Source organism: Arvicola amphibius, chromosome 4 (assembly GCF_903992535.2).
Source record: "Arvicola amphibius chromosome 4, mArvAmp1.2, whole genome shotgun sequence".
Lineage (NCBI taxonomy): Eukaryota > Metazoa > Chordata > Mammalia > Rodentia > Cricetidae > Arvicola > Arvicola amphibius.
The window spans coordinates 61,045,706-61,106,653 of record NC_052050.1 but is presented as its reverse complement, the minus strand read 5'-3'; the positions used below and the strand labels follow the sequence as shown (position 1 = coordinate 61,106,653).

The 60,948-nt window shown below is 45.7% G+C and overlaps 2 protein-coding genes and 1 pseudogene across 3 annotated transcripts; 1 reads left to right on the top strand and 2 right to left on the bottom strand.

Moving 5' to 3' along the window:
• Positions 1 to 1,256: 1,256 nt before the first annotated feature.
• Positions 1,257 to 23,810, bottom strand: Cops3 (COP9 signalosome subunit 3). Its single transcript, XM_038326922.1, has 12 exons — positions 23,656 to 23,810; positions 19,932 to 20,061; positions 16,648 to 16,760; positions 16,503 to 16,552; positions 14,434 to 14,526; positions 12,306 to 12,485; positions 10,869 to 11,009; positions 8,880 to 9,053; positions 5,493 to 5,579; positions 3,332 to 3,445; positions 1,869 to 1,949; positions 1,257 to 1,564 (listed from the first exon to the last, which is right to left on the bottom strand). The coding sequence occupies exons 1-12, from the start codon at positions 23,708 to 23,710 to the stop codon at positions 1,511 to 1,513; spliced, it is 1,272 nt and encodes a 423-aa protein (XP_038182850.1). The 5' UTR covers positions 23,711 to 23,810; the 3' UTR covers positions 1,257 to 1,510.
• Positions 11,259 to 11,406, bottom strand: LOC119813891 (annotated as a pseudogene).
• A 10,620-nt stretch (positions 23,811 to 34,430) lies between the features above and the next one.
• Nt5m (5',3'-nucleotidase, mitochondrial) lies at positions 34,431 to 58,290 on the top strand. 2 transcript variants are annotated; one of them, XM_038328554.1, is made up of 6 exons: positions 34,431 to 34,730; positions 35,355 to 35,435; positions 39,307 to 39,407; positions 47,575 to 47,635; positions 55,801 to 55,915; positions 56,951 to 58,290. In XM_038328554.1, the coding sequence occupies exons 1-6, from the start codon at positions 34,488 to 34,490 to the stop codon at positions 57,091 to 57,093; spliced, it is 744 nt and encodes a 247-aa protein (XP_038184482.1). In that variant the 5' UTR covers positions 34,431 to 34,487; the 3' UTR covers positions 57,094 to 58,290. The 2 variants fall into 2 exon arrangements, with proteins under 2 accessions (XP_038184482.1, XP_038184483.1); XM_038328555.1 differs by lacking the exon at positions 35,355 to 35,435.
• Positions 58,291 to 60,948: the final 2,658 nt, after the last annotated feature.

The window sequence follows — 60,948 nt, the reverse complement described above, 5'->3', positions numbered from 1 at the left end:
CATGTGTAGGCATGTTCCTACAGCAGTGCGCACGTGGAGGTCGAGGACAACTCTGGAATCTGTTCTTTCCACTTTATGTGGGGATTAAAATCAAGGAACTAAACTCAAGCTGAGCCATCACCAGTATGAGAAACTGTTTCTAAAATGTGTGTTGCACGTGTGTGCCTACATGCATGCATGTGGAGGCCAAAGGAAGGCCATGATTGTCTTCCCCACTGCTTTCTGCCTCACTGAGGGCTCTGCTGAACCACAGTTCACTACTTTGGCCAGGCTGGTTGGCCAGGAGCTCTGGGGAAGCACCTGTCTTTGCTGCGGTTAAAGGAACAGTGTTGTCCAGCTTTTTACACGGAAGCTGGGCATTTAAGCTTAGGTCTTTCTGCTTGCTCTTACTCACTAAAGAGCAAATTTACTGTGCTTTAATATAACCACACTTCCCCAGCACTCACCATCCTTGTAGAGGGGCTAGTTCAGTGACTTCTATACAAGGTGTAATGGGGCTAGGAACAAAATCCAAACATCTCTGTAGAGTTCCTGAAGATGTTCCAAGAAGAAAGGGGCTATCTGAATGATTCCGGGGGTAAAGGCACTGGCAATCAACAATCTGAGTTCATTCCCCAGAACCCACAAGGTAGAAGAATAACTCTCCCAAATACATACACATACAAAATAAAATATAATTTACCAAAAAAATTATAAAAGGGAGAAAGCCTCAAGACGGCACACCAGAGGTAGAAGGCTGAAGAACCAACACAGCATCTCAGTTCCCAACCCACTGCCACCAAAACACAGGAAATTCTAATGTTTAGTATAGCTCTCACTTACTTTCCCAACCAATTATTTCTATTGACAATTAATGTATCATTAAAACCTTTGCAGTAGCTGGGCTATGGTAGCACACGCCCTTAATCCCAGCAGTCAAGAGGCAGAGGTAGACGGATCTTTGAGTTTAAGGCCAGCATAGTCTACAGAGCGAGTTCCAAGAGAGCCAGTGCGGCTACACAGAAAAACCCTGTCTTGAAAAACTGAAACCAAAACCAAAGCCGGGCGGTGGTGGCGCACACCTTTAATCCCAGCACTCAGGAGGCAGAAGCAGGTGGACCTCTGAGTTCGAGGCCAGCATGATCTACATAGCGAGTTCCAGCAGGTCCCAAAGCTACAGAGAAACCCTATCTTGAAAACAAAAACAAAAAACCAAAACCAAACCCTTTGCAGAGGGGGGAAAGTGATAGAGAGCACATATTATAACATTCAAGGGATTAGAACAAAAAAGTAACTTTAATGTAATAACAATAATCTGAGGATAAATAAATCCACAACAGACTCTAAAGTTTGATTTTTTTTCTTTCTTTGCAGACTGGTTTTCTGAAAGCAATAGGGCTGAAGATGTTAAAACTGAATTTCTGAATGTCCAGGTGGAACCGGCGTGGGACTGGCATGGTACTTCCTGCTGCCCTCTTCACACTCGCCAGGCCAAGGTGACAATTCTGTTAACTCAGGATGGGCGTTAGTTTCAAGAGTAACTGGAGGGCTTGTTTCCTGAATCATCTTCTTGTGAGCCCATACTCTGTGAGGGGAAGGCAAATTGGTGTGCTTGTGATCACCTCTATCATAGAGGACTCTTGTGAAGGCAGGCATGCCGGCTACTTAGCCTGTCTCTCTTGCAGGAAAGCCACCCTGCAACAGGCAACGTGGGCCTTCCATAGCTACACTCACAGGAAGGTCCTGACATATCTTACCAAGCACCTCTGTGAATTTATGGGTACTAGTTTTTAACAACAGTGAACACTGTTTAATAAATGAAACCAAGTTCTTAATGTGGTAGTATCCCTCCTCCCCCACCTGTTTCCAATGAGGAGAACCCTATTTACCTTTTGAACAAACTGGGGATTCACTGTGATCTCCTGGTCCATGGCCTTCAGCCGCTCATCCAGCTCTATGCACTTTAGCATCTGTACAAGAGGCATATATAACCATGGTTAACAAGGGGCTTTGGTTAGTCACTTCCTCTATAACTGCCTATTAGTAGAGGGCTAGAGACTCACAGTCATCGATCTGAAACCCCTCAGCTAAGAGGTTCTGAAGTCAAAATATTTGAATCCTAAAAGTAAATACATATACTACATACTACCCAATACCCCAGAGTTGAAACAATACCTGCAAACCCATTAACATCTTCCTCACTGAAACCGATTTTACACACACACACACACACACACACACACATTTAGAGTATATTTGTGTACACATGTTAGCATAAGCTCATAGGCCATGGTGCATATGTGGAGGTCAGAGGAAAACATGCAGGTGTCAGGATCTCTCCTTCTACCATGTAGGTGCCAGGAACTGAATGGTCAGGCTTGGTGGCACAAGTCTTTACCCCCATCCTGATAGTCCCAAACTAAGATAATATTTTAGGTGACATTGATATCCATGAATTATAAAAAAAAGTAATAAAGTTCTACTTTCTACTATGTGTTATTTTTTTTAGGATTCCTGGAATTTTTTTAAAATATGTATGAGTACTCAAGTGCACTAAGTGAACCATGTTTACACAGTACCTGCAGAGGTAAAAAGAAAGCATCAGACCCCCTAAAGCTGGGATTACAGATGGTTGCAAGCTGCCTTATGGGTGCTGGGAACAAAACCAGCGCTCTTAACCTCTGAGCAATCTCTTCAGCCCTATCCTGGGAATTTTGCTGTTGGATCTGTTGTTTTCAGTCTTCCTATGTAGTCCAGATTGGCCTCAGACTCACAATCATCTGCCTCCCAAGCACCAGAATTAAAGGAACAGGCAGCCATGCAGAGCCAGCTTTAATTTATACAATGTGATTTCACTCATTTCCTTCCTCCAAGGTAAGAATAGGGTCCAGATGAACCAACTCATTCCAAATCAACCTTCAAGAGCAGCAGGCCTCACACACAGGGCAGCCTATGACTGTGCACTATGTTGCTAACACAGTATCCCTCCTCTAGATGCCCAGGTATTGCTGCTGCTGACATGGGAGAGGCCTTCGGGTCTCCCACCTCAACGTCCACAGAAACAAGTCCACACACTGGCAGTCAGGCACAGGTTAAACAGTAGATCCCTGGAATGTTTTTGGAGTTACAAGTAGGTTTTGGTAATCTACTTGAGAAATCTAATCTATCATTTACTATAGTCATCCAATCAATCGAGAGGAGTGTCCAGCAGTCACTTTTGAGATTACCACTGTAGGAGTTGCGTCAACTGGCTGGGAACTGCCTGTAAAAGATCATCCTGGAGCACAGGAGCATTTCCAACACAGCGGCTCTATCACCTATCAAATATGCCCAAACCAAGCAGCATGCTTACCTCTTGATCAATGTTATGAAGCATGGCTGGGTTATTGTATTTTTCAGGATTATCATGGAAACTGACCATACCATCCTTTTGATTGATACTTGCAAAAATTTCCCCATCTTCTATCTAAAAAAGAAAGAAAAAAGGAGACCACCAAAGTTTAGACCAGACACAGAATATACAGAGATATAGTGATATAACCAAAGGTCCAAAACAATGCATAAACCTTGCTGTGTCACCCAGACACACACACCTCAAACTTGTGATCCTTCTGTCTCAGACTCTGGGATCTAGGATCATAGGCCTGGCTACTTAAGGAAAGTCACAAAAGCAGTAGCAAACCCAAGTCCTGATGGCTATTCTGATCCCTAAAAATTGCTCCACAGTATGTTTTGTTTTCAGACAAGGTATCATTCCATAGGCCGGGCTGACTGCAACCCACTACCCATTAGGAAACCCTCTAGCTACATCACATAGCAATCCTCCTGCTTTAAGCTCCTGACTGCTAGGATTACAGCAAGAGCCACTGTGCCCAGCTTTCCAGTGGGATTACTGTTTGGCCCACTTGTGAACAATGGAACCAAACTGCTAAAATGACCTTTTTCCTTGGAAGGGACAGTAGATGTGAGGTTAATGCGACAGTTGTTCCAGCCCAGAGCATACTACTTAGAATTCAGAGTTCTCTAACAACAGACGTTATTGCAGACTCAAATTGTATCTGGGCTGTGTTTCACCACAACAGTACTTTCTGTAACAACCAGAATAGAAAATGACCTAAATGGCCACATAGTTAGAATGTAAGGGCACAGTATAATACTACAGCCTCAAAACAGATCAACTACAAATACACCTACGTGCATGGTTCTTGCAAAGCAGGCATTATACACCCTTTTGTTTAAAGCTTGAAACAAACACAACTAAATAAGCTGTTGGAAGTTGGAGCATCACTGAACTTTCTAGCTACGGATAGGGCTGGAAGCTGATGGTTAAATTCTGTCCCTTCATGGACATCTTCACCTTTTAAAAATGTGTGTAGTGGGGGCTGGAGCAATGGTTCAGTGTTTAAGAGCACTGGTTGGTCTTCCAGAGAACCCAACTTAAATACGCAGCATCCACAAGATGGCTCACAACAGTCTAGAACTCCAGTCTGGAGGGATCCAAAGCCCTCTTCCAGGGGCACTGGAGGCACATGGTGCAAAGACACACACACAGGCAAACCACCCTCACATAAAATAAATTTTAAAAGAGAAAATGTGTGCAGTGGAAGACCCATTTAAGTGAACCTATAGGTACATTACTAGTAAAATGGTAGCTTAAGAACCCTGCCTCACCAGCCTGTCATTCAGGGCTGCTAAATCTTTCTTTAAAGTTTGTTTTATGTGTATGTCTGTGTAAGTGTATGCCAAAAGCCAGTCAGAGTCACAGGCAGTTATGAGGTGCCAGACATGAGTGCTGAGAACTGAACCGAGATCTTCCAGAAGAGCAACAAGCGCTCTAAACCGCTGAACCACATCTCTCACCTTAAACCTTTCTGCTTTAAGCTGGCTGCCAAACGTGACAGTCTGTCCTAGTGCTTCGTCAGTGCTACTGCACATGGAGTCAGACTGATGCTGCCCACAAGGAGGTATGGGACTCGAATGAAGTCAACAATGCCAGAGAACACTGATACAGCTACTATTTTTTTGGACAAAACTTTCTTGATGTTGAGGGTGTTTCAGCATACTACTTATAGTCAGATGATCCTCTCACAGATCAGCATACAGCACTGCTTTGTCTACAGGGTGAAACTATTTGGAGAGCAGAAATGTTAGGAAGTAAGGCCTAGTGGGGGATCCTGGAGTGTATCTTTGAAGGGGATTGTGTAACCCCAGTCTTTTTCTGCTGGCTTGCTCCTTACATATGTTCCTATCATGATGTGCCAACCTCACCAAAGGCCGGACCAATGAGAACGCCTCATGCTGGACCCCAATGTCCATATCATGCTCTTCTCTCTATAAAGTTACTTGTCTCATACACTTCCCTGCAGCAATGCAGCCACGGCTAGGAAACAGACCAAAATGTAACAGTGGTTGATTTTGAATATCCACTTTTTAAAAACCTCATTTTTTCCATAATGAACACCCACTGCTTTTAAGAACAAAAATCCACTAGTCAGAACTTTTAACACACTTACCATGTGGAGAACGTATTTTTCTGCCTCCTGAGGTCCAGACAATTGTACACGACTCGCCATATCTTGTAACGATAGTGTTAAAAAGGTCTGGAAGTCAGAAGTAAATTAATCACATATAGAAATGAAAAAATAAGTATGTACTGATGTGTTCTGCATTATTTCCATTGCTTTATAAGATAAATTTTCCTTTGTGATAATGACTTGTGGCTCACTGACTAAGGTGCCACTGTCAACCTGACAGCCTGAGTTCAGTCCCGACACTCATGGCAGGAGACAGCTGGGTCCCATGTGCTGTTCTCCACATGCTCTCCACCCATGTGCACAGGTACATACACATCAAAAAAAAAAAAAAAAAAAAAAAAAAAAAAGGTTAATTTTTAAGAATAACTTGGCCGGGTGGTGGTGGCACATGCCTTTCATCTCAGCACTCAGAAGACAGAGACAGGAGAATATCTGTGAGCTTGAGGCCATGGTCTACAGAGTGAGTTCCAGGATAGCCAGGGCTACACAGAGAAACCCTGTCCGGAAAAACAAACAAAGCAAAGAACCAAAGAAAGAACGAAAGAAAGAAAGAACGAAAGAACGAACAAACGAACGAAAGAAAGAAAGAAAGAGAAAGAGAGAGAGAGAAAGAAAGAAAGAACTTGAAATTAAGGAAACCAGTGATCTCAGCTGTCACGCTCTAAGAGTTAATGAGAAACAGTTAATTCCCTACACACGTGTAGTACTTTCAGAAGTAAGAAAAAAGTCAAGTCTCCGAAGGCAGAAATAAGAAAGAGGGCTATGCAAATGTGGAAAAGGAAATCAAAGGGACATTCTCACAGGAAAATGCTCATTCTATCATCATTAGGAAAACCTAAGTAAAACTATACTAAGGCTGCATTTTCCACTGGGCTAGTAGGAGAGGGCCGGCAGTATCTGTGATACAGGCTTAGGTTGCTATGGGAAGAAGCTCAGTACATGCTGAGGGAAAGAAGGAGAGACTGGCAAGCTCCTTATTATAAATAATTGTATTTACAAACACACAGAGAAGAGATGGAAGAGGCATCTAAAATCTAATGTCCAGTCAGGCATGTTTAAACACACCTTTACTCCCACACTCAGGAGGATGAGACAGGTGGAACTCTGTGAGTTCAAGGCTAGCCTGGTCTCTTTAGCAAGTTCTAGGCCAGAGACGGATATACAGTAAGGCCTGTCTCAAAAAAACAAAACAACCAACCAATGTCCAGGCACAGCGAGAGAAAAGTAACCCCTCTCTGATGGGTGTGGCAGATAAACCACATCCAACAATTCCTGTACCTTGGGACAAAGGCACAGGATTCCATCACTAACATGGTCTATCTGCTGAGGCCTCTATGACAGCTTCTTTCTGATTTTCCATTAAGAATGAGGCTTCCTTAACTAGAAACTCCCTTCTCTTTTCTGCTGTTATTCTGGCATTAGGACTTGATGCCAAGTGTTGCTACCACTGTCAGAGATCTGCCCGCCTAACTTTACAGTGGTCCCCCTCTAGATGCCCTGCAGGGTGCTCATGAACTCAGTATTTATGACCTACCATGAACTGGCACATGAAGGAACCAGGACACAATCAGTTAGGAAACACGTCTCAGCTCTGGCCCACAACTTTAAGATCCTCCTTATTTGATCAAATTTCTTTCTTAAAATTTTTATTTTTCCCTTGTGTGCTTATTTTGTTCCAGATCATCCTATCTTAACTAGAAAACACTTTACTATACTGCTACTTCAAAAGTACAAGCAATGCCTCCATACATTAGACTGATTTTCTTCTCTGCTTTGAGACAGGGTTTCACTATGTAGCCCTGGCTAGCCTTGAACTCAAGATCTGCTTACCTCTGCCTTCCAAGTGCTGGGGTCACAGGTATGTGCACCATACCCAGCCATATTCGGTTTAAGCTCTTTTGCCTAGGTGACAGGCTACATCTGCTTCTGAACTTTTATGAGTTGTTTTTCTTTGTCACATTCTTCATTTTCCTCTTACAAATTAACTTCTTACCAATTCTCTGCTGACTTCTTTAAGTCAAGAAGTTATCACCATTCTTTCTACTGTCTAGACTATGGAGAGGAATTCCTTGCTTAAGTGATAGCTCCTCAATCCCTCGTCACCTCCAGACCTGTGGCCCCAATGGCCTGTTCACCTCCACTTGCCCAATTCCCCACTCTGCTTCTTTTGCATGCACCATCACTTCCTGCTGCCAGGCATCCTGGCTACAGTCTGATTTCGCTCCTACAACTTTTCCTACCACTGATGATGCAGGCAGAGTTGGGGAATAGGACCCCATCATCTTACCAGCTGTCACTGCCAGGCTGTGAGCAGACCCAAGAGTCAAGTGCTATTTAAGTTTCTCTTAGTAAAATTACTATTACTTGCAGCATACACTTTTTTAAAAATAACTTTTATTTTATGTGTGTTTCTGTCTTGCTTGCATATATATAAGTGTGAAGGTGCCAGGTCCCCTGAAATTGGAGTTACAGACAGTCGTGAGCTGCAGTGTGGGTGCTGGGAATTGAACGTGGGTCCTTTGAAAGAATAACCAGTGCTCTTAATCACTAAACCATCTCATCTCTCCAGCCCTAGCATACACTTTTTTAGCAGGGAATTTAAATTTATATGCTTCTCTTCACAGTTCAAACACCTAATAAAGAGCATATTTCTTTCTTCTTCTTTTCCCCTTGAGTCTCGCTATGCTGTTCAGGTTAGCCTCACGAAACCCCTCCCCCATCAGTCTTCTTAAGCAGCTAGGACTACACACACACACCATCAGACCCAGGAGGCATTTCTTATCCTCAGAAACCTTGAACACAAAAATTAAGGTTAGGACATAGTAGACCATACCTGTAAATCTAGCACTCTGGAGTTTAAGGCAGGAGGATCATGAGTTTAAGGCCCACTTGGGCAACATAGCAAAATCCTATCTAAAGAAATAAAAAGTTCCTTACATCCTATGACCTAACCACATGTGGCTCATCTAACCCTGGCCTAAATAATAATGTCAGTCTTCTCAAGCCTAAACAGAGATCAGCACAGCCTGAGAAATTCAAGGCCAGCGATTGCTAGCCGCCCGCCATTCCCACTTGGAACTGATGACCCCCTCAGGGCTACTTCTCTGCCTCCCAGTGTAGCCGTATCGCCTACCTTTCTTCCTCTTCACCTGCTCCTCTTCTCAAATACCCTGCTCTAGCCCTGAAAAGACCAAAAGGTATCAATCAAACTCTTTCTAAGAACCCAGCTGCAACAGATTCTCTCTTAGTGTAGAAATCCTGCCACACTTTATCCTGTACCTGCTTCCTCTGTGCTGAAAAGGGAAAGAAAAGGAACCAGGTCCAAGGACAACCAGATCCACCACCGGGGGAAAGCACTTGCCTCACCTTTGTTAGCCTCTGAATGTTCTTCTTATAGAGAGATGACAGGCACTGCTTCACCAGGCCCATGTTGTTGTCTCGAGTAAAAGTTTCACTGTGCTTGTTCACCAGGTTCCGGAGCTCAGACGGGTTATTGGTTGAGTAAACTTGTGCTAACTCATGGTACGCGTTGCTGAGCGGCTAAAGGTTTGGGGTGAGAACGTAACGACAGCGTATGTTTTGAGAACACACAATGCATACTGTCATGAAGGTTCAGTTTAAAACAAATGCCTGTTCTTTAAGACCAAGGACAGAAATCCACTAAGGAGTAATTTATTACTAATAACTTATGAAGACCACATCTTTTCTCTATCAGTGGTTCTACTTTTTGTACTGGTAAGTTAAATGAGAAAAATGAAGGCAAAATTTTCATTATTCCCAACTACTTCTAACTTCATGCCCCCTACTAGGCACAATGGAACATTCACTCAGGAACTGGGCAAGAACGTGGAAGGATCCGAGCACCACCACCAGACAGAAACTGATTCAAATGCACCTCTGACTGGTCTTGTTCTTACCATTCACATTGTTGTTAGTTACTAATTCTTAGGAGTAGAACCCTTGAGCTATGAAGACAATCACTGTACAAAAGGCATTTCTCTAACAGCAGGTCTACTGTATGCTCAGGGATCACATGGCGCTCTGAGTACAGACGGCTGCCCTAAAAGGAACCCACCCATCACTTTCCTATGGTGCACTTTTAGCTACCTTCCCCCCTTTGAGAGGACAAGGCAGTCAGAGTCTTGAAAGTCATGAGGGGCTCTCAGGGAAAGTGCAGGTAGTCATTTGTCAACAAGCCAGCATAATTTCAGAATGATGTCCCTAAAATTGAGGGTCTTTTTTGTTACTTTTTTTGAGACAGGGTCTCTTTATGGAGCACCAGCTGTCCTGAACTCTCTATGTAGACCAGGCTGGCCTCAAATTCACAGAGTTCACTTGCCTCTGCCTCCTGAGTGCTAGGATTACAGATGTGCACTACCATACCCAGCCTTAAATTCCTGAGTGTTATGATAGTGGCATTATTACCAAAAGTACTGCTATCTCATACCTCTTTGTGACTGCTCAATTTAAAAAGAAGTCATAGCCAGGCAGTGGTGGGGCACACCTTTAATACCAGCACTTGGGAGACAGAGGCAGGTGGATCTCTGAGTTCAAGGCCAGCCTGGTCTACAGAGTTCCAGGAAAGTCAGGACTACACAGAGAAACCCTGTCTCCAAAAAAACAAAAACAAACAACAACAACAAAAAAGGAAAGACAGAAGGAAGGAAAGAAAGAGTCATGAGCATATGGTATTTATTTATTTTTGTAGAGCTGGAGATTGACCCTAAGGTCTTGAGCATGCTACAGGCCTGAGCTATGTTCCCAGCCCATATGTATATTTTTGTGCATGTGCCAAAATGAAGGCCAGAAACCCATCTTAAGTGTGATTTCTCAGGAGCTGTCCACTTGTTTTATGACACAAAATGTCTCACAAAGGTCCGAGATTCGCCTAAGGTCAGTGAGCCCCAGGATCCACTTGGTTTTGCCTGTTCAATTTTTAACATGGGTTCTAGGAATAAAACTCACGCAAAGCACTTTATCAACTAAGCTATCTCCCCAGCAATCTTTCTATATGCACTTAGAATAAACAAACAAACAAACAACAAAAAGCACTAGTTGTTTTTTTCAACCCTTGTCCCAAAGTCTGGCTGTCAGGAAGAACTGGAACAAGGCGGCATGTAAGCAGAGCTTCAGTGAGACGCCCAACATTTGAATAAACTAAAGTTCAATCAAATTAGAACTACATTCTCAGTATTTCGACTAAAATGTAATAAAGAAATATAACATACAAATCCACCCTCCATAAGAGCTTAAATACCTATAGTCTAAGTATAGAGCAAGGCCTGAAAATAGGCTTTATGAGACTGTACAAATTAATACAGAATGTAAGAAGATCACTTTTATTTGTAAACTTACCTTAATAAATCTACCCACAATTTGAGACGTGTATTTAGGCAGCTGTTGTACTTTGCCAAGTAATATCAAAGACACTAAAATATACTTTTTATAGGATTCCAACATGATATGGCTGACTGCCATGGCGGGAGTAGTAATGGCCTGGGCAAGAGAAGAATGGGTAGTGTGAAGAGATGGCACAAGGGAGCAGGGAATATGTACCTCTTCAATTATGTAATGACGAGACCAAAATGTCCATTTTTATTAAGATAGTTTTATTACTATTTATCAAAGGGCATATCTGTGAGTGTCTCTTTCTACCACGTGGGCACTTGGCCCAAACCCCATTCAGGAGGATGGGCAAGTGCCTTTACCTGTTGAGCCCTTATTGTCTTTCAAGTATTTTTAAAACAGGGGAGGGTGTGAACAGTCCCCAACTACCTCAAATTATGCAGCTGAGTTTCTTGCATTTGGGGAAATCGCATAGGTCAGTGCATCCCAAGTACAATATAGAAGCTTCACCCTGGGAAAGCCACCTTGATCATGCCAGGTTAAATATATAACACTTTTGTTTGTTTTTGAGATAGACACTTGCTATTTAGCCCATGGGTGTCCTGGAACTCAAGAAGTGCCTACTGAGCTCCTGTGTATATCAGCATTCATGGTTTGTGACAACTTTATTGATATATAACTCAGAGCACAAAATTTACACCTTTGAAGTATATAATTCAGTGGTGTCCACTACGTTTAGTAGGTTGCAATACAATTACCATTACCTAATTCCAGACTATTTCAACCCCCCCCCCCCCAAAAAAACCCTATTCATAAGTCATTGTTCACTTTCCTCCACAACCTCAGGCAACCATACTCTACTTTGTCTCTGGACTTGTTTGCTCTGATCACGTGTATAAATATGTGATCTTCTGTGACTGACTTCATTACCTTAAAAAGTGTTCCAATTTTGAGGCCAGTACCTCCCTTCTTTATGTGGTCAAATGAGTCCACAGTGTGGACATTCTTTAGCTGATGAATATTTTGTGTTGTTCCTATCTTTTCGTTTTACATGTTTTTATGTGGACAGTGTTTTTTATTTATCTTGAATATATTCTTAGGAACAAAACTGCTGCGTCTCATATTTAAAATTTAATTGTTTTTATGGTTTTTTTTTAGTGTTAGGGTTCAGCCCAGGACCTTGAATTTATAAGCAAGGCACTCTTCCATGAAACTGTGCCTTCAGATCCTAAGATTTATCTTAACTGCCAAACTCTTTCCCAAAATGCCTGTCATTCTACAATCCTGCCCACAAGCATGAGGGTTCTAAATCCCCGAATCCTTGCTAACACTCTTACTATCTTTTTAGACCTTAGCTTTCCTAGTATGCAGGAACCAGTAACACTCTGGTACTGTTTTCATCAAACAAGCTCCGAACCATATCACAGGCTTTAGAAAACTGATTACCTGCTCATAAAAGTAGAGTGCTCTTTCAAAGTTCTTCAGCCCCGTATAGATCATCCCTCCATAATAATAGTAGCACAGAAAGTGTTTTGCATCATAAGCTCCATTCTCTTTACAGATGTCCATCATATCCACATCAAGATATGGAAGGGCAGGTTTAAAGCACTTTGCTAGTAAACAAAGCTATAAAGAAATTTACATTAAATCATTTTAAATTTCACTATGGCAAATTTAGAAGAAAAATCAGATTCCAAAATTCTACAATAATACTATTTTGCTTTACAGCTAATTAATGACATATTAACACTGTTTCATTTCTTAATCTTCTAGAATAAAAAAAGTATTTCTTGATGGGTGTGGTTACTCACACCTGTAATCCTCTGCACTCAGGAGGCTGAAGAACTGCTGCAAATTCAAGGCCAGGCTGGGCTACAAAGTAAGATTCCATCAAAAAAGAAAAAGAAAAATGGTACAGGAGGTTCTTCTGTTTGTGTGTTGCTTTCATTGGTTGAATAAAGAGACTGCCTTGGCTTTTTGATAGGGCAGCCCTTAAGTGGGCGGAGTAGACAGAACAGAATGCTGGGAAGTAGGCAAGTATGGCAGATGCCATGAATCTCCGGCCCGAGACGGATGTAGGTTAGAATCTTGTCAGTAAGCCACAGTCACGTGGTGATACACAGATTTAGTAGAAATGAGTTAATCAAGATATCAGAGTTAGCCAGTAAGAGACTAAAGCTAATGGGCCAGGCAGTAATTTAATTAATACAATTTCTGTGTGATTATTTTGGGGTTAAGCTAGCCGGGCGGCGGGACGTGGCCCACTCCTCCTTACTACAGAAAAAGATAAAAACAAAATAATGAATTAAAAATACGAACACTAAGGTAGAACAAACCACAGATGAATTGAAAATCAGAATCAGTACCCACTCACCCACCCAACCCTTATGAGTTTCTAGATGAGTGAACAGTTGTGCCCATTTTCAATTCACTGGACTAGTGAAACAAAAACAGACCAGTATCGCCTTTAATCACTCAGCAGGCGGAGGCAGGTGCATCTCTGAATTCAAGGCCAGCCTGGGCTACAGAGAAAGCTCCAGGACACCCAGAGCTACAGAGAGAAACCCTGTCTCAAAAAACAAAACAAAAACAAAAAAAAAAGTGTGCAAATACAAAAAGCAAGCACACAAGGAAAGCAGTGTATCTTAAACAATGGCAACAGCAAAACGTCTGCAGACTCACTGAGCAGCCCACTTCTAAAAAATTAGACATAACCAGGTATTGTGGTGCACACCTTAATCCCAGTATTTGGAGGCAGATGCAGGCAATCTTTTGAGTTTGAGGCTAGTCTGGTGTACATAATGAGTTCCAGGACAGCTAGAGTTTATGCAGAGAGGCCATGTCTCAAAAAAATAAAAAAAATAAAAAATGAAAACATCCCAAAACAACAATAATCAAATCAAATAAAAAACAGATATATGCTATCCCTGTCACAAAAGCACTTTGAAAATTAAAGATGTAAAAAAAAATGAACATGTGTCGGAGATACTCCACACCACAAAACCTTCTACAGTCTAGTTCCATTGCAACCTGCTCAGATTACAGAATGTTGGGTAGCGTAATACAGATCAGATTCCTCTCCAAGATGCATTACATAGGAAAAAGCAAGACACAGAAGTCCAGGCATTACTGGGATTTGTAGACTTTTTAGGAAAAAGTGTGCACATACACTTGCTTGCATGTGTAAAGTATCACTAGAAGAAATGCACAAGAAAGTACTAAGAAGGTTTTCCCTAAAGAGAACTGTGGCTAGCAACAGTGGCAAGGAGACCTCATCATACATCCTTCCTTTTGGGGAGTCTTTTGGACTTGGAGGTACTTAGCATAAAATAAATAATATAATGTTTTAAGATATAAAACATCGCTTATATTTTTACTCTTAAGTTCGATAATTTATTGAACATAAAATTACTTAAATTTCAAAAAATGCAAAAACCATTATGATGACCCTATTGGTAAGCCCCTGTCTCCATATCTCAACCCCTATAACACATTCTCCACCCATTCTCTTGCTGAGCAAGCCCCCGGCAGCCTCACACCAGTGATAGGCATGAATCACGTCATTGCTGTATACCTGGCAGAGATCGGCATGTACTGAGGTCAGCTGGTTTGTATTCATCTGCATCTTGTCGATGGCTTGCTTGAGGATGCCAATTCCTCGAAGGGGCTGTCAGAAATGACATCTCTTTCAGATAAGTTCTCAAAGTTGGCAGCACATTGGATCTTATGTCGTCACTTACAAATAAAAAGCAACACTAATTGATAGGTTCCTTACATAGCAGTAAGGTTTCCATACTATGTCAGGAAATGTCTGCCTCTATTCTGACAGAAAGTGTTTTGATACGTTTCTTGGAATACTTAGATAATTTCAATATCCTATTTTAAATCAAACTTTCTCAGTTGGTAAAGTTCTTGCCATGGAAGTATCAGGATCTGAGTTCAATCCCCAGAACCTATGTAAAGCTGGAGGTGGCAGTACAAACCCAGAATTACAGCACTCAAGAGCCAGAGATTGTAGGCTCTCTCCGGCTTGCTAGCTAGCCGGTCCAGTCAGAGGGCCCTAAATCTGTGAAAGACTGTCTCAAAAAACAAGATAGACAGTGAATGAAGAAGACATCCAATGTCAACCTGTGACGTCCATACACACGGGCACGTGCACAAACATGTACACTAAACTAGAGTACTTTCCTAATAGTTAAACAAAGAGAACTTTTCTGCATCATTTACCACAGATTCACTGTAACTAAGAAGCTAAGCTTGTGAATGATGGTGCTGGTACGCTTTTCACAGAGATTATTAGCCCTAAAGACTGAATCTATAACCACGCATCACAAGCAGACTGCTTCCCACCCCAGTTAAAAACAACAGTTTCAGTCTCAAGCGAGGCACAACTCTCTGGTCAGAAGATGAGGCTCTAAGATACTACATAAATTTCTGGCTTTTTCAATAAAGAAGAGGCATGGTACCAGCTCTCCTCTCCTCTACCACTCAGTATCACCCACCCCCAAGATAGGAATCCTGTGTAGCCCAGATTAACCTTGAACTAGATATGCAGCCAACCTTGAATGCACAATCCTCCTGCCTCTACCTTCCAAGTGCTGGGACTACGAAATTTTGTTTGATTTTTTTTTTTTTTAATGTGTATAGGTTTTCTTCCTGCATGTATGTCTATGAACCACACGAGTGTCTGGTGCCCTTGGTGCCCTGGTGCCAGAAAAGGGTACTGGATGCCCTGGAACTGGAATTACATGCAGATGCTTAGAATCAAACCCAGTCCTCAGTCAGTTCTCTTAACCACTGAGTCATCTCTTTATCCCCACAGCTTCTAGCCAAACTGTTTAGTGCTCCTACAGAAAAACAAAGGCACCTTCTGTCTTCAGCCTCCTAGCTTTAAAGTTCATTTAAAATACACCCAAGTAATAATTTGTGTCAAAGGCAAAGAATAAGAACCATTCCAGGTGAAAACAAACTAAAGAAAAATAAGAGTATCAATCTATGCTCCGAGGTCTGAGAACATCAGCCATATATCTGGCCACATCTGGCCAGAATCTGTGGTTTCATGAGAGCACTTTCCTAACACCCATTTCAGACGCTGACCATCTTCATCGTGGTCCATGAGAAAGTCTAGAAAGCACCCACTGAAGGGTTTAAGATAAGGAATATCTACAACTGAATTTCCAATGGTGGGGGCAGAATGAACAAGCGCAGCAAAAGCACTAATATCTAGAAATCTAATAGCACATCAGAAGCCTTTATATTATCCCTTCAGCATTTTATAAGGTGAAAATCATAATTAAAGCTAAAAGGAAAAACAAAAAAATTGCATCATAATACAAAGGGCCCTAATTGGTAGTTTTTAGGTTTTTTTTTTCCTTCCTTTAGTACTGGGTATGGAGCCAAGGACCTCAGACATGCCAAGCATCTACTCTACCACTGAGCCACATCTCCAGACCAGACTCACAGTTTTAAAAACAATCATCACCAGCAGTCACCTCCCTGGAGGCATCACATCTAGCCAAGGGCTGCTCTCAAAGCATCACACATATTGGGATGTTTAGTACTGAACCTAGACTTTTACTATACAGGTTCATGAGTCAAACACACTCTTTAACAGAACTAGAATACTTGAACAACATTTCTTACCTGTTTTCTTTCCACAAGTGCATTTGTTAGCTGATGGCAAAGCCCAGCAACTAGATGCAACAATAACAAAAACAATAACAAATATTGAAAATATAAACACTGCAAACAGAAATACATTCAGAAAGGGAAAGTATTATTAGCTTACACGTATCTGTTGCATATCGAATGTGCTCGCCATTACAAGTACTAATGAAAAGCTGAACCTGTGAGAACAGTGTTTCAAAGTCAGGAACACTGGGCATTGAAAACTTCACAAACCTAAAATGGGGAGAAAAAGAAACAAGTTACCTTATATTTCATACAGTAAAGAATAGAAACAACTTAAGCCTGAAGTCCACTCTGCCTCTGTAAAATTAAGCACCAAAGGGCTTGGAGAGATGGCTTAATGGTTAAAAGCACTTGCTACTCTTTTTTTTTTTTTGAAGATTTATTTATTATGTATATAGTGTTCTGCCTACATGTGTCCCTACAGGCCAGTAAATGGCACCAGATCTCATTATGTGGTTGGAAGCCAACATGTGGTTGATGGGAACTGAACTCAAGATCTCTGGAAAAGCAGTCAGTGTTCTTAACTGCTGAGCCATCTCTCCAGCCTCCACTCGTTATTCTTACAGAGGACCTAGGTTCAATTTCCAGCACCTACATGATAGCTCATAATCATAACTTCATTTTTAGGGGATCTGGTGCAATTTTCCGATCTTGATAGGCATCTAGAATGCAAGTGGTACACATATACACAAGCAGGTAAAACATTCATACAAAATAAAAAAATAAATAAATATTTTTTTAAAAAAAACAAGCTGGGCAGTGGTGGCACACTCCTTTAATCCCAGCACTTGGAAGTCAGAGGCAGGTGGGTCTCCGAGTTCCAGACCAGTCTGGTCTACAGAGCGAGTTCCAGGACAGCTGGGGCTACACAGAGAAACCCTGTCTTGACAAACAAAAAACAAACAAACAAACAAACAAATCAGTTGCTCAGGCTGTTGAAGTGCTCAGCAGGTAAAGGCACTTGCGGTCAAGTCTGACAGCCTGAATGTGATGCCCAGAGTAACATGGTGGAAGGAGGGAACCAACTGTGGTAACTATACATGTGGGACAGACATATGTGCCCCTCCTCCACACATGAAGAAAATAAAATGCACATATAGTTTTTAAAAATCTGTTGTTGCTTTTCCTGTTTTGGAGAGAATGTACTCAAGTAAGGCAAAGAGAAGGCTGAGGCAGTAGCTCAGGTTCAAGATGCTGTGGCCAGTTTAATACCCTTTCTACCTAGAAAACTGGAAGAACTAGCGAGTAGGCAAAATAAGAAAGAGGGGCAGACATAACAGGAAGCACTAGATGACCCATCTTGAGTAACCAGGGAGATGATCCACTGGTTGACGTGAAACAGACTTTCAGACAGGCTCGCAGAGAATTTCAGGAGAGAAAGCTGCCACCCCTAGGGCACTAAGCAAACTTCATGATCTTTTAGAACAATAACTATTGAAGTTAATTTGAAGAAAAATGATTGATTCACCTATACCTAAATTTTAGTTTGCCTACTTTCATCTATACAGTACTACTTAACGATGTCCCTTTATTCTTTGTAGTTATAATGCCAGAACCATTTTCACAATTGTCAATGGAGCACTGTGATTTCCTAATAAAAAGCAGCAGCTCCAGGCTCCACATTCCGTAAGTGAAAGAATACAGAGTTAAGCAAAGCTTCAGACACAAGCTCAGGTTCTTTCCATACAATCTACATGTAACTAACATATAGTGGTGAGACACACATAGCATCAAAATGTTTTCATGGTTATAGGCATTAGCACTAGAGAGACTAAGGCAGGAAGATGGCGAGTTCAGGACAAGCCTGTACTGAAAAAAATGGGTCAGTGGGATGGCTCAGAGGGTAAGGGTGCTTACAGCCAAGGCTGAGGGCTGAGCTTGATCCCTGAAACCACACACTAGGAAAGAACCAATTCCCACAAGTTGTCTCTAACCCTCTGAACATACATGTAAGCACACACAATTACCTGTAAAAAATGTTTTTCATATATCTTAAATATGTACACTATTTGCTCTTGCATATCAGTAAGAAAAAATACAGCTCTTAAAAATTTAAAAAAAATACATAATTCCTACTGTGACCAGGGCCAGATGTTTATTATTTTAAACACTCCAACATCTCCATTTGTGTATACAACAACAAAACAAATTCTGTGAGACACCATCACAAGGAACTCGAGTTACAATAGGTTTATGTCACTAGCTGCAGTCCACCATACCCTATTCTACCACTCTTCTCGTTTTCTAAGTTAGAAAACGTGACTAAGTCTTGGGATCACATGAATAAAATACTGAGATAAATGTAAATTATGATGCCTACAGTTGTAAAAGCCAGTCCTTTTTTGTTTTGTTTTTTGAAACAGGGTTTCTCTGTAGCTTTGGAGCCTGTCCTGGAACTTGCTCTGTAGACCAGGCTGGTCTCGAACTCACAGAGATCCACCTGCCTCTGCCTCCCGAGTGCTGGGATTAAAGGCGTGTGCCACCACCGCCCGGCCTGCCAGTAATTTTTCAGAAGAAATTTCTAAGGGAGAAAATGACTCAGAGGTTAAGAACACTTTCTGTTCCTGCAGAGGACCTTAGTTCAGTTCCCAACACCCATGTCAACGGGCTCACAGCTGCTTTTGACTCCAGCTCCTCTCCTGCCTTCTAAGGGCATCCCACAACATGCAAACATAAATTTTTTAAAAAATTAAAGAAAATTTCAAATTTGTAAAAATACAAAGAGTCAAAATGATAAAACTGGAAGCTGGAAAGGTCACTCAGCAGTTAAGAGAACTTGTTTCTCTTGCAGAGCCTGGGTTAGGTTTAGTACCCACATGGTGGCTCACAACCACCCATAACTCCAGCTTCAGGGGAATGCAATGCCCTCTCCTGACTCTTGTGTGTACCAGGAATATGTACATGTCCATAAATGTAAGCAAAATACTCATATACATAAAATCAATGAATATTGGCCACGTGGTGGTGGTGGACGTCTTTAATCCCAAAACTTAGGAGGCAGAGGCAAGAGAATTTTTGTGAATTTGGAGCCAGCCTCATCTACAAAGTGAGTTCTACAACAGAGCTATTACACACAGAAACCCAGTTTCGAAAAACCTAAAAGTCAATAGTCAATAAATCTTTCAAAAATGATAAGACTGGAGCCAGGTGTCGTGGTATATGTTAATTCCAGCACTCAGAGGAAGAGGCAGGTGGATCTCTTGGTTTGAGGCCAACCTGGTCTACACAGTGACCGAGAGAACCTGTCTTCAAACAAACATGAATCTGAACAAAATATAATAAGCAATGATTTGCTCAAATAAAATACACACACACACATACACAAGAAAAAGTGCAGACTGTAACAAGCACAAAACCATAAAAGAAAAAAATGCCCCTTACAGAACAGCAAGGACACCCAAGGAGTGTTCCTGAACATCTAGAGCCCCAAGCACAGTGTCCAAGTGAGACAAGTTCTTCGCAAGGAGTTCTCCACTCTTGTTGATCAACTCACAGAGCTGAGTCATTTGCCCTGCAAAACAGAACACGAGCATTTTCAGTTAGGGTACTAACCAAACTAAAGAACTCTAACCAAACTTCCTCCTAAAAGCTAAAGTGCTTAAAGATATTATTATTATCATTATTATTATTATTATTATTATTATTAATTTGGAACAAGATTTCTCTATGTGACAGCCTTGGCTATCCTGGAACTCTTTCTGTAGCCCAGGCTTGCCTTGAACTCACAGAGATCCACCTGCCTCTGTCTCCTGAGTGCTGGGATTAAAGGCATGCACCTTAAAGAGGCTTTGTTATGTCTTCCTGTACTTGAAGAACGGCCAGAACAAGCAACTTGCCCATGCCTCAAAACTCAGATTGTCAGAGAAAACACTTTCCAGTTCCCTCTGGTATCCAGAAAACACCTCTGGTCCCCAAACCAGAAGTACCATGTTACTGTCACTACCTCTCCTACAACCAAACAATACTTAATTTTATTCCCTAAATCCCTCAGCTCTACTCCTTTCCCTTTCATATCTGAATTTGAATTTTATCATTTCTTGTAGGGAAAGAGACATCATCTGAAAGCTATGCCTACTTAGATCTTTATTCCAAATTCTACTTATTGTGTAAATTTAATCAAATTACACCAAAGGCTTTAAGAAATCCAAACATGCCTTTAATCCCAGTACTTGGGAGGCAGAGACAGGTGGATCTCTGGGATCTCTAAGAGTGTGAGGCTTGCCTGATTTACAGAGTGAGTTCCCGGACAGTCAGAGCTACACAGAGAAACCCTATCTCAAAAAAGAAAGAAAAGAGAAATCCAAACACTTCATCTCAACTTCCAGAGTCAACTTAGTAATTGGTTTCTGCAATTTCTCTAGCCATGCCTCCTACTATTCCTTCAACCCCATTCTGCAGACACACCAAGCCAAGAAAATCAACAGTCCACATTCCCTCCTCTTTGTGCTTCTCTACCTACTGTCTTCCATTGCTACCCAACTTACCTCCCATTCCACTGTCAGCTTAGGCCATCTCTGAGCTCACACCATATTCCATGCCCATGACTAAACTGACTACCTGTCCTCTCTGTGCTCTCACTGAACTACAAGGGATTGTGGTGGCCAGGTAATTCAAAGTAAACACAATGTACGGGACAATGATACTCTGCTTTGAGAATAACATACCTACTAGCAGCCAAGCAATAGCTTGTTGAATTACTCTCCAAAGGGACCAAAAAAAAAAAAAAAAAAAATAAGTCCCACTTGATAGTGTTATAGTGCAGCTGGGTGTGATGACATGTCTTTAATATGAGCACTCAGGAGGCAAAGGCAGGTGGGTCTCTGTTAATTTCAGGTCAGCCAGGATTACATAGTGAGATCCACCTCCAAAACAAACAAAAACATAAGTGCGTGTTTAGAGACAGCATGTTTATAATACAAAATATAATACAGAAACTTCTACTCTCCATTCAGATTCTATACTGCAGTCACCCTTATCTTTCCTCAGAAGCAACTCAGTGTTACCAATGAATGCCCTACATATCCTTGTAGAGATAGTCCACATGTATAGGAATGCTTGCCTGTTAGGAAAAATTATTTTAAGATGTGTTTATACTGCATTTGTTTAACTCTGTGAAGGTGTGATTCTTTGCCTGTCTAAAATACCTGATGGTCTAAAAATAAAAAAAAAAAAAAAAAAAAAAAAAAAAAAAAAAAAAAGAGCTGAACAGCCAATAGCGAGGCAGGAGCAAGGAGAGAGGCAGGGCTGACAGGCAAAGAGGAAGAGAAGAACAACCCAGGGGTCAGCCACCCAACTACACAGCAAGCCACAAAGAAGTAAGATATACAGAAGAAAAGGAAAAAGCACAGAAGCCAAAGGTACATAGGATAATTTAAGACAAGCTGGCCAGAAACAAGTCAAACTAAGGCCGGGCATTCATAACTAAGAATAAGTCTCTGTGTGTGATTTACTTGGGAGCTGGGTGGTGGGCCCTCCAAAAGCAAGAGTAAGACATCATACAATACTTGCTCACGATGCATGCAATTTTTCTCTTTATTCACAGAGATGTCTGTGTCATGTACACTATTAAGCATCTTGTCCGTTATTGAATGATGCCCTCAGATTCCTTTTCAGTTCCTAAAAAGTAAATGCACTTTTCTTTCTACAGCTGCACAGGAGGCCGTTTGTATGGCTGTGCTACACTTAACTTTTTTCTTTTCCCAAGACAGGGTTTCTCTGTTTAACTAGCTGTCCTGGAACTCACTCTGTAAACCAGGCTGGCCTCAAACTCAGGAGATCCTCTTGCCTCTGCCTTCCGAGTGCTTCACCACCAACCGGCTGGTATAATTTTAATTGTACGTATGTGCGTCTGTATGTGGGTATGTGCACCTAAGTGAAGGTGCCCAAGGAGAACTGAAGAGGGTACTGGGTTTTCGGTCCCCTGGAGCTGATGTTACAAACAGCTGCGAGTCCACTAACATCGCTAGGAACAGCACTCAGGTTCTCTGAAGGGTAGTGTTCTCCAGCCCCGCTTAATTAACTTGCTCATTTAGAGAAGGGGGTCTCACTATATAGTGCTAACTAGCCTTGAACTCTAGAGCCACCTACCCCTGCCCCCACACAGCACACTCCCATCACGCTCCCACTTCACTTTTAGTCTTTGTGCGGTATGGATAAATGATAGATTTAAAAAACAAAGCAAAATTCACAGTATGTAGCTGGCCTGTGAGCTTCATTCCAGCAATGATAAAAGGAAAATGAGAATTACTATTTATTATGAGTGGTTCCATACATATCATTTAAACCTTATAACAGCACCCCCGGCACAAACCTCACAGAAATTTCCAGACTATGTCAACAACAGCTTGTAGTCATACTTATTGTAGCCCATGAGAAGCAATGTCTCAAGCATTTTTATTTGCTCTCTCCACTCAATTCCCTCAACTCTATTGAGGAGAGATCACATTTTTCTTAAGATTATGTATGTTCAAGTGATGGGATGAATGAACCAGACAGTATGTAAATTAAGAAAAAAAATAAAGTAACAATTCTACGCCCTAGAAATGGAGTCCGACAAGCGAGAGCTCCCTTGCAGTTCGGCACGACCAAAATAGGAGCGGAGGATTCCGAGCGTGCGCTGCCGGCCAGCCAAGGCCCAAGCCTCGGAGCCAAGGAGCCCAGAAAGGGTTCCCCTCCAGCCGCTCCAGAGGCCTGGACAGGGTAGCCAGATCGGCAGGACCGACAGGGAGCTAGGCCAATCGCCGAAAAGAAAGGATGGGCAAGGGACCAATGGGTGCTCCGAAATGCCCAGAGCGGAAGTCACGCCCCCAAACTGTCAAGCGGCGCACGGTGGCAGAGGCCCGAAAGCCAGGGGGAGGGGAGGGCAGGGGACGGCCAGGGAGGGCGGGGGGAGGGGAAAGTAAGTGCCCAGAGCCCGAGATTGGGGAAGGCGCCGGCGGTAACGACAGCGCCCGACAGCACGAGGAGTGCAGCTCGCCGCCGTGCGCCCCAACCCTAGGTACCGAGGCCCGAGCAGGCCCAGGAGGAAAGGCTAGAGCTAAGGGCGGTCCCAGCATCCGCACCGGCGCCACGGCACGCAGGTCCAGCCCCGCGCCACAGGCCTTACCTTGAGCTGAGAGCTGTCGGACACTGTTCACGAACTGCTCCAGGGCGGACGCCATGTTTCCCCGCTGGTGGCCCAAGCCGCAGAGGTGGCTCGCGCGGGAAAAGGCGGCCGCTCTAGGAGGAGGGGCCCCTTCGACCCACCAAAGCCTGGAGGAAGGCACGTCACTTCCGCCGGCCAAGCTCCGCGAGATCTCACCTGGCTAAGGAACCCCGCCCTCCTGTCTCCATGGAAACAGTTCCGCTAGTCGCCGTTAGTTACTTTCCCTCACACGCCTCCCGTGCCGTGTACTCGTGAAATCTCATCTAGCATTAAGTGGAAATAATCAAGAAAGGAAGGAACATTTGGGTCCAGTTTTGCTACAAATGGCCAAACATTTTTCACCTAGCTACATACTTCCAATACAGCTTAATTGTCACTCCCGGGAGGTTTTTTTTCTATGAGGACTTAGGCTGGAGTTAGTTGGACTGGGTTTAGAACCGTTTTTAACCACTTAGCAGCTGTGTGATTGAGTGGCTAGCTAGCTTGTCTCTTGGTTTCCTACTTGTAAGAATCTTACGAAGTGTTTTTTAAAAAGCCAGAGAGTGAGAGATGGCTCAGTGGATAACGGTGCTTGCTACCAAGCCTGATTGATGTTGTCTAGGGGGTGCAAGAACGGCTCCTTTTCTCTGCCAATTAAGTGCTACCAATGAACCAGTCTGCCTCCATCTCAGGCTTAAAAGCCCCTTCGTGGGAAAGACTAAGTTTATTCCTCTTTATGATTAAACCTCTTTCTCAAGGATTGGGCTATTCCCCACCTTAATTAAAAATGGTTGTGTACTGCCTGTTCCAAGAAAGGACAACCATGCCTCTGTTTCAAAAAACCATCTAGCAACCCTACCTTTTGTGTCAAAAGGTTGTTCGGACTGCCTTGTGGCACCTTGAAATTCTCTTTGTGGGGCTGGAGAGATGGCTCAGTGGTTAAGAGCACTGACTGCTCTCCCAAAGGACCCGGGTTCAATTCCCAGCACCCACATGGCAGCTCACAAATGTCTGAAGATCCAGTTGCAGGGGATCTGACACCTTCACACCAATGCACATTAAATAAACCATAAAATATATTTAAAAAGAAATCCTCTTTGCAACCATGTTTTTCAAGATCTTGTCGTGACTAACTTGTTATGCGTATATTCTGCCCCTGTAACCCTGCCTATTTTTGCCAGCCCAATTCCCCATTTGGAAACCCTCTACTTCTGAGCTTATAAAAACCTTGTCTTCCTTACATCCAACGCTGACCTCTTGAACCCTAACTTAGGGGAGGCAGCCCATGTACATGAATAAGAAGAAAGCTGTTTTAATGAATTTGGCCATGATGATTTGGGTCAGTGGTCTTTTATCTACAAATCTTTGGGATTAATATGATCAGAAATTTTGAGGCAACCCAGCAAAGGCATCATATGATCTGGGGGAAATCAGAGTCCTTTGGATTTCTTGGTTTAACAAAAGAGTTTATGACTAGACACTGAAATAACCCACTCGTGGAAATCACAAGTCACCACACCTTAAGCCAATTAAGAGTATAATTAATGCTCTAGCTGGCTCACCAGGGGCAGGCTCATGCCTGGGAGAGGTCCTTGGTGCCAAGACAAAGTTGAGTACGACTTTTAAAGTCAAAAACTACAATCATATCACCTCTGGTGCAGGCCCAGAATTTTGTTTGTTTGTTTGTTGTTAGTTTTTTGGGGTTTTTTGTCTTTTTTTTGGTCTTGTTTTTTTTTTTTTTCAGTGTAACCTTTGATCTTTACACACAAGGCCCTTTCTCCAGCAGTGGTTCTCAACCTTCCTAATACTTCAACCCTTTTAATGCAGTTCCTCCTGTGGTGACTCCAACCATAAAATTATTTGGTTGCTACTTCACATAACTGTAATTTTGCTACTGTTATGATGTAAATATTTGCTATGTGACCCAAAGGGGTCATGCCCCACAGGTGAGAACCACTGCTCCAAAGGAACCAAACTATTCTTACATGTTGGTACCCTTTCTCAGCAGAGAATGAGGGCCTTTTGATGTTGTAAACTACTTCATCAAAAAGAGTGAGAATCTATTTGTTTACAGACAAATGTGCCTCCCAAGTGGAGGAGGTGCCAGGTCAGAGCCACCTCATCTTTTCTAAGTCATTTCACATAAAATGGAAGCAGACTGGAATGGAAGCTTGAGAACAATTTTATTAGCGTTTAAAAGTAAAACCCTAGGGCAGGCAAGCTGTGAGTCTCAGAGCTGCCTGAAGGGAGGAGGGGAATGGAGAAGAGAAGCAGCATGGGTCACACAGCTCGATGGGGCGGCATGGAGATCAGCACAGGGCGGCAGGGAGCCAAGCAGTGAGGAGCTTTGAGGAAGGAGTGAGAAAAGCCCACTTAGGTTCTGGCTAGAGTGAGGAATGAGGAGGAAAAGGAAGCATACTTACTCCTTTCCGAGCCACCAGCCTCAGGAGGCTTGGCTCCTAGGGGCTACACCAGGGGGTAGAAATTCTGCAAAAGAATGTTGTCTCAAGATGACTCTGCCTTCCTAGAGATGGTCCCTTAGCCAGGTTGTTGCAAGATTCTCCTACAGAAGCAGGTCACTAAGGCCATCTGCCAGGAGACAGCATTTATTTGTGCTAGTACTAACTACTAGCTCAGCGGGTTCACATTCAAAGACCGAGCCCGAAGTATATAACCTTTTTTTAAAAAGACTTATTTATTATTATGTATATAGTGTTCTGCCTGCATGATTGTCTGCAGGCCAGAAGAGGGCACCAGATCTCATTATAAATGACTGTGAGCCACCATGTGGTTGCTGGGAATTGAACTCAGGACCTCTGGAAGAGCAACCAGTACTCTTAACCTCTGAGCCATCTCTCCAGCCCTGAGTATATAGCCTTCTATACTCATTACTTTCCCTTTACAGTTTAGTTCCTTTGTCACCCTTATGTGGCAACATATTTTTTGGTTGAGTGGTTTATGTTACAGGGTCATGACAGTCTCTCTTTCTCTCTCTCTCTCTCTCTCTCTCTCTCTCTCTCTCTCTCTCTCTCTCTCTCTCTCTCACACACACACACACACACACACACACACACACTGATTATGTCACATAATCCCTTTGTTCTTGGGAGGCCCTTACAACAGTCCTCCCCTTTGATGTTTGCAACTCCCTCTTCGAGTCCAAGAAGATCATCTTGGTTTAAGGGTTTACATGGGTGGCCATCTTTTGAGCATGGCCTGAGGCTAGATACAGACTATTACCAGTAGAGACAGGAAGCCTAGTGTATGGGAGGGGGCTTGGCAAAGAAACTGCTGAAATGGCAGCAGCTCCATTAGGGGAAAGGTTTTTATTGTGGATAAGAAACAAAAGAGAAACAGGCTGGACACAGCCAGGGCTAGGGAGGCAGAGAAGAGAGAATAGTGGGGGGGGGGACAAGAGAGGGAATAGTAGGCTATAGCAGGTTATAAAAGTGATGGGGAGCTGGGAGAGCCCACGAACTGGAGCAGCCTAGGAGTTTGCAGTAGAGGTGGGCTGACAGGGGCTAGGGTGCTAGCATGAGGCTTTGAAATGTATAACAAATATGTGGAAATAGGGACCGAGGGAGCCTGGAGGCCAGCATGGCTTTGGTGTGTACCCACAGTTACATGTCAACGGAGAGCCATATGTTCCTTCTCCTGGAGGCCAGCATGGCTTTGATATGTACCCACAGTTACATGTCAATGGAGAGCCATATGTTCCTTCTCCTGGAGGCAAAAGAAAGTACTCCTTTAGGAGGATGGGGAAACTCATTTCACAAGTTCCAGAGGAATGCTGGCTTTTCTGTTGCTTTGTTTTGTTTTTCAAGATAGGGATTCTCTATGTAACAATCTTAGCTATCCTGGAATTTGTTTTGTAGACCAGGCTGTCTTCAAACCCTCAGAAACCTGCCTTCCTCTGCCTCCTGAGTGCTGGGATTAGAGAATTGTACCACCACTGCCCAGCTGGAATGCTGGTTTTTATCTAACCGCCAGCAATCCTTCTACGGTCCAGCTTATGTGGGCTCATTTCTGGATATACACACTGCCTGAGACCTAACAGATTAGGTCATCCAAGTCCCCTAAATCAAAAGTATAACACTTACGAAAGTTTGAATTTTCCTAAAGCTGAAAATCAATTCCCAAGCAATTCCCCAGGGTTCTAGCCTCTCCAGGTCTAGACTGAGACTGTTGGGCCCTAAAGCCCCACCAAGGAGGAGGTCGCCCCAAGAGATACTCTCAGTGCTGTTGATGCAATAACAAGAATTTTTATTTTGCTGCAGCAGCAGAGGTCCCTCAGCCTCGAGAGGAGAAGGACCCCTGCTTTGTCTATTACAGGCTCTTTTAAAGGAAAAAAACCACAGAATCAGGGAGAGGTAGTACAGAATAAAAAGGGAGAGTCCAGAAATCATTTGTCAACTATTTTGACTAGTTCATTTAATGGTCAGCTAACTCTAATTGGTCAATGCTATGGCGGTTGCTGGGTTGGTTAAACAAGGAGGAACACCTGCAGGCTATCTGCAGGTCTCACCCCAGTTCCAGGGTCTGGGTCTATTGAAGAAAGACTACAAAGGGGATGGAAAGTACTCAAAGCTCCAGTGCATGCGTGGTTGGTTACCAGGGCCCTGGTTCCCAGGAAGAGGGGACAGTAATGCTGGGGTGCCTCAAAGTCTTTCAAGACAATGAGTGATTTTTCTCATTCCTTTGGTTTCTTCTATGGCCCTTCCCACATCAATGCATCTGTAAGCAGCAGTTGCCCCTCCTTCTGAGGCAAGCAAGTAACCTAAGGCTACGGGGTTCTGATAAACAGCATTGCACATTTTGGGTTCCTGCTTAGCTAGGAACCAATTTCTGTCTTAGTTAGGGTTTCTATAGCTGTAGCAAAGATGGGAGAAAGGCTACTCTATATCTCATCATAAAATGAATGAAAACCCTCATGAAATGCAGCTTAGAATAGGACTGTGACTCCTTTGAAGTGCAATAGGGATCCAGGTTGTAAGTGTTGCAGCTCTGAGGAGAAATCCCCCATTGCACTTGTTACAGCTCCGAAGGGAAAGGCATCATGGCAGTCTGGAGCCAAGAAATAGCACAAAGTCACACTGCACAACAAACCTCACATAAGAGAAATATTGGGAGGGACACAGAGGGTGGCTGCCTCTGCTGGGACAAGCAGCAGCAGGGAACTGAGCAGGAGGCAGGCTTATGTAGGATTTCTTGGGGGAGGAGCTTTCCAGGGTGGGGACTGGTGAGATTTCAAGCCAAGACCAGGAATTGGTGGGATTTCATGCTCACAGATTGGTGGGTCCGCTTCAAACCTGGAAGTGGGCTTGGACCTTTTACCTATACAGGGTCTTGGTTACACCAAGATAAAAATCCATTTTGTGGCCATTCTTCCACCTCAAGTCTTCTGGATGAAAGGCTGCTGTGTGAAGAAACTTCCTGGGGAGATGTTGTACACACATATATTTAACCCAGACACGGAGTTCAAAACAGACTGGTATTTAGTATAGATACCACTAAAGCCCAATTTGATGAACCAATGAGTTCTATTAGGGTTACTTAGAGGAGTATGGTTGGGGGAAAAAGAACACTAACAGAAGCCATTCACAACATTTCCAGCTGACTAGAACAGTCTCTGTCAACCCTACGGCAAAGGTTAGGGTCACAGCAACAGATGGGGACAAGGGATGACAATGCACCACAGCAAGAGAACTGGTAGAGGAAACAGAACAGTCTGTGGCGTCCGATGGCCAATCCTCCAGCTTCTGCCACACACAGGTTAGTCAGCCTCTGGAGTGACCAAAGTCCTCCAGGTGGTCAGCTTGTGTGGTAATAATGAATCCTAAGTGCATTTCCAGTCTCCAGAAGCCAGTTTCGCTCTGCTGTGGGGAGTTAGGGGACCACCTTTACTGCAACAGTAGATAAAGTGACAGTGATGGACCCATCCAAAGGGACTTGAGGGTTTGGATAGTCCATTCTTTTACCCATATAGCATGTCCTGGCTTAAAGAGGTCTGTGGTCAAGCTGGCAGGTAGCCGCTCCCTAACTCAATGGTCTATGGTAGTCAGGGACAAGCCAAGAATCTACATTTGTTATCTCAGAACAATGCTGCCCAACCCTTGTATCAGAGGCAGGAGTCCGTAAAGGATAAGGGAGAACCCTGTTGTCAACAAAGCAATCTTCAACAGCTGGTCCCAGTGTAGGTGGGTTCCCCCCCCCCCCACAGTGTTTGTTCCTTCCACCTTGCCAGAGCTCTGGAGATAGTATGTGGAGTCCAGGGGATCTTCAACCCCTTTGTCACCAATTGTGCCTCCTCAGCCACGACATTAGCCCATTATCAGATTCTTTGATGATTGGGACCCCAAACCTGGGAATGATTTTCTTTAGGAGACATTGAACCTTCTCTTTGTTAGTAGAGAAGGCCTCTACCCAGCCTGAGAAAGCACAGAGTAACAGATACTTGCAGTCAGACCGAGGGAAGTTCAGTGAAGAACTATATTTTCAAATGGGACTCCTCCAACACTCTGTACCCTAGAATAGATCTTAGGTCCCCAGTGCAGGCTATTGCAGGCACATATGTTACATTGTCTGCATACCTGGGCTACACTGGAGAATCAAGGGATGTAGAAATGTCAGTCCACTGTGGCCTCAAGAGCTGTCCAGCTAAGAGTCAGGCTTTCATTATGTAGCCCTGGCTGTCCTGGAACTCACTCTGTAGACCAGGCAGACCTCGTACTCACAGAGATCCCCCTGCCTCTGCCTCACAAGTGAGACAGAGGACTAAAGGTGCGTGCCACCACTGAGTTGATTAGGTACTTTTTATTCTCTAAAGCCTCTGCATGTGTAGGGTGGTGAAGGCACACTGAAGGGTCCATGTGTATATTGACACACATCCTGCTGCCAGCAACAGGGTTCGGGTCAGTTCTGCCTTTGTGCTGAGGTTCCCATTGGCAGAGATTTTATCTCAATGATAGAACTCAAGTTGACCGTGAAGTGTCCTGAAAGATATTCTCCCTATCACAAAACTGCTACCATAGGTGAAATACTCAACATCCACGGTCCTTGGTAAGAAATAGCTCCTCCATCACTTTGATGTAGTCATGGTCTTGCCGGTCTAGACCAACAAACACGGGTCTTAGGGTTTGAGGTCCACACTACTTCTAGGTGAATACGCAGGTTCTCACACACATCTCCTGGCACCTCACCATCCAGGCATTCGTCAGCCTCTATTGTCCCTTGAACTCCATTAATGGCAGCACTGGGTGTGGCACTAAGACTATTAATTCTTTTCCCATAATCAATTTGTCAGTCTCTAACACAACGATGGCAATGACAGTGAGTACCTAGAGCCAGGGTGGTCAGCCTTGGGCAATGCAGTTAAGTTATTGGAAATGTGTGCCACTGGGCAATGCCATGACACCAACATTTGTGTCAGGACTCAAATCCTAATGTCAGCACACTCGTGCATGCACAAGAGTGGACACGTCGGAATGTGCTAAGACCAGGCACGTTGGTGAGAGCTTCCTGATTTCTTCAAAAGCCTTCTGTTGCCCTTGTTCCCGTAGCAGAGGGTCTTGCTCTTCTCCTTATGGCCTCATAAAGTGGTTTTTGACAAGACAGAGAAATTAGATATTCAGATTCTACATAAACCTGTGGTCCCAAGGAACTCCCCAAACCTAGTGTTAGGTTGGCGAAACCCGGATAACCAGACAGGCTGCTCTCTTTCTGGGATGAGTCAATGTTCATCTTGGGATAGGTGAAACAAAAGCATTTGACAGATCTGGATCTTTTTTTTCTTTCAAATCACGTAGCCATATCCTACAGGAGGGTTAAGAGCAGCTGTGTTCATGCCGTATGATCCTCCTGCACCCATCTGGACAGCAGTAGTTCATCCATATACTGGAGTAGAGTTCAGCCATGTTGGCCTGCTGGGAACGCTTTTAAATCAGAGGCTACCCTCGGTGCCAAAAATAGTTTGAAAATTTTTGAATCCTTGAGGTAGTCTAGTCCACTTGCCACCGTTTTCAGGGTTCTTCTGCTGGAAGGCGAAGACTGGTAAGCTCTTCTGGGGCCAGGTGGATACAGAAAAAGGCATCCAGACACGAGATGAATGCAGCTTCAGCAGGATGAGACCCAGGAGAAGGCAGAGGTTACAGACAACTGGGTATAGGGTAACGGCGGCCTTGTTTACGGCTCATAGGTTCTGAGCTGGCCAACAGCCATCTGTTCCTGTTTATAGCTGGGCAGGTTGTGTTCCAGGGTGACTGGCAGGACCAGAGGATCCATAAATAGAGGAAAATTCTTAAGACCCAAAACAAGCTTGGGGCTTCAGAAAAGAATATACTCCCACTGCTTCTGCTAGAATATAGTGCACGAGGGGAACCTTGCTCCTCTATAGCATGTGCAATAACTCTGTTAGCTTTTAAAAAGCAAAGCATTTGGTAACGTGTGCAGAGTCACTGCTGGGTTTGAAAGGACAGGCAGATAACCCTAGAGGAGGGGGCAGGCAGTAGTGGAAACCCCCCCAAACCCCATTTCTCCTTTGAAACGTGTCCAGAAAACCAGACTTGGCACTTAGAGCCCACATACAAAAGGCCAATAAGAGTCCTGGTGACTGAGATCAGTTTCCTGCCACAAGGAACTCTTAGCCCTACAACAAGGCGGGGCGGGGGGGGGGCTCTAAAGTGAAAACCCACAATTACACCCCTCCCAGAGGAAAGCAGGAGTCACAAGTCTTAAAGGTTTCCATTCAGCTGATTAAAACAATTTGCTTTCTGTTGTAAAACAACAGACTGCGGCAGCATCAGAATAACAGTCTGTCGTGGAGGACGTGAGGACTGGGGAGCGATTGGGTGTGCTCAAACTAGGACAGGGAGGAGTTACTCTGGGCAATTCAGTAAAAGATGCTGGCGTGTTTGAATGTGGCAGGTGCACATCCTCCCTCAGACTTCCAGCCCTCGCGGGGTGACTTGTGATTCCACCACAGTGTAAATGCAGTGTAAATGCTCTGGTGTGTGCTGTAAGGGAAGAGTACACACGTGTCTCTCAGAAATGAAAATTTTATTTGTTTATTATTTATCTATTTTTTTTTCATTTAATTTCGATACCGTGTCTCACTAGAACTTGCTTTCTGGACTAGGCTGGTCTTTAACTCACAGAGACCAGCCTGCCTATGCCTCTACCTCCCAAGTGCAGGGATTAAAGGCATGAGCCAGCATGTCTGTTTCAGAAGAAAATTTTAAAGGTTTTTTTATTTTTTAATTTTCTTTAAATATTTATTTATTATGTATACAATATTCTGTCTGTATGTCTGCAGGCCAGAAGAGGGCACCAGACCTCATTACAGATGGTTATGAGCCACCATGTGGTTGCCAGGAATTGAACTCAGGACCTTTGGGAGAGCAGGGAATCCTCTTAACCACAGAGCCATCTCTCCAGCCCTTAAAGGTTTTTTTAAACCATGGTTAATTTCTCAAACGCAAAAACCTAGGGGTACCCACAGCCAACAATATTTCAAAACACAGAAAGAGATAAAGAAGTAAGTCCATAGCGTTTCTGAGTCACTAGAGCCAAGCTTTGTGGTTTTTCAAGGCAGGGTTTCTCTGTGTAGTCCCAGCTGTCCTGGAACTCGCTCTGAAGACCATGCTGGCCTTGAGCCTGCCTCTGCCTCCCGAGTGCTGGGATTAAAGTGTGCACTGCCGCTGCCCGCTGCTTCTCTCTCAGTTCAAGGAAACACAGTCTCGCCGCGGACTGCCTGGTCCTCTAGCTAGCCTTATCTCTTACAAGTATCATATATATTGCATAGGCCTTCTGTGACATGAGCTTCTAATTTTGCATCTCATATGGGAAAAATTCAGCCATCACACTCTAGGACAAAGTCTTTTTTAATTTTTGCAAACATTTTACTTATTTACTTTTATGTTTATGTGTATGGATGTTTTGTCTGCATGTATACATGTACACCACGTGCATGCAGTGCCCAAGAAGGCCAGAAGAGGACACTATATCATCTGGGATTGGAGTTAGCGTTGTGAGCCGCCATGTGGGTGCTGGGGATCCAGAACAGGTAGGACAGCTAAAATATCTTCATGTTTACAGCCTTTGAAATATTTCTTTCTACTTACTAGTTCCTTTTTTAATATCAGCAGACATAGTAACAAATTTATAGACATATTTGAAGACTTATTGTTGAAGCCAATGATGTCAGAATGGACACAGAACATCTGTCCTCCTTATAACACACACACACACACATATATATATATATATATATATATATATATATATATATATATTTGAAGACTTACCCTTTACCCTCTGATATCTTTAACTTTTATAAGGTTATGGTTGCATACAACCAGCAAGAGGATCACGCACAAGAGGCATATATATGCCTTTACCTGTGCCTAACTTGAAATCTTCCCTGGCTATATACTTCAGGATAACCAGTTAGTTAAAAACCTGTGTCCACAATCTGTGTGGCCTCAGGATGGCTGAAACTTGTCTGTTGGGGCCACAGCCCAACGAAGTAACTGCTCAATAAATACCTAAGGGCACAGGTTTGTTTTCCTCAGGTGCTGGGCTCCATCCTCCAATGCCACAGCTGGATGAGTGCTCCAAGCAGGCTCTCTCAAACGCTGCAACCTGGGGCTGGATGTCCCAGGGGAAGCAGCAACCCGCGTTCGCGCTCACCTTCTCCGGGCGCGTATCGCTTTAAGGGCGGCGGGGCTGCGCGCGGGCCTCGCTCTGGGCCGGAGCCTGCGCGTCCGTGTCCCCGGCGAAGGCTCCGTGAGGACCCAGGGCGACGAGCAAGCGGGGCGATGCTCAGGCTGCGCGGTTGCTGCGCGCGTCCCCGCGGCGCTCCGGTCCGGAATGAGCGGAGCCGGGCGGGCAGCCGCGCCCTGCGGGTGCTGGTGGACATGGACGGCGTGCTGGCGGACTTCGAGGGCGGCTTCCTCCGGAAGTTCCGCGCGCGCTTCCCGGACCTGCCCTTCGTGGCGCTGGAGGACCGGCGCGGCTTCTGGGTGTCGGAGCAGTACGGACGTCTGCAGCCTGGGCTGAGCGTGAGCACCCGCAGGCCCCTCAGCCGTGCCCCGCGGGAGGGGAAACCGAGGCCGCACCTGTCCAGCCCCAAGCCAGCCCGACTTCCCCATTACCTCTGGCGGGTCATTCTGTACCACAGGGCTTCTGGGAGGACGGGGCCACAGCGCTAGGGGACCCATCGTTCAACAGCTGCAGGCTGTCACCTCGGCTTCCAGCAGTCTCCTTACTCTAGCCCTAAAAAAATCTGTCTGGGTTCTCTCTCCTTTCCCTCCCTCCCTCTCCACACCCCCACCTCTGCCACAGCCCCTCTCTACCCTCTTCCTATTAGAATTGGAGATTGAACCCAGAGCCTCCTGAAGGTTCGACAAGCTCTCTGTGACCTACATCTCCAAGCCTCTTACTTTTTTTCTTTGTCTTTGGCGCTCGCTAACTTTACTGGCTGCCCTTGGACTGACTCACTCTGTAGCCTAGGCAGGCCTTGAAATTTTGATCCTCCTGCTTCAGCCTCCCAAGAAGCTGAGATCACAAGCCTGTAACACCAGGTTGGGCTTGGATTTTTAAATTCTTGGTGTATTTGGCCTCGGGTAATTTGTTACATGGGGAAAAAAATAGACTAAGTGTTATGTCTCCTTACCCCTACACAGACATGGCTATTTCTTCCTCCTGATGAATTTGACAGTCCTCGCCCTCCTCCCTTGCTCCAATCCATAGAAGCATATATTTCGGTGAGACCGTAGCTAGAGAGAATGACTTTCCGGGTGTCACATGGGGAGTCAGAGTCTAGGTAGAGTAAACTTCCCTCTTGACCTGTATAAGGCCCTTGGGCAACCCCCTCCCCATGGCTAGACAGCTATCCAGGCCTTTGGTAGAGAGAATGTAATTTGGAGACTTAAACTAGTTTATGAAGGGAACAGGGGAATTTGCCCAGCATTTACCTTAGAGAATGAGAGCCATCTTTCAGCTGGCTGCCCAGAGGCCATGGCTAGAGGAGTGGATGGTGAGAAGGGTGATATATACCAGGTTAGTAACACCTAGTTTTTCATGTTCTCCCGGGACTGTGATGTCAGTAAGGTGATGAAGGAAAAGACATACAGACAGAAAGCTGGGTTCAGCCTAACTGCTCTTTGCTGGAGAAGCCTCAGCACCCCTGGAAGCTCAGGGCATTTATTGTACAGAGTTGGACAGAACGGTGGGTGCATACAGGCGAAGAAGGAGGCACGGTCTGTGGTGGACAGCCGGGTCTGGGAGACAGGTTTTGCTCATCTAGGTGGGAGTCGTCTGCAGGGGAGCAGTCTGCTTGTGGCAAACATCCAGGGGAGAAAGCTGGGGCCGACATTTTCTGCACACACTGTCAGAATCTACACCCGGATCAGAGGAAGGCTTTACCATGCTTCTGGGCCTCATTCCAGCGGGGAGGCGTTGCCTTCCCTTCATGGCTCTGCCTCTGTTAGCAACACACATTCACTCTGGACTTTCTCCAGCCCCTGCATGGTCCACTACTTTGTCTTGACTGTATGAAGATTCTACTGTCTCCACTTTGTACACAAGGAAAACCTGCTCCCACGTCACAGGATAGCAAGGAGTGCAAGTGGGATTCCAATCCAGCAACCTGCCCGCCTGCTGCATGTGTTTCTCTTTTTCTCCACTCTAATGTCCTGTTCCCTGTTGTGCTTTCTCTTTTAATTTCATCAAGGTGCGCAGCCCAGTGGTAGAGGATTGCCTAGCAAGTGTAAGACGCTAGGGTTCCTTCCCAGCCCTGCAACTCTCCCCCCGAATCCCAGACCGCTACATAACAAATCAAGCACCTCTACAATAACTTGGTTTATTGAGGTACTGGAAGGGGATATGGGGCATCGTTTCATTCATTCTCAGATGGTATTTCCGCAGGCGACTTCCACAGAGCGCCCAGGTAGCTGACATCTCCCAGTGCTGAGAACTATGAAAAGCTTTAAGGCAAAGGAAACAATCACCTGGATCACCTCTGTAGCCTCAGCAATCAGTTACTGCCTTGCATGGGGTTCACTTGTAGATGACTGACCAGTGCTTAAATTTGGGGGACACAATTTCCTTATAGGATTGTATTAAATTTATTGATTTATTCGTTTAGTTTGATGTGTGTGACTGTTTCGTCTGCATGTATACATGTGTGCTATATGCAGTTCTGGTGTGCAAAGGTCAGAAGAAGGTATCCAGAGCCTTGGAACTGGAGTTCCTTGCACATGTTTATGAGCCACCATGGAGGTGCTGGGATTGAACGTAGGTCCTGTGCAAGAGCAACAAGTGCTCTGAACTACTGAGCCATCTCTCCAGCCCCAGGAATACATTAATGGGATAAAATGAAAGCTACCCAGACTCTGCAAGCAGTCTTGCTCTAAACCAGCACCATCAAGAAGAAGAGGAAAAGAAGAAGACTGCAACAAAGACTTAGAGGTTTAAGCTTAGTGATCGCGATTAACATAGGCTGCATGAGGCCCTGGGTTTCATCAGCAGCACCATAAAACAAGGAAATGGTGCAGTGGCTCAATAGCTCTTTGTGTAGCTACTCCAGGCCCAAAGGGACCAATTCCCATCTTGTAAGTGCAAGGTGAGAGAGCACAGGGAAGAAGGAGGGGATGGGAGGAACCATTGATTTCCACCTCATTCCTTTTCCAAGCCTCAGCTCACTGAAGGATCCCCCCAAGCCTGCTTGTGACCTAGTGTCTGAAGTATCAGTGGTTAAACCTAACAGTCTAGGTATAATGGCTGTACTCATTTTTACTTTGTATTCTTGGTATTGGGGAAACCCATTCCAGGACCCCCATGGTACCAAAATCTACAGATGCTCAGGTCCTTCGTATAAAATAGCATGCATTTGTGTATGACCTGTGTAGTCCTATCCAGTTCAGCCCTGCTGCAGGAGACATGATTCAAGTGCAGTGTAAATGCCGTGGAGATGGCTTTAAATACTGAATGCAATACTGGGAGTAATGACAGAAAAAGCCCTCTGAGCATTCACTACACAGTAATTCCCCCTAATATTTTCTGTCCGTGGTTGTTTGAATCCATGGATGTAGACTCTGGGGCTCCAAAGGGTCAAGGAGTACCTTTGTTTTTATTCCTTTCGGTTTCCACAGTACTCTTGGAGGGAAAGCAGGCTAAGGTGGAAAGAAAAGCTCATTTTAGCTGTCTTAGACTCCTCGGCTGTTAGGACAGAGAACTGAGACCAGAGAGGGCACTGCCTCTACCAGTGCTTCCCAGGGAACTGGCAGGCCAATTAGTCTTGGCATTGGAACCCCGTGTCTGTCTTGTCTCACCAGGACTTTGGGAGGAAGGGATGGGTCTTGTCCTTTGTGTTCTTGGTGAGAAGCTCTACGAGAGTGGTGACCAGCCCAGAGTTGGCCCACAGCAAGGGTCATACTGACTCCATCTGTGAGTTCAAGTCCTGATGGCATTACCCCAAAGTGGCCTTGAAGGAAATCATGCTTTTCTTATATTGTGAACCAGCAATCTTTGGTCCTTTTAGGCTGTAAGGGTGGAACTTGAGAATGTGTCTCAGTAACAGTGTGCTTGCTCAGCCCATGTTGTTGACAAGGGGATGGGTGCTCTTTTAACCAGGCACTGGTGTTCTGTGCTGCACACATGGACAGCACTGAGATGCTCTGCTCTCGGAGGCTGACCTGGCCCTAGGGGAGATCTGGCAAGCACTCTGGGAACATGAGCTCTGACCTACTCATACATGGTAGAGAGGGGATCCTTACTTGCCTGTTTTGTTGTATGGCATCAGTTTTACTATAGCTAAAAAGAGGGTTTGTATTTCTTTCTGAGACAGGGTTTTATTTTGTTGCCAAGCCTGACTTCTCAAGTAATGGGACTAGCATGGGCCATTACTAGCACAGGGTCTAGTTTTGGCTTTCAAATTGATAAGCAACAAAATTCCTTTTTGGGAAGCAGAGGCAGGTGGATATCTGAGTTCAAGGCCAGTTTAATCTCCACAGAGAGTTCACAGAGGACAGTCAGAGCTACACAGAGAGATCCTGTCTCAATAAAATAAAATAATGTCTTGGTTCCTAGCACATAAGCCAGGTGAGAGCACAGCTGTTCTGATCAGTGTGATGAAGCATCTGGGACCTCCTATCTGTCCATTTCCCAGCTTACCGTATTTCTATCCTTGTGGACCATGGTGCACTTCAGGATCTCTGAGTTCCTTCAGCTTCCAACCCTAGTGGCTCTTTCCCTGTGGCCATGCATGCATTCCCTCGGTCCCCACTGTGTGCTGTGTGCTGTGTGCTGGCTGTGCTAGGCAAGCCTAGCGCATGTGTACTTTGTGAAGACTGTCTTCAACCTGAGAACACCGGGTGGCTCTCCCTGAACTGACACCGTAGTTTGTCTCTGCTGTGTCCTAAGAGAAGTCACATCCTTCCTGAGAGGGGGGTCCAAGCACACGCCAACTCCTTGTGATTTCCCCAGGACACAGGTCTGGGGTGAGTGCAGGGAGCCTTGAACCTCCTTCCCACCTAGTAGCAGCCCTGCCCAGCTGTATATGTTTCTAAGAGGAGGGTGGTGGGACAGTGGGGACCTAGAGGTGACTTGCTTTTTTTTTTTTTTTTTGCCTTTTAGGAGAAAGCCGTCAGCATCTGGGAGTCAAAGGATTTCTTCTTTGAACTCGAGCCCCTGCCAGGAGCTGTGGAAGCTGTGAAGCAGATGGCCAACCTGCAGAAGTAAGTATGCCTTACTGCCTTGGGACTCTTTTATCTTGCTGTCTTGCCCTTCTCTCCTTGGCCCTGCAGAGGCCCATTGCATTCTCATTGCTGACCCTGGCAAAAGACCTTGCAGGCACATGCTGTGGGCACTAGCATAGGCTTTGCCCACCAGGGAAGTCCAACTTGCTGTTGTGAAATAGCCACACAGGGCGGAAGAGTCTGTTCAATTGCCAAGTGCTGAAAAAAGGGGGAGCAGCAGGCCTCACCTGGAAAAGAGGGGTTCAGAAAGGACAGGGTGTCATCTTGTTCTGGTGATCTGAGAGCTTGTGTGGGGTGAAGCCCTCACTCAGCACCCACCCTCCGCAGTCCTCTGGAGCTTATTGGGACTGCGGACAGTGTGCGTCCCTGAGATCTTTTACAGCCTTATTGACGAACTCCACACTGCGTAGCTTCCCCATTTCAAGCGTACAGTTCAGTGGCTTTTAGAACACTTACAAAGTCATGGAGCCATTGCTACTGTCAGTTTCAGATTTTTCTTCACCCCCTAAAAGAAAATGTCAAACACATTAGCACACTGCTCATTCCTGCCCTTCTATGGTTGGTTCCTAAAAGCCACTAATCCACTTTCTACCTCCCGGCCTTTGCCTGTTACAGACAGTTCATATAAGTGCTGCCATCTAGTGTGTGGTCTGGCTTCTTAATGATTTTAAGGTTTATCAGTTTTGTAGTGGCTGCCAAGGCTCACCGTTTTAATCTTGTTAGTATGTGACTTGGGGTGGGGGGTTGGCATTTTGTATGATGGGCAAGTGCTGTAATCATTCCGCTACACCCCCAATCAAGTACTTACGCTTTTGACAACCGAATATTTCCCATTGTATAGACAGACTGTGTTTTGTGTGTCCATTCATTAGTTGGTGGACGTTTGGACTGTTACCACCTTTTGACTCTGAATAGTGCTGCTGTGGACATTTGTGTTAGCATTGGTTTGAACACTTGCTATTACTTCTTTGGGGCATAATCAGAGTAAAACTTCTAGGTCATAGGATATTTATATTTAATGTTTTAAAGACCCATCAGACTATTTGCCATTAATTTCAGGAAGACTGCAGTTTCTTGATGTGTTTATCAACACTCATTACTGTCTTTTATTTTTTAGCTGTCCTGGCAGTGGCTGTGACTATGGTCTCTCATTATGGCTTTTCTTTTTCCTGTGTTTTCTTTCAAGTCATCTCTCTAGCCCCTTAACTTTGGGTCTTACTTTCAGATCATGATTTTGCCTATCTATCTAATTTGTCTGTCTGTCTGTCTGTCTATCTTTGTGGTACTGAGGCTATCTATCTATCTATCTATCTATCTGTCTATCTATCTATCTTTGTGGTACTGAGGATTGAACCAAGGGTTTTGTGCATGCTAGGTATCATAGTTACTTTTCTGTTGCTGTGAAGAGACACCATAACCATGGTAACTTATAAAAGAAAACATTTAACTGGGATATTGCTTAAGTTCCAGAGGGTGAGTCCATGATCATGATGGTGGGGAGCATGGCGGCCGGCAGGCAGGCAGGCACTGGAGCAGTAGTTGAGAGCTTATATGTTTTCTTCAGGATGGATGGAGGCAGAGAGATTGAAATTTGATCTGGTGTGGGCTTTTGAAACCTCAGAGGCACTCCCAATGACACACCTCCTCCAGCAAAGCCACACCTCCTCCAGCAAGGCCACACCTCCTCCAATAAGGCCTCACCTCCTGACTTTAACAAACAGTCCACCAGCTGTGAACCAAACATTCAAATGTGTGTGCCTGTGGGGCCATTGTAATTGTAACTCAAACCACCAGACTAAGTGGAAGCTCTGGTTATGCCCCAGTTCCTCTGGTCCTTTTTTTTTTTTTTTTCCAGATAGGTTCCCACTAGGTAGCTCTGCTCTGTAGACCAGACTGACCTTGAACTAATGGAGATCCACCTGGCTCTGTCTCCTGAGGGCTGGGACTAAAGGCACACACCACCAAACCCAGAAAACTACTTTTGTGTGTGAGTATCTAGTAAGCCAGGCTCATTTTGTTGAGAAGACTGTTATTTCTCCCATTGAATTTTCTTGGCACCCAGTTTAAAGTAAACTGACCCAAAATATAAGGGTTTACTTTGAGATTTGCCCATGATATTTCTTTAAATGTAACAAACTGAATGACATAAATGTGACAATGTTTTCATTGTGCTGTATATAAATGCCTCTAAAACTCTCCACTTTCAAATTCTACTTCGATGCTGGTGGGGATGGTTTGCTGCCACGCTTGAGTTTAACCCCAGAAACTACACAGCAGAAGGAGAAAACCTATTCTTGTAAATTATCCTCTGATCTCCACTTGTGTGTCCCATACACAGTAAATGTGTAAATTCAAATCTGACTAAACAGGCACAAGGAAAACACACAGTGCTTATATTTTGAAGTGAATTGTAGACCTCATTTGGTTAGTTCTTTATCTTTAGGCTTGAGCTCAGGTCCTGAAGAGTATATTTCATTATGTTTTATGGTATGATCTTGACTTATAAATATCTATGACAAAAGCCTGGGAAGCAGGCATGGTTGACCTCTATGTCCTCTACCTTGGATTTAACCTATTTTAAAAATATTTATTTTCTGAGATTATAATATAATTACATCATTTCTCACTTCCTTTTGCTCCCTATAAATCCTTCTATATAACCTTCCCTGCACTCTTTCAAATTTATGACTTTTTAAAAAAATTGTTACACACCCACACACATATATATATATACATGATACACACATATACATACACACGTACGTACGCACGTACGTACGTACATACATACATATTCCTAAGTACAAAAGTGCAAACTATTCAGTCTATATAATATTACTCGTATGTATATTTTCAGGGCTATTTGGTATTGGCTAACCAATTGTTATCTTCCCTGGGAAAAACTATTTTACCCACTCTCAACTTTCCTTAGTTGCCTGTCGTTCTTTGTATAAGGTCGAGACCTCCTGGGCTCCCCCAACACCACCAAACCCACTTTAGTAAGTCTCTTATTATTTTCCTTGTTCAGCTCACATTTAGGCATTCATTCTGGTGAGACTTTATGGTTGTAGCTTCTTACATTCCCGGACACACAGCCTCACAGCAAACTCCCTATTCCTCTGGCTCTTCAAATCTTTCCAGCCCCCTCTTCCAAAATGGTCCCTGAGGTTCAGGAGTATTGTAGAGGTCTCCGTTGGGATGGGACGCCATGACTTTTGATCAGTTGTGGTTTTCCGTGATGGTCTCTTTCTGTTGCAATGAGAAGTCTCCTTGATACGAGTGAGGACTACACTTACCTGTGGGCATAAGGACAATTGTTTATCATGTAGTTAGGGACTTTGCTGGCTTAATAAAATGGTGGCTTCTCCAAGATGTTTGACTCCACTTGCCCTGGGCAGTTGACTTGATTTCCAGTACGAGGCATAATTTCCCAAGTAGAGAGCTGCTGTTACCACTGACATACATGTGCCAATACTGTGCCTGTAGGGTCATCGTGTAATTCTGGCCATGGTTGTGCTCACAGGTGTCATGTCTGGGTAGGACTACGGCCTGCCTGCCTCCTCTGGAAGTTAGCATGGCACCTTCTGGTATCATGAAAGCTAGTCTTCAGGAATGAGGCTTTCAGGTCATTTCCAACTCAGTTTCCAGGCCTGTTTCTGAAGTGCATGGCGTCTTTAGCATTAGGACTTATCTTTGACCTCCAGCGTAGGGAGTCAAACAAAGGCAGCAGCAATAGATACTTGGGAATCTCTTGGACAGCTCTGACCAACAGCTCACAAGAAGGCTTCTCATACCTGCTGTTGGGGTTTTGCTAGATGGTCTTTGGCTCCTGGAGGGAGTATTGTCAGCTTAGATGGGAACATTTCATTTACGCTGTATATGTATATTTATAAACCAACTTATGTCTTTTCAGAAATTTTTATGCTTATTTTATTCTCCCCCTTTGAACCTACTTTGGATAAAAAATATTTTGAAGAAAAGTTTCATTGGGAGAGATAAGAGAAGCTTGGGGGGAGGGTGATAATTGGTAAAAGTAGTTGCCCTAAGCCTACCTGAGTTCAAGTCCTGGGACCTCATAATAGAAGGTGAGAACAGACTTCTGCGAGTTGTTCTGTGATCTCCACATGTGCACTGTGGCACACAACCCCCCTACAAAATAAGTAAATGTAAATTAAAAAATAATTAGGTTAGAGTAATTATAATACATTATATACAAACATAAACTTGCCAAAGAACAAATTTAATCAATTCAAAGTTACATTCTTTGTAAATGTGTATTTTTAGTGTATCCAATATGCTAATAGGCTTCTTGTATTAGTTAACTTGGTGCTGTTACTATATAAAACACCTGATGTAATCAGCGTAGGAAAAAAAAAGTTTTGAGAGCTTGAGAGGTCACTCAACAGTTAAGAACACTTGTCTCGTGGAAGCCCTTGGTTCAGTTCCAAGCACCCACATGGCTACTCACAACTGTCTGCAACTTCAGTCCCTTGGGATTTGATGCCCCTTTCTGACCTCCTTGGGCAGGAGGCATGCACATTGTATATATACATACATGCAGGCAAAAAACACTCATACAATAATAAAACTAGTTTTTTAAAAAATATTTGTCTTGGCTCATGACCGTGGAGGTTATAATTGATGGTCACTTGCCCTGCTTCTTTGAGCCTTAGTGGCACAGAACAGCTATGACCATGTGGTGGAAGAGGCCTGTCACATCATCATGGCTATGAATTGAAGAGATAGGAAGAGGTCCCCCCACCACCCCGCACAGAGGGCATTCTACCTTCTTCCTATAGTGACTTACTCTCCTCCCATAATTCCCAAGGCTGGGGACCTTTGGGGAGTGCTCCAGATCTAGACATGGGACGTATGATACAGGCTGTGTTTGCAGTGAACATGTATGGATTCTTCTGTTTATGGGACCAAACAGTTAGGTAATAACTGTGCAATGCCTCTGCACTGTAAACAGTCATTTACACTATTAATCATGGCTGTAGTGCAGTGGCACTGTTCTCCTCGGGAGTTAGTAGGTGTGCACACACAGACAGAGGTATTCAGGAGGGACCATGCCACATGCATACTGCAGTATAGATGCATCTTGAAGCCATGATGCCAAGTGGAGAAACCAAGACACAGAGGTCACATACTGTATGATCCTATTTACACAAAATCTCCAGGACTGGCTGATCCTCGAGACAAAATGCAGATCTGTTGCCACCTGGGGCCAGAGGAGGTGGGAATGGGTACTGATTGCTTAATAGGGTTTCTTCTGTGGGTATTAGAAATGTTCTAAAAGTTAAGTTGTAGTTGTGTTGGTAAAACCTTTCAGGTACACTAAAATGTATTTAATTGTATACTTTAAATGGATAAGTATTATATGGATTATATCTCAGTACAACTTAAAATCAGGCTAGGAGTAGTGACACACACCTTTAATCCCAGCCTCAAGAGGCAGAGGTCGGTGGATTTCTGTTGAGTTCAAGGCCAGTCTGGTTTATATAACAAGCTTCAGGTCAGCCAGGACTACATGGTGAGAGCCTGTCTCACAAACAATATAAAACAAACAACAACAAACCCAAAAATAAAACAAAAAAATCTTAAAATCAATTTGACTTTTAAAAAGATACAAACTGCTAATGTGTTCATTTAACAGTGTAACGGAATCATTGACCGAGTGCAAGAAGCCAGACAGGAAAGCATACTCCAGAGGGAGTTCTAGAACATACAAAAGCAATCTGTAGTGGGAGAAAACAGCTTGGTGGAGAGGGTGTGTTCCGCCCTTGACCATGCTGATCCCTTTTTGTGGCATTCATATCCTACAACTTACCAAAAATTTCCCTTATAATAAGCACAGTTTTCAAAACTTTTTATATTTTATGTGTGTTTACCTATATGTATGTGTATTACATGCATGCTTGCATGTCAGCTGTATCTCAGTAAAACTGCTTAGAAACAACCAGTTTGAGCCAGATGGTGCCTTGTGTAGACCCATCTACTCAGAAGTCAAAGGGATTATATGAGCACAGGAATTCAAAGCGAGTCAGGACAACAAAAAGAGTCTGCCTGCGCCACCTCCCCACATAAAGGGTTAGTTTGGATGGAGGAGTCAGAATTGACCAGGCTGTCTGTATCGTGGTTGAAGAGTTGAGTGTAGGCAAAGCTGGGACTGAGAGTTGAACAAGTCATTCTAAGCTCTGGGTGTAGGCAGCATGTGGTGGCAGCAGGGTGGGGCAGGGAGATGGCTGTGTGGCTTGGACCTCAGCAATCAGGCATTGGAAGGAGCAGTGAAGAAGAGGGATGGCAGCTTGTCTTCCTTCCCTCTGAGGTTGGGGGTGTGAGGAAAAGCCTGTCTACAGCCGGACCTTTGGCAAGGCAGCTTTCAGAGAGGCTGGGCAGATACTGTCACCCTGCCAACAGTATTGTTTCTTTGCACCTGATGTTTTCCTGAACACTGAGCAGGTACAAGCAAAACCCCCAGAGGCCACCAGACAGGTTTCCACAGAACTCCCCAGGGACTAATTTGCCAAAGAGAGTTGGAGAAACAATACTCTTCCTGGTTTGATGGGCCAGCCCATACAGGTGCCAGAGCAGAGCACAATGTTATGACTCTTTGGGACAGGATGATGTTGCTGGTTGGGGATTCAGTCTGTGGGTGTGAGGAGGAACAAGCACCTGGGAAGCCCATTTTGGCCAGGATCAGCAACCCAGAGCTGTGATGGTGCATTTATCATGCAAAGCCCATGCCCCCCACCCAGTGAGGCCACAGAGCAGGACAGCATGTCTCAGTGGAGCCTGGCTCCCTTCCTCCTCTATCACCTGGCTATGACTAGTAGCAGGTGATGGAGGGTAGCAGGTGGTGGAGGGTAGCAGGTGGTGGAGGGTAGCAGGTGATGGAGGGTAGCAGGTGGTAGAGGATAACAGGTGGTGGAGATTAGCAGGTGATGGAGGATAGCAGGTGATAGAGGATAGAAGGTGGTAGAGGATAGCAGGTGATGGAGGATAGCAGGTGATAGAGGATAGCAGGTGATGGAGGATAGCAGGTAGTGGAGGATAGCAGGTGATGGAGGGTAGCAGGCGGTGGAGGGTAGCAGGTAGTAGAGGATAACAGGTGGTAGAGATTAGCAGGTGATGGAGGATAGCAGGTGATAGAGGATAGAAGGTGGTAGAGGATAGCAGGTGATGGAGGATAGCAGGTGATGGAGGATAGCAGGTGGTGGAGGATAGCAGGTGGTGGAGGATAGCAGGTGGTGGAGGATAGCAGGTGGTGGAGGTAGCAGGTGATGGAGGATAGCAGGTGATGGAGGATAGCAGGTGATGGAGGGTAGCAGGTGGTGGAGGGTAGCAGTTGATGGAAAGCAGGTGATGGAGGATAGCAGGTGGTGGAGGGTAGCAGGTGATGGAGGGTAGCAGGTGATGGAGTACCGGTAGCAGGTGGTGGAGGACAGCAGGTGATAGAGGGTGGTTCCTTTCAACCAACTGGAGATGTGGTTCTCTTTCACCGGTCTATAGGGTCTGTAGTATTTTTTTCCTTTATTTTCTCCCTCCTCCCTTTCTGGTGCTGAAGAAGAAACCCAAGGCCTTGCGACACACCTTTTCTACCACTGAGCCCCCAGCCCTCTGCATCCTTTCAGTGCTGTGCCTGTTACCAGTGCTTCTCTCTCCCCATTTTCTTTTTTCTTTCTTTTTTTTTTTTTTGGTTTTTCGAAACAGGGTTTCTCTGTGGCTTTGGAGCCTGTCCTGGAACTAGCTCTTGTAGACCAGGCTGGTCTCGAACTCACAGAGATCCGCCTGCCTCTGCCTCCCGAGTGCTGGGATTAAAGGCGTGCGCCACCACCGCCGGGCCCCATTTTCTTACTCAACTAGAGTATGCATTAACCCAGCTAACCTTCTGGGTCTAGTCCTGCTAAAATTGCCCACCTCAGAATTTGTTGCCTGTGACCAGCGTGTATCATCTGTGGCTTCCCAGGACCTTTGAATCAGGCAGAAATTACAAGCTGTAGCCTCTCGTGGGGAAGATCAGAACAATGGGTTTTCCCGTGACGGGTACAGGCGTAGCCCCTGGCAGGACTCAGCTAGCAGAGGTGGGCAGCGCACGGTGGTGTGGAGACAACCGCACGACTCTCTGTCCTTTCTCTCCCGGCAGCACTGATGTCTTCATCTGCACAAGCCCCATCAAGATGATCAAGTACTGTCCCTATGAGAAGGTAAGGAGTCCATCCCAGGCTGCTGTGTGGCACAGGGTCCCGTCATGGTGCTCCCTGCCTCTCTGCACCAGCCTGAGGCTCTATCTCATGTGCTGGATGGACTTGTGACAACGCGGGCTAGGTGGGAAGGGTACCTGTCACACTTATCAGATATGCCTGGTCCGGGAAAGTCTGGTGAAGCAGAGGTGAAGGAAAGAACCATGTTTAGGGAGGGGTCAGAAGCTCAAGGACGTCCCTGCATGAACAGAGTCCTCTCACTCATTCCCACACTCACTCCTATGGTTCTGGGACTGGAACTCAGAGCATCCTGCCTGCCAGGCAAGCGCTCCGCCACTTAGCGCCATCCTCAGGCTTATGTGAAAAGTCTGACCAAGAGCTGGCGTGGTGGGCTAAGCTGTAACCCCAACATTTCAGTAGGCTGAGACAGGGGGATTGCTAATCTGGGCCTGCCTGTGCTACATAGTTAATTTGAGGCCAATTTGGGCTACAGTGAAATTGTCATTCTCCCCCCCCCAAAAAAAACCAGAAAGAACATGTAAGCAAGGAAATGTAAGTTTTTTTCTGTGAGCTCCTTTGTCTAAGAGAGAAGCAGAGTGGTAGCAGTGGGGAGCTCTCCTCACATTAGAAGCTGCGGGCTGCTCTCTGCAGGGAGGATTGGGCCCACACTTTGTGGTTTCTCAGATGCTGCTGTGGACTCAGGAGGCTGGCCTCCCCTACTCAGGCTTCCCATCTTCATGCTGAGGGCTTCTGAGCATCTCCATCTTCCTTTTTTCCCACACCTGCCATCCTCGCCTGGAGTTGTTTGTGTGCCCTGTTCCAGGAAGAGCCCATACTCAGGCAGCCACTGTGGGTTATGTGGGCAGTTGCTGGGTCAGCTGGTGGTCATCCTGACCCCTTTGAACTTTCAAGGCTAAGCTCATTTTAGCCCAAGGGAGTTCAAGCCACAGCTCCTAGGGGTGGAGTGAGGAGCGAAGGCTGGGTCCTCTCTTCATATCAGGGCACCAATTCACAAAGGAGGTTCTGGACCAAGTGGGGATTGGTTAGAAACGGACATTTCAGTAACACTGACCTTTAGAGTTGGAAACTCTGGGAGTGGCACCGTGGTCTCAGCCAACTTGCCAGGTGGTTCTGCTGGACCCCTAAACTTGAGCCACGAAGGTCAAGTGGTTGGATGACTGGCCAGTACAGGCACCCTGGTTGGCTGTCAGAATCTACAGACACTTGAGTTCCTTTATAGAAACTCTGGTAGTATTTACACACCTCCCACATCCTTGAGTACTGAAGCCATCTCCAGGTAACTAGAGTACCTCATGCAGTTATAAGGACCTTTGCTGCAGTTGCTCACAGTTTTGCGTAGGGAGCAATGATGAGAAAGTCTATAAAAGGTCAGTTTAGCTGGGGTTCCTGGTTCCCGTTGCTCATGGTGAGCCTCGTGCTGTGCCTTGTGCTGTATACCGGCTCTACTAGAAGTGTGCTCTTTCCCTGGCCTTCCCCCCCCCCCCCCCCCCCCCCCCCCCCGTGTAAAATGGATCCTGTTTCCTGTGGATTCTCTTTCTGAGATATGTCTGGCATCTTTCTGCTTTTCTTATTGCTGCCACTTAGAATTTCTTTGTAGAACTAATGAGACTTCATAAGGTGGATCATGTTCAGCCCCATGCTAATTCCTTCCCTGTAAAAAGCCTGGCCCCACAGCCTGCCTGGCTCTTTCCATCCTAGGAGCTCCCACCCCTCTGTGTTTTATGCTGTCCTTGACTTGTGGCTCAAATGTAAAACACCCTCCATAGACTCATGTGACCGCTTAGTCCCTAGTTTGTGGTGCCATTGTGAGAAATTGTGGAGCCTTTAAGAGATGGGGTCTGGCTGGTGAATGTGGGTTACTGGGGGCAGGTTTTTGGGCTGGAAACCCCTCTTCTAACCTGAGATTCTCATATCTCTGTTTCCTGGTACACCCAGATGTGAGCAAGCTTCCCCATGCCTTCCCTGCCATAATAGATTGTGTGTCCTCAAACCAAGAGTCAGAACTGATCCTTTCTTCCTGAGTTTGTTCTTCCAGGTTCTTCACTGCACTGACAAGCAAAGTAACCAATGCAGTTTGCCATGTCCCTCTCCTCTGCATGTCCCTGGTCAGATGCTCACCGCATTTGCCGACCGCCATCTCTAACGCTCATTCATCCTCTATGTCATAGCAGAGGCATAGCTGTCTTGGCCCTGGTTTCCTGTACACTGCTCAGAATGGCTCTGCTTGTTCCTGAATTGTTTTTCGTTTCCCACCAGACTGAGATCTATGCAAGTGCTGGCTGTCTTCTTCCCCAGCACAGAGCTAGGCACCTGGGGACCACTTGAATAGATCCACTGTTCAACAGAGAACTAGCAAAAACATTTTCAAAGTATTTTTTGAAATTCATACATGAGTATTTACACCATTTCTACCCGTCCTTCCCCTCCAACACTTCCCCTGCTCTCCCTCCTTCTCATAAGCTCTTCTTTAATTGTTTTTAGAGGCAGGATTCCCCTGAATAGTCCTGCTGGCCTGGATCCTGCAATTCTCATACTGCAGCCTTCCGAGATTACAGGTGTGAACTACCCCTGGCTTAGCAGAGTCATTTTTTTTAATTAAAAAGTTTTAATATACCATATGGTCACATATATTTGGTCACATTCTTTTCCATCCCCCACAAGCTCCCAGATCCCCCCTCCCTACCCATCCCATTTCATATTCTTTTTCTCTCTTAAAAAAATACAAAACCAAAACAAACAAGGCACAAGAAGAAAAGAAAGAAAATAAGATAGAACAAAACAAAACATGGATTCTGTTTTGTATTGGCCAACTATTCCTGAGCATGCAGCCTACCTGGGATGTGGTTAATTCTTTGATTAAATGAAATAGAGTTCTTCCCTCCTAGTAGCTCTCAATTGCAAATAACTTCTTGGTTAGGGGTGGGACTCAGTGCCCGCTTCCCCTTCTCCATGATGGGATTTTGTCTGTTTGGAACTTGTATAGGTCTTTTGAGTGATATGAGTTAAGATTTCCACTGCTATGACCAAGAGCAGCTTGGAGAGGAAAGGGTTTATTGGCTTTACATATCCTGAGTTATGATCCACGGAGGGAAGCCAAGGTAGGAGCTCAAACCTGGCAGGAACCTGGAAGCAGGAGCTGATGCAGAGGCCATGAAGGAATGCTGCTTACTGGCTTGCTCAGCCTGCTTTCTTACAGAACTCAGGTACCAGAGGTCATACCACCTACAGTGGCCTGGGCCCTCCCCCATCAATCACTAGTTAAGAAAATGCTCTAAAGGCTTGCCTACATCTGATCCTGTGGAGGCATTTTCTCATCTAAGGTTTCTTCCTCTCAGATGGCCATAGCTTTTGTCAAATTAGTATAAAACTAGGTAGTACAAGGATGCTGTCACAGTCTCTCTGAGTTCATCTGTGCATTGGCCCTGTCGTGTCTTAGAGATACTGTTTCTTTGAAGTTGTCCACCACCTCTGGGTCTTAAAATCTTTCATCATCTTCTTCAGTGTAGATCCTTGAGTCTTGAAAGGAGGAGTTGGATAAAGACATCCCATTGAGTGCTCAAAGGTCTCTGTCTCTGCACATTATCTGGTTTTAGGTCTCTGTATTAATTACTGTCTACTCTAAGAAGAAGTGTCTTTTCGACGTGGGTTGAGAAGTGCACCAGTCTACGGGGTTTAGCTATGTGTGATTAGGAGTTGTTTCATTGCTGTCTTCATTTAGCAGAATAATTGCAGTAGGTTCTTCCTTAGGACCCATGGCCTATCTAGTCTCAAGTTCTTGGCCTCACTAACCCTCTCAGGTATGGGTTCCCTCTCATGGAGCAGACCTTATAGCCCACCAAAAGCTGATTGGTTTCTTCTATAACATTTGTGCCACCATGGCACCAGTGGGTATAGCTTTTAGGATCTGTAGCTGGGTGAGATTGATGATTACATTTCTCCTTAGGGATTAAGTATATTACCTTCTAGCACTATAAACACACTTGTCAGTAGCAGTGAAGCTTCTAGTTGGGCACCAGCTTCATTTCTCTGTTTGATGATGTAAGTGTGTGATGTCTTCAGCAATCAGGATTTCCTAATACTAACCCTCTGACGTATGTACAGCTGGTGAAGACCTTTTTCTGTTCTGTAAGCCTTATCTTTGTTTGATTGACAGTGTCCTTTGCTTCCAGAAGCTTTTTATCGTTTGAGTTATTTATTTTCTTCATGTCCAGCTTTTTGAATACTTTATATATTGTAGACATTAGCCCTCTAGTAGATGTATAGTTGGTAAAAACCTTTTCCCATTCTGTAACCTGCCACTTTGTCTGAATGATGGTGTCCTTTGCCGTATAGAAGCTTCTCAGTTCATGAGGTCCCATTTATTAATTGTTGATCTTAGTGCCTGTGCTAATGGCGTTCTGTTCAGAAAGTCTTTTCCTGTGCCAACGAGTTCAAGCCTATTCCTTACTTTGTCTTCTGTAAGATCCAGGGTATCTGGCCTTATGCTGATGTCCTTGAAGTAATTGGATTGGAATTTTGTGTAGGGTGCTAGATATGGATCTATTTTTATTCTTCTGCAGGCAGCTATTCAGATTTAACCATTTGTTTGTTTTATTCTTTTGTTTTTTTTTGAGACAGGGTTTCTCTGTGTAGCTTTGGAGCCTCTCCTGGAACTCGCTCTGTAGACCAGGCTGGTCTCAAATTCACATAAATCCACCTATGTCTGCCTTTCAAGTGCTGGGATTAAAGGTGTTTGCCATTACTGCCTGGCAGCTATTTTTGAAGCATAGAAATTTTATACTTTTAGCTTTACTATGTAGGTTATGATCCACTTTTGATTAATTTTTTACATGGAGGGGAATTAGCGAAAGTAAAGGCTCTGCTTTATCTTACAGGTGTCTGGTTCTAGTTATTTCTCTCCTGGGAAGGCAGTCTGGGCTTTTTTATTTCCTGGTCTCATTCTGACATTCTGAATGTGTTCACTAATCCTTATCTCTCTTGTACTCTCTTGGATACTAGTGTTTCATAATAATTTCAAAGCCGCAAATTTCCAAACATTATTCTTTAAGTAATTTTTAAACTATAAAAATTAAACTATAGTTATGGCCAGGTATGGTGGACACATGCCTTTAATCCTATTGCTCAGAAGTAGAGGTAGGCAGATCTGTAGACCAGGCTGGCCTTGAACTCATAGAGGTCCACCTGCCTCTGCATCCACACACAATCTTCCCATCCATGCAATAGCAGGTGCTTGTATTAGTCAGGGGTCTCCAGAGGAACAGAACTGATAGGATGAATATCTACTTATGGGACTTATTAGAGTGGCTCACAGGCTGTGGTCCAGCTAGTCCACCAGTGACTGTCTACTAATGGAGAACCCAAGAGTCCAGTAGTTGTTCAGTTCACAGGCTGGGTGTCTCAGCTTGTCTTCATTGTATCTGGAATTCGGAAGAAGTGGGTTCTAATGTCAGGGAAGGAATGGACTTGCCGGAAAAGAGAGCAAGCTTCCTTCTTCCATGTCCTTCATACAGGCTACCAGCCGAAGGTGCAGCCCAGATTAAAGGTGGATCTTCCCACCTCAAGAGATCTGGATTAAAGGTGGGTTTTTCCACTTTAAATGATTTAATTAATAAAAATTTCTCACAGGTGTACCCAGCTGCTGGGTTTTAGTTCCAGAGGTCCTCAGAATTCCAGAAGAACAGCCATCTCAATGCTCTAGTTACCACACCTGGACCAGGCAGCTGTCCAGGGATGAGCAAGGCTCAGAAGCAGAGCAGTGGCATGCCCGTCTAGAAGGGGTAGCTCTGATTGTCCCGGCCGCAGTCCGGGTGCTCAGGCAGGGGCCTGGCTCTGATTGTCCTGGCCGCAGTCCCGGTGCTCAGGCAGGGGCCTGAGCTCTCCTCCAGCTGCAGGCAGGAGAGTGCAGTGGTGGGAACCGTCGCTGGTCCTCTTTGAACTTCAGTTTCCTCATCTGTAGATCCACGAACAACGGCACTCTTTCCTTTGTGCAGCTGCTCCTCGGCGGCTTGTAGACAGGCCACGCCAGAGACAAGAGCCCCAGAGACCGGGTCACGGGACTGGGTTCTTGTGGTTTGATGATGATGCTGCACCCAAGCCCATGATTATCACCCACAGCGGTGCTGGCCACGGTGAATTGGAATTAACAAAGGAAATAAAACTTCTCAGCTCTGTGATTGGTTCGTGAAACATGGTGCTCAGGGCCCAGACCCTGTCCTGCCTCAGAAGCCTGGCGCCCCTAAGCCCGAGCTGTCTTAGTTGTGGAAGAAGCCCAGGGGTCTCCCTGGTTCTTCAGTGTGCCTCGTACAGTCAGGGCCAAGAGCTGCAGGAGTGGGAAGGACTTCTGCACCCAGGTTGCCATGAGGGTAAGAAGGCAATGGGCATGAAGTACACTTACATGAGCAGCCCTTGTTTCTGTCTTCCAGTGTTGTCTCTGTGTCACCTCCATGTCAACACCAGGGTCCCTGTGTCTTCTCCGTAACCTGACCCCACTCAGGGAAGCATCCCAGAGACTCAGCCCATCCACTCCCGTCTGCCTGGGGCAGCATCTTCACCCGGCTAAGCTCCTTTATGAGCATAATGGGGGCCTGTTTCCCTGCAGTGGGAATCTGTCTGGGAAAATGGCCAGTAGGACCTGCAGGGCCTCACTGAAGGCTTGGCCATGAAGCCTTTCCAGTCAGAGTGACCTCAAGCAGTCTGTCCAGAAAGGACTGTTTCTCCTTCATTGGACATTTGGACAGGTATCTGAAGAACTACCGTCCCTGTCCTAAAGGGTGCCAGAGGCTACCGAGGCAGATTGCAGGGATACAGATAATAATCCCTAATGAAGGGATGAGGGGTGTGGAAGTGAAGCAGAGGGGGACAGTTGTAGAAACTTGCTGTGTCAGGGGAGAAGCGTGCCTGAAAACTGTGTGTGAGTGTCACATCTGTTGGTGCATCGTGCATGCGTGTGTGTGGTTAAAGACCTGAAGAGAGAGAACTGTCTGAAAATGAGGCCTGAGGGCACACATGGAACAGGGCAGGGCCATGCAGCCCTCTCTTTAGGCTCTGCTCTGTTCCCCAAGTCCTTCCTGTGCTAGAGGTCACTTGGGGCCACATGTAGCCTGCTCATATATCTGCCCAAGTCACACGGACCACAGCCAGGACTAATGGGACCTGCCTGGGGTTCTGCTGCAGTGGCTACACAGCCTTTCCCTGGGGAGGTCACCCCTGCAAGCCCGTAGCACGCGTGCAGTCATCTTCTAACCCTGGCTGCTGTTGGTTCTCACGGGGGGGCCAGATGAATCAGCCAAAGGCTCCTGTTTCCTTCTGCTGGAAGCTGCCCTGACTAAAGTACATACCTGCCTTGGTCTTGGTCTATGAGCAGATCAGGGAGGATGTAGAAGGGTACCCAGGTAGTTAGATGCAGCTACACCCTGGGCAGCGTGGCACAACTGTGAACCTCAGGCCCGGGGCCACTCATCCCTCTCCTGGTTCTCCCGACATGGCTACTCAGGCCTCATCCGCCGCTAGCCTCACTAGTGCAGTGAAGGAGGGAAGGCTGTTTTCCCAGTTCCCAGAGTGTCTTAGGAAAGAGAGGCAGGTCCAGAGCTCCACCGTGGCAAAGGCAGTGTGGCCTGCCAGATTACACAGTGTTCTGTCAGTGGTAGCCGTTCCTGTGTCTGATAGTTGTTCCTGTCTGTCAGTCCTGCAGACACCTGCACTCTTTGTGTGCCTGGGACATCAGCCGTCTGCAGCACCCCCTCTGCACTGATGTGACAGTCAAACTCCACCCCCCCAGTATCAAATCATACATGGTTTGAATCCACCTGTCTCTGCCTTTATTCCCAGCAGAGACATTGGGCAGATCTGTGGGTTATTTCTCTCGTGAGTCGGAAGTCACTAAGCCCCAAGACACAGTGGCAGCCAGTGTGACTAACCTCTGATGGAGTGCTGAGAGCATTCTGTGCCGCTCTGGGGATGTCAGGTCTGGGTCTGAGTTGTGACCCTTCTGTAGTCTCCTGAAGAGTATGCAGGTACCCAGCTCCCAAGTGACAAATTCCTGGGTGCAGAGCTGCCCAAGCTGGCCCTCTGTATCAGCTTCCTTCCCTTCAGAGTACTGGGGTTCTAGGCTGAGCTCTGTCTGATGTCTTCTCCTCTGCTACCTCCAGTACGCCTGGGTGGAGAAGCACTTCGGCCCTGACTTTCTGGAACAGATTGTGTTGACCAGAGACAAGACCGTGGTCTCTGCCGACCTTCTCATAGATGACCGGCCGGACATCACAGGCAAGTAGTCTCTGGCAGGGGGAGGATGGGTAGCCCTAGTTGCCTTCTCCCTTCTCCCACATACCTCCTCCTGGGGTCTCCTCATCTCACATACCCCTTTACCAGGCGTTTATCAGCACCCAGTCAGAGGCTTCTTCCTGTTGGAAAGGCCTGCCTGCACCCTAGAGACAGGGGGCTACTGGAAACCAGAATGTCTGTGCCTTTACCCAGACTTAGTTTACTCTGTTGACTCTCCTGAGTGAAGAACCCAACTTTGATTTCAAACCTTTGTGTTTAGTAACTCCCTGCCCCCTCTTCCCCTCAGGTAGCGCAGGCAAGTCTGTTACATAATAGGAAATCACAGTATGCTCCATGGCTGGCAGTGGCTTGGGCAGTACATTTGTTCTTTTTTCGGCTCCAGCTAATGACCCCTTCCCAGAAAACAAGCAAGCCGCTAGCTTGGCTCACTTAACTGACGCGGTAGGGTGGAGGGGGGGCGCTTCGGGCGTGGTGGGATTTGGGAGTTCCATTAGTCAGCCCACACTGTTTCCTGCCTCCTGGATGTCTTCTGCCTGGTTTTGCCGCACTGTGGTCAAGCTGTTTCCTCCTAGTAGTTCTTTGGAGCTGCAGGTAACGGGTTGTTCTGGACACATTGGTAGGAAAACAGTTTCTTCCCCGGCAAAGTCTTCCAGAGGCTTAGGGCAACATGACCCATGGGCTTCAGCCACGGGAACTTCAAAGAGGTTGTGGCACAGTATGGAAGGAGATTGGTACTAGTAACTGCAGGGCACTCAGTCCTGGGCGTCCCACTTTAGGTAGTTGGCCAGGCCGAGCAGTGATGACAGCCCCATCAGCCATTTCCATGTGGCCCGCTTCCTGTGTGTTGCACGGAGCACCTTGTGCACGGCACCTTGTTTTACCCTCATGCCTTCTGTAGGGCAGGCTAAAAGCATCCCTTTGCAGACAGAGAAACTGAGTCAGGAGAGGCACGATACCTGCTGGTAGGGCTCATGGCTGATCCCAGGCCTTGCACTGAGGCCCTGTTTCCCTCCACAGGGGCCGAGCCCCACCCCAGCTGGGAGCACATCCTCTTCACCTCCTGCCACAATCATCACCTGCAGCTGAAGCCCCCTCGCCGGAGGCTGCACTCGTGGGCAGATGACTGGAAGGCCATCTTGGACAGCAAGCGGCCCCGCTGAGCAGCGGCTCTCTCGTGGTCCAGTGTGGGGCTCGCGGCTCATGACTGGACAGCAAGCAGCCTGCTGAGGGCTGTGCTGCAGCTCCCTGGCATCTCCTGGAGGACCCAATGGACTCCTTGATCAAGACCACCTCTCGACACACTCCCCTTGCTCTCCTGGCCCAGTCCTTTACCTGATCTTGGGGCAGGGCTGGGAGAAAGGCGTTTGCTCCTGGGCGACTTGGCCTAACCTCAGGCAGGGGCCATGCCACTGCCTCGCACTGCTGACAACAGGGTGTTCTCTAAGGAACAGAGGGGTCCTGCTTCAGGATCTGTGGCCTTTGCGAGGTAAAGAGTGCCAGGGGCGGATGACAGAGGGTCCCCTGGCAGGCACGTGCCCTTCCGCCTCTAACATGGAGCCTTGTCCAACTTGCCCACTTAGTCTGTTTTCTCCTCCTGGCGTTCCGTGGCCACCAGGCTCTCTTGGAGGCCAACAGTGACCCTGCCTATGACTAGCAATGGTCTCTTTCTCTGGTGTCCCTAGATCCTATTCACGGTGCAGCGAGGAGTCAGCAGGCTTGATCATTTGTTGACCATGTGAGAAACAAATGCTATTGACATGTAGCTGCGGCCTTCTCTAGCACCTGCCCCAGGATGATCTTGTGTCCACCGGCCTGTGATGTAAGCATCTGGGAGTCCCACGTGGACAAACAGAGGCGGGCATAGCTCTCTTTTGTGGTCGTCACGTGGTACCACGTGGGCGCAAGGGCGAAATGGCCTCAATGGTAGCATGCCTGGCAGCCTGATGGTTTCTTTTGGTCCCATTCGTCTGAGAGAGGCCCTGCTTCCCTCAAGCCCAGTACCTCACACATGTTCCCCTAACCCTGAGTCAGACACAGGGCCTTCTCTACGCTTCGCCCAAGGCCAAGTTTCCATAGTCCTAGAAGCTGTTGTCACAGCCTCAGCGCATGTTCCTTTTGGGCTGGTCCTTGGGAGGTGACACTTGAACCAGCCACCCCCCAAATGCCCCCTTGAGAATTTTAGAAACAGTGCCACTGAAGACCACTTGCATCCTCAGAACCTTTACTTGCGATGGGCATGGTGACACACACCTGTTTTCTGGGCACTTAGGTTGGCACAGGAGTGTTGCGGTGGGTTCAAGACCAGTTAGGGTTGCATAGCAAAGCCCTGTCTAAAAACATTAAAAACCAGGACCCCAGTTTGTTTCCTGGCCTTCATACTACGCCTTCAGCACCTGTGACTGCCTAGGGACCGGGCTAGGTAGACAAAAGAATGAGGAAGAGAACCCTGCTTTCAGAGCTGGCCAGGAATTCCATTTCCCGTTTTTTGTCTTAAGAGCTCAGCTCTGTCACCCAGGCTAGGTAGGGAGGTTCAGGACATCCACCACCCAGTCTGAAGGATGCCCCAGGAATCCCTGCTTGAGCCCCTCTTGACTTGGCCTTATGTAGCTTTCCGTAGTACCACCCTACTGTTATCCCTTGGGCTGGTTGGGGGCCCTGCCAATGCTGTGCTGGAAACATGGCAGTTGTGCTGGAACTCTGGCTCAAGCAGGGCAGCATCTGGTGATGCCTTGACCTGGGGGCCTGGAAGAAAGCCAGTCCCTGGAGTGTGGGCTCTGTGCCTGCTCCAGAGACCCTGTGTTATCCTGACGTAAGATTGCACTCCCACAAGCCATCTACGCAGGACCAGGAAACAATGTGATAAATGAGGTGTATGAACTCATTCCTTGTGACTCCTGCTGGCTGGGCCTGGCTCTCTCTTTCCTGTCAGCCATACGGCCTGCTTTCCCATGATCCTTATGCTGCCAAATGCCGTCTCCTCTTAGAGTGACCTGGGCGGTCTGGAGCCTTGCAGCCTCCAGCTGTCGCAGTGAGGGAATTCTCTTTGCCTGTGACCTTCAGTGACAGGTTGGGGATGGTCTGTCGTGTACCTCCTAAGTACCTGAGCTTTTGCCAAGTCAGAGGTCACAACAACAAATGAGGGTCACTCAGCCCTGCCTTGAAAATATTGTGATTCTAGTTCAGGGAACAGAAACCAGGGCAGCTCGTTGCTATCCAGAGTCTGCCCTGCCAATGACAGACAACAGTGCTGTCTTAGTTAAGGGTACTCTTGCTATGATGAAACACCATGACCAAAAAGAAAGTTGGGGAGGAAAGGGTTTATTTGGCTTATTCTTCCAGTTGTAGTCAGTCCATCACTGAAGGAAGTCAGGACAGGAACTCAAACAGGGCAGGAACCCAGAGGCAAGAACTGATGCAGAGGCCATGGAGGAAAGCTGCTTACTGGGTTGCTCCTCATGGCTTTCTCAGCCTGCTTCCTTATAGAACCCAGAACCACCTGCCCTGGGACGGCACCACCCACAATGGGCCAGGCCCTCCCCCATCAATTACTAAGAAAATGCCCTACAGCCAAATCTTATGGAGGCTTTTTCTCAATTGAGCTTCCCTCCTTTCATATAGCTCTATCTTGTGTCAAGCTGACAGAAAACTAGGTACCACAACTGACCCCTTGTCAAGTTGACACACACATCACTGCTAAGCCACATCTTTCCTTCCTTCTTCACCCCAAGATCACACATTAGTATGGACCTCACAATATAAAATATTTCAAACTTAAAAGCCCCACCTTACAGTTACGAACATTTACAATATCCTAAGTCTCAACCGTGGACTCCTATAAAATAAAAAATAAGGTGTTTTTTTTTTTTTTAAACTTCAGGAAGGAAGAGCCAGGACATAGCCATAATCTGAACAAAGCAGAACAAAACTCCAGCTTTAAAAACTCAGTATCTAATGTCTGGGATCCACTCATGGTCTTCCGGGCTCCTCCAAAGGGCTTGGGTCACTTCTCCAGCTCTGCCCTCTGCAGCACACACGGCTCGTCTTCTAGGCCCCTGCTGGCTCCACTCCTCTGCTGCTGCTGCTGGTGGTCACCCCGTGGTACTGGCATCTCCAACACGCTTGGGTCTTCTGCTGCAACTGGGCTGCATTTTCACCAATAGCTTCTCATAGGCTCTCTTCATGGTGCCAAGCCTCACCTTTCTCCATGACCCCTTCAGACCTGAGGCTTCCATTGGTCCTCCAGCTGCACCATCACCAGTGCCAAGCTGGTCATTCACAGTGCTGAGCTTCAGCTGCTCTCCATGACCCCTTCATTTCTTCAGAACCAGTAGCATTTGGGAGACTCTTACACAGGACCCAGTCTGGCTGCCAGCACAGGGCCCAACCCTGGCCACGTCTGGAATAGGGAGAGCTTCTGTGTGCTGGCTCGGAGGAAACACTTCCCAGAAGACCTCACCCCGGCAACACTCACCGCTAATTTCCTATCTCCAGCTGGCCAGCACTGATTGTCCTGGCAAAAGGAAGGTTTCTCTTTAGTGGTTCTGGGTCTCTTGTTAATTAGAGCTGATTCTTCAGCCCCTGCTGACCAGACACTGCAGATTCTTCACACAAAGGCTGTCTCTGCTGGATGCTCAGCCACATGGGTGTCCTAGGAAGGGAATGAGATTGTATTAGTCAGGGTTTTCTAGAGAAACAGAATGGAGAGAATGAATATATATTGCAAGGGGATCTATCAGAGTAGCCCACAGACTGTGGTCCATCTTGTCCAAGAATCTGATAGTGTCGGGGGGTAATCACTGGAGAAGACTGGCTTTAAGTCAACGGAAAGTCTGAATTTGCCGACTGGAAACTACACTGGGTGTTCAGGGTTCTAGTGTAGCCTCAGCCTTTCTCAGGGTGAGCTGTTAAGCCCCCAAACCGTGTTCTGGGCTGCCATACTTAAGCTAACAAGAATAGCTAGCCAGGAGTGGAACTACAGAAGCCAGAAAGCAAAGTTAGTATGTTTAAAGACTTCC

Coding starts and splice junctions, on each gene's coding strand:
- Nt5m (XM_038328554.1), top strand. CDS start 34,488: ATGCTCAGGCTGCGCGGTTGCTGCGCGCGTCCCCGCGGCGCTCCGGTC. Junction 47,636..55,800: donor AGTACTGTCCCTATGAGAAG/GTAAGGAGTCCA, acceptor TGCTACCTCCAG/TACGCCTGGGTGGAGAAGCA. Junction 55,916..56,950: donor TGACCGGCCGGACATCACAG/GCAAGTAGTCTC, acceptor TTCCCTCCACAG/GGGCCGAGCCCCACCCCAGC.
- Cops3 (XM_038326922.1), bottom strand. CDS start 23,710: ATGGCGTCCGCCCTGGAGCAGTTCGTGAACAGTGTCCGACAGCTCTCA. Junction 16,553..16,647: donor TCGATATGCAACAGATACGT/GTAAGCTAATAA, acceptor TGTTGCATCTAG/TTGCTGGGCTTTGCCATCAG. Junction 12,486..14,433: donor TACATGCCGATCTCTGCCAG/GTATACAGCAAT, acceptor ATTTCTTTATAG/CTTTGTTTACTAGCAAAGTG.